The sequence below is a fragment of the Garra rufa genome, chromosome 4 (assembly GCF_049309525.1).
Source record: "Garra rufa chromosome 4, GarRuf1.0, whole genome shotgun sequence".
Classification (NCBI taxonomy): Eukaryota; Metazoa; Chordata; class Actinopteri; order Cypriniformes; family Cyprinidae; genus Garra; species Garra rufa.
In genome coordinates, this window is record NC_133364.1 from 17,836,242 (window position 1) to 17,897,189 (window position 60,948).

Sequence of the window (60,948 nt, forward strand, 5' to 3'; positions counted from 1 at the left end):
GGATTGGGCAATCTTTTTTTCTCCCAAAAATCGGGAAAGTCAAAGTCAAATAAATCTTTGTCAAACTCAAATAATAGCACAACTTGTAAATAACAACGATATGAATTGTATCATTTGTATATTTTAAAGAAAAAGTCCAACAAAACATCCTGGAAGTTTTTAGCAGTGCTGAAGATCTTAATCATCTATTTGAGGTGTTTTTAATCAGGGTTGGAGCTAAACTCGGAAGTGGCTCACCACTCTTTATTTAAAAGGTAAAAAATGCTGTTTTCAGGTATTAATGCAGATACACTTGTTGTCCACAAGAGGGAACACATTGACACGTTGATCTGGTTTAATGAATGTGCCTCTCAGTAAAAAGTTGACAATTAAAACGGAGAGCCGTTTCATTAGGTTATAGTTATGAGTAATTTTGATACAGACTTAATTAAAATGAATACAAATAACCAAATTATCAACAAACATAATTAAAAAAAGATTATGATTATAATTATAAGATTAAGATTATCTTATCATACTTGTCTGACCACATCAGATGAGAGATGATCTGGATATAACTGCACTTCAGTTTTTACCTTGAGCTACAAGTCATAGTTTATTGCCAACGGACTCAAAGTTCATACAGAGAGTCATTGTCCATATTAGAAACATCCTCATACTGAAGAAAAGTAAACGCCCCTTTATTATTTGGTTAAATGTAAGGCATGTGACAAACTGCTGATCATCAACCCCCTCTTGTGGTTAATAAGTGTAGCTGAGACATTTAAACTGAGAAAATTTCACAACAGGACCAGCAGAGCAATTTGGATCTAGTAGTTTCGTTAAATGATCAAGATAAGCCTTCAAAGTGAATCAAATATTACATTTTTAGAACTTTTGGTCAATTATGCCAAAGTAAAATGGGTTGGCGTGAGAGATTTTTCACTGATTATACATTTATATGCATTAGACCAGATCAATGGTAAAACGGAAGTGCAGTTTTCCATCCGCTCCAGCAGGCAGCGTAATCGGGCATCAGGTTTAATTTGACACCTTCAGATGTTTGACAACATGACGATTGTAACAAGTCGCTGCAACACGTACAGACTGATTTAAGTATTATTTCTGCAGATGACAGCTCAGTTACAGACATACTGTCACTTAACAGCACACATTTATAATTAAACAAAGAAAACGGACAAACGCTGTGATAAAGTGCAGGAATGGAAGATGTCATGCTGCTCACCTGTAAGTCTCCTTCTCTTCCAGTGTATTTCTCTTGTAAAATCACTAACACAGTCTAGCGGTGCTTAGTTAATGTATTTAAGTCATTTTTTAAGTGTTTGTTGATGTGTCATTCAGATACAGAGCTTCTCTGTCAGGTAATTTAGTGTTTGTTTACATTCTGCTCTCTTGCTGAACTCCCTGTCAGATTTTAAGCAGAAGAAATGAATCAGATGTATTACATGTATAATCTTTGAATCAAACATTATTTACTATTCATATTATAAAGCGGAATTATAAGTAATTTTAGTTTTGTCTCTGTTGTTGTAGTCTTACTGTAGGCAGTAATCCACTGGATTGATGTTTGTTAATAGAGTCAGTTGGTTTGTGAAGCGCTGATATTCCTGTTGCTTCATTGTTTAGTAGAATAGCAGTGCTTTGCTTCTAATCAAAACCATGGGCAGAAAAAAAGCCGTTTAGCAATGCTGTTATTTATTGTGAATTAAATTTCAGTTGAAGCAAAATTGTATTATTGATACATCATTACTTAAGTATAATGTAGTTTAGACTGACTATAATATGTCGAGTTTTAGATACACAGTATGGAGTGATGTCTGTTAATTTGTGTCTTTGCTCTACAGAATAATTGATGATTGGACGATTACACTCAGCCAACAGAAGCATATGGACAGACATTCACTGCACTGATGGACATCTGCTGATGCACAGGTAATGCTCAAAACATTTCAATGTGTTGTTTGCTTGTAAATGTATAGGTTACTATCATTTTTCTTTTCGAAGGAGCATGCCTTTGAAAAATAAATGATGGTAACCTAAGTAGGTGGGGAAGGGATGGGGTTTAAAAAAATGAATAGCAAATTCCATTTTTTTAGGCAAGAAGTATAACCCCTGCCGGACATCGTGCTGAAACTCAGGGGAGGACACCATGATCCCCCACACCTTTCTCACTCACACCACACCATTCATTCGTAACGCGGAGATCTGGCTGGAATCGAACCAGCAACCTCTGAAACCGTGAGGCAGCGCTCTAACCTCTGAGCCACAGATCTCGTGTCTGAAAGCATGCTGGAACTTATATTTAACTATTCACCCTGTCATTTTTACAATAAAGCAGTTAAATTTTAAACAAACTTTTGCTGAGGTTTGAACCAGCAACCTCTGAAATCATGAGGCACTGCTTTAACCTCTGAGCCACAGATCTCTTGTCTGAACACATGCTGGAACTTATATTTCACTATGTTGTTTTACAATAAAGCAGTAAATTTTTAATACTGAGTTGGGGTTTGATCTAGCAACCTCAGAAACCATGAGGCAGCGCTCTTACCTCTGAGCCACTGATCTTATGTCTGAACACACGCTGGAACTTATATTTCACTATTCACTGTCATTTTTTTTGCAATAAACTAGTTAAACTTTAAACACACTGAGTTGGGGTTTGAACCAACAACCTCTGAAACCATGAAGCAGTGCACTTACCTCCAAGCCACAGATTTGCTGCTTGAGCATGTGAAGGACCTTATATTTCACCATTTATCCTGTCATTGTTACAATAAAACAGGTAAATGTCAACACACTGAGCTGGGGTTTGAACCCATGACACCATCGCAACCATGATTGTGAGTAACGTGTGTTTAGCCACCATGGCTTTCACATTGTGGACTGGCATTTGAGCCACTTTGTTGGATATAATGCAATTTATAGACTTTAACGTAAGCAATAGTGGGATTTTAACTGCTTTGGACTTTAGTAAGAGCTTTCATTTATGTGATAAAAAAAGGGGTGAAGGTAAGGGGTGTTTTTTGTTTTGCTGGATATGAGGTAAATAGATGAATTGACATTTGTGCAAAACAAAAGTCCAACACACTAGCCTGAACATTTCTTTTAATCCTGAAGACTTTGATTAGCTGTTTTTAATCAGGCTTGGAGCTAAAATCAGGACAGTGGCTGGAGCAGGACTGACAATCTTTTTTCCTCCCTAAAATCGGGAAAGTGGCTCAACCGGAGCAGGATTGGAAAATGTTTTTTCCTCCCGAAAATCGGGAAAGTGGCTCAACTGGAGCAGGATTGGACAATCTTTTTCCTTCATAAAATCGGGAAAGTGGCTCAACCGGAGCAGTATTGGACAATCTTTTTTTCTCCCTAAAATCGGGAAAGTGGCTCAACCGGAGCAGGATTGGACAATGTTTTTTTCCTCCCGAAAATCGGGAAAGTGGCTCAACTGGAGCAGGATTGGAAAATGTTTTTTTCTTCCTAAAATCGGGAAAGTGGCTCAACTGGAGCAGGATTGGAAAATGTTTTTTCCTCCCGAAAATCGGGAAAGTGGCTCAACCGGAGCAGGATTGGAAAATGTTTTTTCCTCCCGAAAATCGGGAAAGTGGCTCAACCGGAGCAGGATTGGACAATCTTTTTTTCTCCCTAAAATCGGGAAAGTGGCTCAACCGGAGCAGGATTGGACAATCTTTTTTTCTCCCTAAAATCGGGAAAGTGGCTCAACCGGAGCAGGATTGGACAATGTTTTTTCCTGCCGAAAATCGGGAAAGTGACTCAACCGGAGTAGGATTGGGCAATCTTTTTTTCTCCCAAAAATCGGGAAAGTCAAAGTCAAATAAATCTTTGTCAAACTCAAATAATAGCACAACTTGTAAATAACAACGATATGAATTGTATCATTTGTATATTTTAAAGAAAAAGTCCAACAAAACATCCTGGAAGTTTTTAGCAGTGCTGAAGATCTTAATCATCTATTTGAGGTGTTTTTAATCAGGGTTGGAGCTAAACTCGGAAGTGGCTCACCACTCTTTATTTAAAAGGTAAAAAATGCTGTTTTCAGGTATTAATGCAGATACACTTGTTGTCCACAAGAGGGAACACATTGACACGTTGATCTGGTTTAATGAATGTGCCTCTCAGTAAAAAGTTGACAATTAAAACGGAGAGCCGTTTCATTAGGTTATAGTTATGAGTAATTTTGATACAGACTTAATTAAAATGAATACAAATAACCAAATTATCCACAAACATAATTAAAAAAAGATTATGATTACAATTATAAGATTAAGATTATCTTATCATACTTGTCTGACCACATCAGATGAGAGATGATCTGGATAACTGCACTTCAGTTTTTACCTTAAGCTACAAGTCATAGTTTATTGCCAACGGACTCAAAGTTCATACAGAGAGTCATTGTCCATATTAGAAACATCCTCATACTGGAGAAAAGTAAACGCCCCTTTATTATTTGGTTAAATGTAAGGCATGTGACAAACTGTTGATCATCAACCCCCTCTTGTGGTTAATAAGTGTAGCTGAGACATTTAAACTGAGAAAATTTCACAACAGGACCAGCAGAGCAAATTTGGATCTAGTAGTTTCGTTAAATGATCAAGATAAGCCTTCAAAGTGAATCAAATATTACATTTTTAGAACTTTTGGTCAATTATGCCAAAGTAAAATAGATTGGCGTGAGAGATTTTTCACTGATTATATATTTATATGCATTAGACCAGATCAATGGTAAAACGGAAGTGCAGTTTTCCATCCGCTCCACCAGGCGGCGTAATCGGGCATCAGGTTTAGTTTGACACCTTCAGATGTTTGACAACATGACGATTGTAACAGTCGCTACAACACGTACAGACTGATTTAAGTATTATTTCTGCAGATGACAGCTCAGTTACAGACATACTGTCACTTAACAGCACACATTTATAATTAAACAAAGAAAACGGACAAACGCTGTGATAAAGTGCAGGAATGGAAGATGTCATGCTGCTCACCTGTAAGTCTCCTTCTCTTCCAGTGTATTTCTCTTGTAAAATCACTAACACAGTCTAGCGGTGCTTAGTTAATGTATTTAAGTCATTTTTTAAGTGTTTGTTGATGTGTCATTCAGATACAGAGCTTCTCTGTCAGGTAATTTAGTGTTTGTTTACATTCTGCTCTCTTGCTGAACTCCCTGTCAGATTTTAAGCAGAAGAAATGAATCAGATGTATTACATGTATAATCTTTGAATCAAACATTATTTACTATTCATATTATAAAGCGGAATTATAAGTAATTTTAGTTTTGTCTCTGTTGTTGTAGTCTTACTGTAGGCAGTAATCCACTGGATTGATGTTTGTTAATAGAGTCAGTTGGTTTGTGAAGCGCTGATATTCCTGTTGCTTCATTGTTTAGTAGAATAGCAGTGCTTTGCTTCTAATCAAAACCATGGGCAGAAAAAAAGCCGTTTAGCAATGCTGTTATTTATTGTGAATTAAATTTCAGTTGAAGCAAAATTGTATTATTGATACATCATTACTTAAGTATAATGTAGTTTAGACTGACTATAATATGTCGAGTTTTAGATACACAGTATGGAGTGATGTCTGTTAATTTGTGTCTTTGCTCTACAGAATAATTGATGATTGGACGATTACACTCAGCCAACAGAAGCATATGGACAGACATTCACTGCACTGATGGACATCTGCTGATGCACAGGTAATGCTCAAAACATTTCAATGTGTTGTTTGCTTGTAAATGTATAGGTTACTATCATTTTTCTTTTCGAAGGAGCGTGCCTTTGAAAAATAAATGATGGTAACCTAAGTAGGTGGGGAAGGGATGGGGTTTAAAAAAATGAATAGCAAATTCCATTTTTTTAGGCAAGAAGTATAACCCCTGCCGGACATCGTGCTGAAACTCAGGGGAGGACACCATGATCCCCCACACCTTTCTCACTCACGCCACACCATTCATTCGTAACGCGGAGATCTGGCTGGAATCGAACCAGCAACCTCTGAAACCGTGAGGCAGCGCTCTAACCTCTGAGCCACAGATCTCGTGTCTGAAAGCATGCTGGAACTTATATTTAACTATTCACCCTGTCATTTTTACAATAAAGCAGTTAAATTTTAAACAAACTTTTGCTGAGGTTTGAACCAGCAACCTCTGAAATCATGAGGCACTGCTTTAACCTCTGAGCCACAGATCTCTTGTCTGAACACATGCTGGAACTTATATTTCACTATGTTGTTTTACAATAAAGCAGTAAATTTTTAATACTGAGTTGGGGTTCGATCTAGCAACCTCAGAAACCATGAGGCACTGCTTTAACCTCTGAGCCACAGATCTCGTGTCTGAACAGATACTGGAACTTTTATTTGACTGTTTACCCTGTCATTTTACAATAAAGCAGTTAAATTTTAAACAAACTTGCATTGGGGTTTGAACCAGCAACCTCTGAAACCATGAGGCAGTGCTTTAACCTTTGAGCCACAGGTCTCTTGTCTGAACACATGCTGGAACTTATATTTGACTATTCACCCTGTCATTTTTACAATAAAGAAGTTAAGTTCTAAACATGCTGAGTTGGGGTTTGAACAAGCAACCTCTAAATCCATGAAGCAGCGCTCTTACCTCTGAGCCACTGATCTTTGTCTAAACACACGCTGGAACTTTCACTATTCACTGTCATTTTTTTTGCAATAAACTAGTTAAACTTTAAACACACTGAGTTGGGGTTTGAACCAACAACCTCTGAAACCATGAAGCAGTGCATTTACCTTCAAGCCACAGATTTGCTGCTTGAGCATGTGAAGGAACTTATATTTCACCATTCACCCTGTCATTGTTACAATAAAACAGGTAAATGTCAACACACTGAGCTGGGGTTTGAACCCATGACACCACCACAACCATGATTGTGAGTAACGTGTGTTTAGCCACTAGTGCCACCATGGCTTTCACATTGCGGACTGGCATTTGAGCCACTTTGTTGGATATAATGCAATTTATAGACTTTAACGTAAGCAATAGTGGGATTTTAACTGCTTTGGACTTTAGTAAGAGCTTTCATTTATGTGATAAAAAAAGGGGTGAAGGTAAGGGGTGTTTTTTGTTTTGCTGGATATGAGGTAAATAGATGAATTGACATTTGTGCAAAACAAAAGTCCAACACACCAGCCTGAACATTTCTTTTAATCCTGAAGACTTTGATTAGCTGTTTTTAATCAGGCTTGGAGCTAAAATCAGGACAGTGGCTGGAGCAGGACTGACAATCTTTTTTCCTCCCTAAAATCGGGAAAGTGGCTCAACTGGAGCAGGATTGGACAATCTTTTTCCTTCTTAAAATCGGGAAAGTGGCTCAACTGGAGCAGGACTGGACAATCTTTTTCCTTCTTAAAATCGGGAAAGTGGCTTAACTGGAGCAGGATTGGACAATCTTTTTTCCTCCCGAAAATCGGGAAAGTGGCTCAACCGGAGCAGGATTGGAAAATGTTTTTTCCTCCCGAAAATCGGGAAAGTGGCTCAACCGGAGCAGGATTGGAAAATGTTTTTTCCTCCCGAAAATCGGGAAAGTGGCTCAACTGGAGCAGGATTGGACAATCTTTTTCCTTCTTAAAATCGGGAAAGTGGCTTAACTGGAGCAGGATTGGACAATCTTTTTCCTTCTTAAAATCGGGAAAGTGGCTTAACTGGAGCAGGATTGGAAAATGTTTTTTCCTCCCGAAAATCGGGAAAGTGGCTCAACCGGAGCAGGATTGGAAAATGTTTTTTCCTCCCGAAAATCTGGAAAGTGGCTCAACCGGAGCAGGATTGGACAATCTTTTTTTCTCCAAAAAATCGGGAAAGTCAAAGTCAAATAAATCTTTGTCAAACTCAAATAATAGCACAACTTGTAAATAACAACGATATGAATTGTATCATTTGTATATTTTAAAGAAAAAGTCCAACAAAACATCCTGGAAGTTTTTAGCAGTGCTGAAGATCTTAATCATCTATTTGAGGTGTTTTTAATCAGGGTTGGAGCTAAACTCGGAAGTGGCTCACCACTCTTTATTTAAAAGGTAAAAAATGCTGTTTTCAGGTATTAATGCAGATACACTTGTTGTCCACAAGAGGGAACACATTGACACGTTGATCTGGTTTAATGAATGTGCCTCTCAGTAAAAAGTTGACAATTAAAACGGAGAGCCGTTTCATTAGGTTATAGTTATGAGTAATTTTGATACAGACTTAATTAAAATGAATACAAATAACCAAATTATCAACAAACATAATTAAAAAAAGATTATGATTATAATTATAAGATTAAGATTATTTTATCATACTTGTCTGACCACAACAGATGAGAGATGATCTGGATATAACTGCACTTCAGTTTTTGCCTTGAGCTACAAGTCATAGTTTATTGCCAACGGACTCAAAGTTCATACAGAGAGTCATTGTCCATATTAGAAACATCCTCATACTGAAGAAAAGTAAACGCCCCTTTATTATTTGGTTAAATGTAAGGCATGTGACAAACTGCTGATCATCAACCCCCTCTTGTGGTTAATAAGTGTAGCTGAGACATTTAAACTGAGAAAATTTCACAACAGGACCAGCAGAGCAATTTGGATCTAGTAGTTTCGTTAAATGATCAAGATAAGCCTTCAAAGTGAATCAAATATTACATTTTTAGAACTTTTGGTCAATTAATGGCGTGAGAGATTTTTCACTGATTATACATTTATATGCATCAGACCAGATCAATGGTAAAACGGAAGTGCAGTTTTCCATCCGCTCCACCAGGCGGCGTAATCGGGCTTCAGGTTTAGTTTGACACCTTCAGATGTTTGACAACATGACGATTGTAACAGTCGCTACAACACGTGCAGACTGATTTAAGTATTATTTCTGCAGATGACAGCTCAGTTACAGACATACTGTCACTTAACAGCACACATTTATAATTAAACAAAGAAAACGGACAAACGCTGTGATAAAGTGCAGGAATGGAAGATGTCATGCTGCTCACCTGTAAGTCTCCTTCTCTTCCAGTGTATTTCTCTTGTAAAATCACTAACACAGTCTAGCGGTGCTTAGTTAATGTATTTAAGTCATTTTTTAAGTGTTTGTTGATGTGTCATTCAGATACAGAGCTTCTCTGTCAGGTAATTTAGTGTTTGTTTACATTCTGCTCTCTTGCTGAACTCCCTGTCAGATTTTAAGCAGAAGAAATGAATCAGATGTATTACATGTATAATCTTTGAATTAAACATTATTTACTATTCATATTATAAAGCGGAATTATAAGTAATTTTAGTTTTGTCTCTGTTGTTGTAGTCTTACTGTAGGCAGTAATCCACTGGATTGATGTTTGTTAATAGAGTCAGTTGGTTTGTGAAGCGCTGATATTCCTGTTGCTTCATTGTTTAGTAGAATAGCAGTGCTTTGCTTCTAATCAAAACCATGGGCAGAAAAAAAGCCGTTTAGCAATGCTGTTATTTATTGTGAATTAAATTTCAGTTGAAGCAAAATTGTATTATTGATACATCATTACTTAAGTATAATGTAGTTTAGACTGACTATAATATGTCGAGTTTTAGATACACAGTATGGAGTGATGTCTGTTAATTTGTGTCTTTGCTCTACAGAATAATTGATGATTGGACGATTACACTCAGCCAACAGAAGCATATGGACAGACATTCACTGCACTGATGGACATCTGCTGATGCACAGGTAATGCTCAAAACATTTCAATGTGTTGTTTGCTTGTAAATGTATAGGTTACTATCATTTTTCTTTTCGAAGGAGCATGCCTTTGAAAAATAAATGATGGTAACCTAAGTAGGTGGGGAAGGGATGGGGTTTAAAAAAATGAATAGCAAATTCCATTTTTTTAGGCAAGAAGTATAACCCCTGCCGGACATCGTGCTGAAACTCAGGGGAGGACACCATGATCCCCCACACCTTTCTCACTCACGCCACACCATTCATTCGTAACGCGGAGATCTGGCTGGAATCGAACCAGCAACCTCTGAAACCGTGAGGCAGCGCTCTAACCTCTGAGCCACAGATCTCGTGTCTGAAAGCATGCTCGAACTTATATTTGACTATTCACCCTGTCATTTTTACAATAAAGCAGTTAAATTTTAAACAAACTTTTGCTGAGGTTTGAACCAGCAACCTCTGAAATCATGAGGCACTGCTTTAACCTCTGAGCCACAGATCTGTTGTCTGAACACATGCTGGAACTTATATTTCACTATGTTGTTTTACAATAAAGCAGTAAATTATTAATACTGAGTTGGGGTTTGATCTAGCAACCTCAGAAACCGTGAGGCAGCACTCTTACCTCTGAGCCACAGATCTTGTGTCTGAACAGATACTGGAACTTTTATTTGACTGTTTACCCTGTCATTTTACAATAAAGCAGTTAAATTTTAAACAAACTTGCATTGGGGTTTGAACCAGCAACCTCTGAAACCATGAGGCAGTGCTTTAACCTTTGAGCCACAGGTCTCTTGTCTGAACACATGCTGGAACTTATATTTGACTATTCACCCTGTCATTTTTACAATAAAGAAGTTAAATTCTAAACATGCTGAGTTGGGGTTTGAACAAGCAACCTCTAAATCCATGAAGCAGCGCTCTTACCTCTGAGCCACTGATCTTTGTCTAAACACACGCTGGAACTTTCACTATTCACTGTCATTTTTTTTGCAATAAACTAGTTAAACTTTAAACACACTGAGTCGGGGTTTGAACCAACAACCTCTGAAACCATGAAGCAGTGCACTTACCTCCAAGCCACAGATTTGCTGCTTGAGCATGTGAAGGAACTTATATTTCACCATTTATCCTGTCATTGTTACAATAAAACAGTTAAATGTCAACACACTGAGCTGGGGTTTGAACCCATGACACCATCGCAACCATGATTGTGAGTAACGTGTGTTTAGCCACTAGTGCCACCATGGCTTTCACGTTGCAGACTGGCATTTGAGCAACTTTGTTGGATATAATGCAATTTATAGACTTTAACGTAAGCAATAGTGGGATTTTAACTGCTTTGGACTTTAGTAAGAGCTTTCATTTATGTGATAAAAAAGGGGTGAAGGTAAGGGGTGTTTTTTGTTTTGCTGGATATGAGGTAAATAGATGAATTGACATTTGTGCAAAACAAAAGTCCAACACACCAGCCTGAACATTTCTTTTAATCCTGAAGACTTTGATTAGCTGTTTTTAATCAGGCTTGGAGCTAAAATCAGGACAGTGGCTGGAGCAGGACTGACAATCTTTTTTTCCTCCCTAAAATCGGGAAAGTGGCTCAACTGGAGCAGGATTGGACAATCTTTTTCCTTCTTAAAATCGGGAAAGTGGCTCAACTGGAGCAGGACTGGACAATCTTTTTTCCTCCCCAAAATCGGGAAAGTGGCTCAACTGGAGCAGGATTGGACAATCTTTTTCCTTCTTAAAATCGGAAAAGTGGCTCAACTGGAGCAGGATTGGACAATCTTTTTTCCTCCCTAAAATCGGGAAAGTGGCTCAACTGGAGCAGGATTGGAAAATGTTTTTTCCTCCCGAAAATCGGGAAAGTGGCTCAACTGGAGCAGGACTGGACAATCTTTTTTCCTCCCGAAAATCGGGAAAGTGACTCAACCGGAGCAGGACTGGATAATCTTTTTTCCTCCCGAAAATCGGGAAAGTGGCTCAACTGGAGCAGGATTGGACAATCTTTTTCCTTCTTAAAATCGGGAAAGTGGCTCAACCGGAGCAGGATTGGACAATCTTTTTTTCTCCCAAAAATCGGGAAAGTGGCTCAACAGGAGCAGGATTGGACAATCTTTTTCCTCCCTAAAATCGGGAAAGTGGCTCAACTGGAGCAGGATTGGAAAATGTTTTTTCCTCCCGAAAATCGGGAAAGTGGCTCAACTGGAGCAGGATTGGAAAATGTTTTTTCCTCCCGAAAATTGGGAAAGTGGCTCAACTGGAGCAGGACTGGACAATCTTTTTTCCTCCCGAAAATCGGGAAAGTGACTCAACCGGAGCAGGACTGGATAATCTTTTTTCCTCCCGAAAATCGGGAAAGTGGCTCAACTGGAGCAGGATTGGACAATCTTTTTCCTTCTTAAAATCGGGAAAGTGGCTCAACCCGGAGCAGGATTGGACAATCTTTTTTTCTCCCAAAAATCGGGAAAGTGGCTCAACCGGAGCAGGATTGGACAATCTTTTTTTCTCCCGAAAATCTGGAAAGTGGCTCAACCGGAGCAGGACTGGACAATCTTTTTTCCTCCCGATAATCTGGAAAGTGGCTCAACCGAGCAGGATTGGACAATATTTTTTTCTCCCGAAAATCTGGAAAGTGGCTCAACCGGAGCAGGATTGGACAATCTTTTTTTCTCCCGAAAATCTGGAAAGTGGCTCAACCGGAGCAGGACTGGACAATCTTTTTTCCTCCCGATAATCTGGAAAGTGGCTCAACCGAGCAGGATTGGACAATATTTTTTCCTCCCTAAAATCGGGAAAGTGGCTCAACCGGAGCAGGATTGGACAATGTTTTTTCCTGCCGAAAATCGGGAAAGTGACTCAACCGGAGCAGGATTGGACAATCTTTTTTCCTCCCGAAAATCGGGAAAGTGGCTCAACCGGAGCAGGATTGGACAATCTTATTCCTCCTCCTGCTGCTCTTTTGTAAGTATTAATGCAGATAGACTTATTGTCCACAGGAGGGAGCACATTAATACATTGATCTGATCTAATGCATGTGCTGATTATCAATCCATTCAATCTCTAAACTGTTTTCCCTATGTAGGAGGGGAGATGCTGGAGACCGAAGCAGAAAAACACCCAGTCCATCACCAGTAAGCTGCCATTAGACAACATTTAAATGGTTAGATGTTTTATAATTCATGACTTTATAAATATACATGTACATATACATATACATTAGGGATCAATCTCTCACACCAAACCATTGGTACTTAGTTTAAAGGCTTATCTGGATCATTTAACAAAACTACTAGATCCAAGTTGCTCTGTTGGTCAAAAGCCTGATAAAATATACACTTGTTGTGAAATATTCTAAATGTAAATGCCAGTCCTCTTATCTACGATTTGCCATCTCAGGTTTGAAGCTTCAGTTAAACCACAAGACAGTGCTGAGGTTCAGCTGTTTGTCACCTGCCTGATACATATTTAACCAAATAAAAAGGGACGTTTACTTTTTCTTAAGCGTGAGAATGCTAAATCTCTGAAGCAACTTGTAAGGTAAAAACGGAAGTGCAGTTTTCCATCCGCTCCACCAGGCGGCATAACCGGACTTTAGGTTTAGTTTGACACCTTCAGATGTTTGACAACATGACGGTAACAGTCGCCACAACACATGTAGACTGATTTAAGTATAAATTTTGCAGATGACAGCTCAGTTACAGACTTACATTGTCATTAAGCACACATTTCAGCCCACAAACAAACAAAACAGACAAACGCTGTGATAAAGTGCAGGAATGGAGGATGTCATGTTGCTCACCTGTAAGTCCCCTTCTCTTGTAAAATTACTAGGATACGTCCAGAAGTACTTCATATATTTAAGTCATTATTTAAGTGTTAGTTTATGTGTATTTAACATACAGAGCTCCTCTGTCAGGTAATTTAGTCTTTGTTTACATTCTATCTCTGGCTAAACTCCTTGTCAGATCTTCAGAAGAACAAGTGAATCAGTTGTTACATTTAATCTTTGAGTTAATCATCATTTGATATTCATATTATGTAATGTATTTTATGTTTTTTTTTCTCTACAGAATAAGGAATGTTTGGACTGTTACATTCAGAAGCATGTGGACATTCACTGTAATGATGGACGTCCATACTTAACATTGTCATGTCAATCTCAGTAAAGCAAGCTTTCACATGTTCTGTGTCCAAATCCATTATTGCCTTGAGCTTATTTTATTTTTTAAATCACATAAACCAAAGCTGTCAATAAAACTTGTCCAAAACAACAAGAAACTCACCAGTTTCAGTGGCTCAGGATGCAGAGTGTTGCGTTGGCATCATGGAGTCCTGAGTTCAAGCCCTGTTATTGCTTACATTGAAGTCCATGTATTGCATTATATCCAACAACGCTCAATGGGAACGCAATTGTGGCTCTAGTGGTTAAACACACGTTACTCACAATCGTGGTTGCAGTGGTATCATGGGTTTAAACCCCAACTCAGTGTGTTGAAAATTTAACTAGTTTATTGTAACAATGAGAGGGTGAAAAGTGAAATATAAGTTCAAGCATGCTTTCAGACAAGAGATCTGTGGCTCAGAGGTAAGAGCGCTGCCTCACGGTTTCTGAGGTTGCTAGTTCAAACCCCAACTCGGTATTAAAAATTAACTGCTTTATTGTAAAACGACACATTGAATAGTGAAATATAAGTTCCAGCATGTGTTCAGACAAGAGATCTGTGGCTCAGAGGTTAAAGCACTGCCTCATGGTTTCAGAGGTTGCTGGTTCAAACCTCAGCAAAAGTTTGTTTAAAATTTAACTGCTTTATTGTAAAAATGACAGGGTAAACAGTCAAATAAAAGTTCCAGCATGCGTTCAGACACGAGATCTGTGGCTCAGAGGTTAGAGCGCTGCCTCACGGTTTCAGAGGTTGCTGGTTCGATTCCAGCCAGATCTCCGCGTTACGAATGAATGGTGTGGCGTGAGTGAGAAAGGTGTGGGGGATCATGGTGTCCTCCCCTGTGTTTCAGGACAATGTCAAGCAGGGGTTATACTTCTTGCCTGAAAAAATGAAATTTGCTATTAATTTTTTGGAACCCCGTCCCTTCCCCACCTACTTAGGTTACCATCATTGGTTTTTCAAAGGTGTGCTCCTTAGAAAACAAAATGATAGTAACCTATACATTTACAAGCAAACAACACATTGAAATGTTTTGAGCATTACCTGTGCATCAGCAGATGTCCATCAGTGCAGTCAATGTCTGTCTGCATGCTTCTGTTGGCTGAGTGTAATCGTCCAAACATCCCTCATTCTGCAGAAGAAAGACATGAATAAACACACATCACTCCATACTGTGTATCTAAAACTTAACATATTATAGTCGGTCTAAACTACATTATATTTAAGTCAGATATATCAATAATAAAATCTGGTTCAACTGAAATTAAAATTTCTGCACATGGACTGAATATATGATGGTTTTGATTCAAACCAAAGCACTGCTGCTTTACTAAAACATAAAGCAGCAGGAACAACAGCGCTTCACAAACCAGCTGACTCTATTACAAACATCAGTTCAATAGATTATTGTCTTCAGTAAGACTACAACAGAGACAAAACTACACATCATAAAATGAATATTAGATGATTAATTCAAAGATTACAAATGTAATGCAACACCTGCATCATTTGTTGTTCTCAAGGTCTGACAGGGAGTTCAGCAAGAGAGCAGAATGTAAAACACTAAATTACCAGACAGAGAAGCTCTGTATCTGAATGACACATCAACAAACACTTAAACAATGACTTAAATTCATCAACTAAGCATCGCAAGACTTGTGTTATTGATTTTACAAGAGAAATACACTGGAAGAGAAGGAGACTTACAGGTGAGTGGTGTGACATCCTCCATTCCTGCACGTTATCACAGCGTTTGTCTTATTTGTTTGTTTGATTATAAATTTGTGATGTTAAGTGACAATATAAGTCTATAAGTGAGCTGTCATCTGCAGATTTTATACATAAATCAATCTGCACGTGTTGTGGTTGTCAAACATCTGAAGGTGTCAAACTAAGCCTAAAGCCCGATTATGCCGCCTGGTGGAGCGGATGGAAAACAGCACTTCTGTTTTTACCTTACAAGTTTTTCCAACGGACTCGACAGAGGTGACAAACAGCTGAACATCGGCGCACTCTTGTGGTAGTAATGTAAGTGCAATAAGTGTATCTGCATTATTAACTGAAACTACAGTCGTGGCCAAAAGTTTTGAGAATGTCACAAATATTAGTTTTCACAAAGTTTGCTTTTAAACTGCTTTTAGATCTTTGTTTCAGTTGTTTCTGTGATGTACTGAAATATAATTACAAGCACTTCATACGTTTCAAAGGCTTTTATCGACAATTACATGACATTTATGCAAAGAGTCAGTATTTGCAGTGTTGGCCCTTCTTTTTCAGGACCTCTGCAATTCGACTGGGCATGCTCTCAATCAACTTCTGGGCCAAATCCTGACTGATAGCAACCCATTCTTTCATAATCACTTCTTGGAGTTTGTCAGAATTAGTGGGTTTTTGTTTGTCCACCACCTCTTGAGGATTGACCACAAGTTCTCAATGGGATTAAGATCTGGGGAGTTTCCAGGCCATGGACCCGAAACTTCAACGTTTTGGTCCCCGAGCCACTTAGTTATCACTTTTGCCTTATGGCACGGTGCTCCATCTTGCTGGAAAATGCATTGTTCTTCACCAAACTGTTGTTGGAAAAAGTTGCTGTTGAAGGGTGTTTTGGTACCATTCTTTATTCATGGCTGTGTTTTTGGGCAAAATTGTGAGTGAGCCCACTCCCTTGGATGAGAAGCAACCCCACACATGAATGGTCTCAGGATGCTTTACTGTTGGCATGACACAGGACTGATGGTAGCGCTCACCTTTTCTTCTCCAGACAAGCCTTTTTCCAGATGCCCCAAACAATCGGAAAGAGGCTTCATCAGAGAATATGACTTTGCCCCAGTCCTCAGCAGTCCATTCGCCATACTTTTTGCTGAAGATCAATCTGTCCCTGATGTTTTATTTGCAGATAAGTGGCTTCTTTGCTGCCCTTCTTGACACCAGGCCATCTTCCAAAAGTCTTGGCCTCACTGTGCGTGCAGATGCGCTCACACCTGCCTGCTGCCATTCCTGAGCAAGCTCTGCACTGGTGGCACTCCGATCCCGCAGCTGAATCCTCTTTAGGAGACGATCCTGGCGCTTGCTGGACTTTCTTGGACGCCCTGAAGCCTTCTTAACAAGAATTGAACCTCTTTCCTTGAAGTTCTTGATGATCCTATAAATTGTTGATTTAGGTGCAATCTTAGTAGCCACAATATTCTTGCCTGTGAAGCCATTTTTATGCAACGCAATGATGGCTGCACGCGTTTCTTTGCAGGTCACCATGGTTAACAATGGAAGAACAATGATTTCAAGCATCACCCTCCTTTTAACATGTCAAGTCTGCCATTCTAACCCAATCAGCCTGACATAATGATCTCCAGCCTCGTGCTTGTCAACATTCTGACCTGAGTTAACAAGACGATTACTGAAATGATCTCAGCAGGTCCTTTAGTGACAGCAATGAAATGCAGTGGAAAGTTTTTTTCGGGATTAAGTTAATTTTCATGGCAAAGAAGGACTATGCAATTCATCTGACCACTCTTCATAACATTCTGGAGTATATGCTAATTGCTATTATAAAAACTTAAGCAGCAACTTTTCCAATTTCCAATATTTATGTAATTCTCAAAACTTTTGGCCACGACTGTACAAACTAGACTATAAGGCTCTAGACTAGAAAGAGCAGAGCACCTTAATTGTAGTAGTTTTGTTAAATGATCCAGATAAGACTAACTCCTGAACAAAATCTTGAGACCAGGGGAAACATTACAAGTATTCACATTTTGCGCTAGTGGATCGTAACCAGATTGTAAGTACTGCTTCAAAATGTCAAAAGAAGAAACAGGAGCAAGAGCCAAAAAATAGAGCGAAGGCAATTTATAGAAAACCGAAGAAAACTAATCAAAAACAGGCTAATCAAAAGTTTAAGACCATATCCTTAAAAATTTCAAATCTGCGCAAAAATATGGCTTTCATGTCATTGTCCTTCAAGCAGTCACACTGTTATGACCTTCTGAAAGCAAAGAGGCTTTCTGTCTTTGAACGTGGCGGGATTGTTAAGATGCACACGCAATGCTTCTCACAACGCACCATCGCTGCAGAAGTTGGATGCAGTAACACAGCCATTTTACATTTCATCTCTTGATCCTAAGTGTTATGGGACAAAAAAGTCAAGTGGTAGACCCCAAAAAATTCACCGCAGCAGGAGGATTCGATGAGCTGTCCGTGAAGACACAGTCAATCCTCGGCCCTTACTGATGCTGAATGCAGCCTAATAACCATAAACGGCATCTGCGAGAGAAGGGCTTAAAGAACAAAAAACGTCTTTTACGGGCCACATCTCCTGTTTGGAATTTGCAAGGTAGCACAAACATGGGACATTGAAAGGTGGAAGAAAGTTTTTAACCTGGACGGTCCTGATGCTTCCAACATTATTGGCATGACATAGAGATCCCACTGGAGATGTTTTCTACACGGCACAGTGGAGGCAGCTCCATTATGACCTAGGGTTTTCCTTCGATGGAAAAATGGAGCTTCAGGTTGTGCAGGGGTGTCAAACGGCCGCTGGCTATGTGAATGTTGCAGCTGGCATCCCTCTTGACTGAGGGCTCTCGTCTGTGTGGTAATGACTGTGTCTTTCAACAGGACAACGCTGCAGTTTACAATGCGAAGGAGAATAACATTGCTCTTTTGGACCATCCTGCGTGTTCCCCTTGATCTACATCACATTGAGAACATTTAGGGATGGATGGCAAGGGAAGTTTACAAAAACTGACATCAGTTCCAGACTGTGTGAATGCCCTTTGTGAAGCCATCTTCACTTAAATCCTACGATTACGTAATTAGGATAAAACAAATTGTTGCAAACGTTGTGGCTAATACATTTTTTTTTTTTTTTTTTTGAGCACATGAACCAAATCTCTTATAAAATAAAACCCGTCCAAAAAAAAAACCTTAACTCACCAGTTTCAGTGGTTCAGGATGCAGATTGTTGCGTTGGGATCATGGAGTCGTGAATTCAAGCCCATGCATTGCATTATATACAATAAAGTAGCTCAAACACCAGCATTCGGTGTAAATGCCATGGTGGAGCTAGTAGTTAAACACGTTACTCACAATCATGGTGGCAATGGTGTCGTGTTCAAATCCCAACTTAGTATGCTGAAAATGTAACTAGTTTATTGTAAAAAATAACATGGTCAGTAGTGAAATATAAGTTCCTTCACATGTTCAGACTTTGTGGTTCAGAGATAAGAGTGCAGTCTTACTGTTGCAGAGGTTGTTGGTTCAAACCCCAGCTCAATATGGTCAACATTTACCTGGTTTATAGCAAAACCACAGGTTTAATAGTGAAATATAAGTTCTTTCACATGTTCAAAGAAAACATCTGTGGCTCAGAGGTTAGAGCGCTGCCTCATGGTTCAGAGGTTGTTGATTCAAACCCCCAACTCGGTGTGTTTAAAATTTAACTGCTTTATTGTAAGAAAGACGGGGAACAGTCAAATATAAGTTCCAGCACATGTTCAGACAAGTGACCTGTGGCTCAGTGGTAAGAGTGCTGCCTGATGGTTTCAGAGGTTGCTGGTTCAAATCTCCAATCAGTATGTTCAAAATTTATTTGGGTCTCTTTTAAGAATGACAGTGAATAGTCAAATATAAGTTCCAGCTTGTGTTCTAACAAGTGATCTGTGGCTCAGAGGTTAGAGCACTGCACCATGGTGCAAAGGTTGCTGGTTTGATCCCAGCCAGATCACTGCGATGTGAGTGTTGAGTGAATGAAGGGGCGGGGATGATTTGGGTTCTCCCTGAGTCCCCGCACGATGTCCAGCAGGGGTTATACTTCTTTATAGAAGAAAATATTGTAGTAAAAAAAAAAAAAAAAGGAAATAAAGAAAAAGAAAATAAAGAAAAACATACTTACCTGTCCACGCGCAAATGTCCGTCCACACGTCACAGAACTTCTGTTAAAACATAAAACACATCCATTATTCTGTAGGAGAAACACAGAAGCAAAGACATTACAGCACATAGTATATCTGAAACATCACAATTTAAAAGTTAGTCTAACAATTAATAAATCAACATATTTTGTATGTATGCAAATTGTATTATATTCAAGGAACACATTTCTAGTAATTGTGCAGTTAATTGTCATATTGTATTTTCAGAACATTTTGGAATATTTGTCCTCTCCCCAAATTTGTCACTACCGAAACACAGTAAAATATAGTTTAATAAGAAGGGGTTTATAGGCTTATTAAGATTTTGCTTACAGTTTGCAAATAAATAACAATTTTACAAGAAGTAACAATTGTAACAATATTTCAAGTGTGATTTATGAGATTTGTTGTATTTTGAATGTACTTTTTCTTTGTAAAAGGCAAAACGTTGACCATACTGATTTCAAAGTTAAAGATTCATTAGTTTGAAAAACAAAAACTATCAGAACATCTTAGTTGATAATTCAGTATACATTATTTTTGAAAAACATGCTATGTTTCAGTTATGACTGCACATTTTCAGTAGTGACAGTAATGTTTTGGTATTAACCACATCACATTAGAGAATTTTAACTTGCATGCTAAAATTACAAAAATTTCCATAACTGTACTAAAAAAATGTATTTCCCCTAAATGAAGGATTATGTGTTCTCGTTGTGACTGTTACAGTAGTGACAATTTTATGGGATAACATCCCAAAAATCAGCTCTGCTGTCCATTCCCTACCTATTTAGGTTACCATCATTTGCTTTCTAGAGGGGTTACCTCCTTGCAAGTCTTACCTGTCCACAAGCAGATATCCATCATTACAGTCAATGTCTGTCCACACGTCCCAGAACTCTGCTTCTGTCCAAACACATCCCTCCTGTAGAGAAAAGACAACCACTATAGAGACATCAGAGCCAGCTGCAAATTCCAGAAGATCTGTCCGAGGTTCATGAGCGCAGAAAGGCTGCTGACATATGTTTCTCACATCTCCAAAAACATTGAAGCAATTTTTCAAGAGGTGTTATCATTATTAACTGAATATTTTAAGTCTAAACACATACACTGGTGTCTTAAAACTCTTACAACTACATTCCTTGACACAAAAACAGCAATATTATAAAATTATATAGTGGATGTATGAGTCCACCATAACCCTCGCTGTATAAAAATAGTGAAACAGTTGGAGTTCCAATATCACTAGAATATCACCCTCCTTTCTTCGAGGACCCAAAAGAACTTTCTTATAACAACTGTTATAATACTGTGATGTAAATTCATATGTAGCATTTACAATGCACATAAAAAAAATATTTATTTTCTTTATTTAAACCAAGTTTGCAATAGTTTTGCAGAATTCCAATGCCAACATGAAAATAAATGATCATATAGACATTTTAATATTGGAATTTTTCAACTCACATTTTTCAGAATCACTCAATAAAAGAGAAACAGGTTCATTATTTTGTTTCTTGGTCTAGATGTTTGGTTGCACTTGTTTTGCAAATTTAAAGTGTGATATTTGAGGTATAGTGTAATAGTTAAGGTAATTTTCATTTATACAACTCCAGCTCAACATGATTTTCTTTATCGTTTTTGTCCATTTTGTCCAAAAGTTTTTACATTTGTAGATAACCCCAAGTGACATTTCAATTATATTTTGACTACCGAACTAGGAACTGTCCTTGGTTTTCAAATCTGGTCACCTTACCTTACAAGTCATAGTTTATTGCTAACTGACTTGAAGCTGCTGCAGAGATTGGATCATTGTCCTTATTACAAAACACACAGTTTAACATTTTCATATTGAAGAAAAGGCTAAAGTCCCATTTTATTTGATTAGATGTGTGGAAGGCAGGTGCTCCAACTTGTGGTAAATTAATTTATCTGCATTATTAACTGATATACAAACCTGAGATGGTAAATCAGACACTGTAAAGTTTTCACCAGTTTCAACTTGAAAACTTAAGTTTAGCAGCTGCCTTTTACAATTTTAAGTTAAATCAACTAAAGTCAGTTCAATTCACAAGTTAAATCAACTCATTTTTATTGTAATAAGTTAAAATGACTTGTTTTAAGCTGATTTAATTTAACATTTTAAGGCAGCTGCTGAACTTCAGCTTTTTTAAGTTGAATCTGGTGAGAACTTTTTACAGTGTAGGTAAGAGAACTGATTTAAATTTTGAATATTTAACAACAAATGTATATTTGGTCACATCTTGACCAGCAGAACAACATAAATCTGTTATTGAACTCATGGCTGACTCAACATAAATACATAAATAAGGGACAAAATAACTTTTATATTATCTATGGCTGATGTATATGTTTGATTTTATTTATTGCATGTTCACAATTAGACGAAGACTTTGTGTTGTTGTGTTTGCAGAATCAAGCAGCATTTATAATAAAGCTCGACTGGTTCTTCCTCTGTGTCACTGATGAGGAGGATGTGAGTCTCTGTTTGGAGATCTGGATGATTATGAGGTTATAGATGGAAGAGTGAGACTCTTGCTTCTACACACCTACAAAATCAAATAGCACATTTTTAGTACAAATAAACCAAATAGGTTGGTGGGAGAGATTGATCACTGATTATACATGCAAACTTAAGCTTGACTGATTATTTGGATATACAATGATCAAAGTTTGTATCAAAATAAAGGTTAATAATGCAATGAGCTATACAGAAACCAGCCATTTAAATGCTGTCCAATAGGAGCATTATATTGGTTGATATAACAGGCACATTGCCCTGATCAAATTGATCAACTCATTGTGAGCTACACCCTCACATCAGGACCACAGAGAGACACCCAGTGTATATGTTTGTGATGAGATTTCACAGGACAAGATGCTGAAATCACCCCATCATTCAGAAATGAAAAATGAGATAAGAAAATATTGGGATCCATTTAATAAGACTGACCACAGAGTATTCTAACAGAAACTAAACTTTAAACACTCTGACTCACTTAAACCAGTTGCTTTGCAAAACGGTTCACTGTTTCAAAGTGTTCAAAACGCTGGTGACATCTGCTGGTCAAGACGTCTGCAATTACAAGAACACAGCCAAAAAATGTATAATGTCACGTTTCATGAATCAGTTGCATGTTTTGATGAAAGTGTCATCTATTACAAAATGTTAAAAATAGAACAGTTTAAAACAGTTAACTAATGCGATATTAAGCTCGATATGGCGTAGCTTGTCAGAGATTTACGTCTCTGTGTATCAATTGCCGCTCCAGCGGAACCTGAGCGGAACGCACGTGATGGAGATTTACTACTAATCAAAGCACCGGCTTCATTGACTAAACGCGCCTCACAATATCGTTCGATATATTGCACAGCCCTAACTCCACCTTTTACAAACGCAACGCAAGGGAATTAACATGATACAACATGATAAAATTGACCAAATAATAAAATAAAATTAAATGATAATTTAAAAATCTTTGTCCAGTGACAGTCATGCATTTTCAGATTCATTCTTGCATTTAAATATGGCTGTCAAAAATTGTCCATTGTGTTCTGTTATGGAATGGGTAATACACAGAACACAAGCTAAGAGTACTGGTACTAGTACTACTAAAAACTGAATAAAGTCTGAATGTTACTTATAATACATAATAGAATCCATCAAAAAGCAAGTCTCTGCATGTAATCCTTTTATTTGGATACACAGCAGACGAATTTCAAGATTAACTTTTTTTTTTTTTTGCTCTCAGATGGATTCTATTGTAGACCTGAAATTTTAATTTATGAAATGGACCATTTTTTTATTTTTGATACTTATAATAAATACAAATTGATGTTTTTGAAGAACTTTTCATTAAAATGCAAAATAATCCATTTGGGGATGGAGTGAGGCTAAAATCCAAGTACAGGCCAATATATATATATATACTAAAAAAAACTGAATGTAATCTGGAAAAAAAATGTCCTACTCTGTTATCTTTTTTTCATTCCCACTTTTGGAAATTAACGAGATTAAAATTAAATACCTTTTCATACTGCGCACGAATCATGCTACTATCCTAAATTCTCCATCCCTCGGATTTAACGCTTTCTATCATTCCTTTTGTTTGCTTTTTCAATGGACTGATCAACAATACCTTATGTTCCTTCTTCTTGCCTGGAAATTTCACTTTTCAAAGTCAGTTTTAAAGACTTAAACCATACTTTTTCTCTTTTCTCATTATTTCCATTACCTTCACTATCCACGCCAAACAATTGATCCTCCATTTCCGGAATCTTCTCCGCTTGTTTCCGGAGAACGCAACAGTGACAGTCCTGCTGTAATACAGTTGTTGACCACAAGAGGAAGCCAGATATCACTCACTCGTCTTATGTTTAATGTAACAAATATGGATTTTTGTTTGGAGTATGAAACGTTACAGTAAGCTACCCGTCAGTAACCCAACTTGCTCCACTGAGCGGCGTAGAGAGGTTTCACGTTCAAAATGACACCTTTACATCAAAGTAAACAACGTGACAGCTGACAAAAGTCACCACAACACATTCGTGTCGTTTTACGGCCATAAAACTACAGTTTCTGCAGATGGCAGTCACTTAACAGCATAAACAACCGACGCACATTGTGATAAAGTGAAGGAATCGACTGACAAGCGACTCACCTGTAAGTTACGCATAAAGTGTTTTTTCTCTTGTAAAGTCGCTATCAAGCATTATTTTGCAGTCCTTGTTTATTTTTAAGTCATTAATTAAGTTTGTATGGATGTAATATTCTCCTGGTATGTCAAAGCGGGGCTTCTACGTGTTTGCTGGAGTATTTGGGTGATGCTGCTCTTTCTTTGGCTGACACTGCATTCTCTATTTAAAAGTTTCTAAAAACTAATAAACTCTAAACCTACAAGTATTATTTTATAACCAAACACGTACGACGGAAGTCGTATATTTTATGACGGTTTCACAGACTTTGTTTACATTCTGCGCTCCTGCTGAACTTCATTTTTAGACATTTACAAGAAGAAATAGCTGTTGCTTTACTTTTATAGTGTGAATTTGAGAAAGTGATAAAGCATGAAGTAGAATAATAAGAAATAGTGATTTCATCTGCTGATGCTGTAGTGTCATTGTAGTAATAGTCTATAGAATAATGTTTGTTGATAGTTGTGTGAAACTGATGTTCCTTCTGCTTTAAGGCACATTTAATGTTACCGTCAATATTATTTTTGTGGTTCTTATTTGCAGTTAAACACGTTTTACACCTACTTTCATACACTCTTGACACTAATTTGTACAGTTCATGTTTATTTTGTAGAATTTGATTGATGAAACCTGTCATTTTGTAGATCAAGACAGTTTTATTTGTGTAGAGCCTTTCACAATACACACTTTTTTCGCTGTGCAATAGGATAGTTAAGTATCAGCGTTTTAAATCTCTGTCTATATAATGTATTTTATTATACATAATTGTCAGTTTAATTTTTTTGCATCCGAATTACAGTTATTTGAATTCTGTTAACAAAAAAGTGTTTTTGTGCTTTAAATGTGTAAATGAATACTCTAAATTATGTTGTACAATTGAAAGTTTGTTTACAATATGGAGTCTTTATTTACATTTCTACAGAACATGTTTGGACCATTACACCACAATAGAAGCATGTGGACAGACTGTAATGATGGACATCTGCTCATGCACAGGTAATACTTATGCCTGTGTTTATATTCTAAGGGTAATACGGTCTAATCTGCATTTAAAAGAATGAGTTTGGGATCTCAATTATTGAAAATCACATTTGATCTGATGCAAAACTCACTTGACTAAATCAAATGAAAAAGTCTTGACTTTGTATTTGTATTGTTTTCTCAAGCAAAGCAAATTTTGTAAGTCCACTGAAAACTTTTTTTGTACATTTTTTTGCACATAGATAAATGTTGTGTTGGAGGTGTTATTTGGAAACATGCTTTAGCAAACTAATCAAAGTGAAAATTTAAAGGGTTACTCCACCCCAAAATGAAAATTTTGTCATTAATCACTTACCCCCATTTTGATGACGTCTCCCATTCTTTTCTGGGCCTTGACAGTGTTATTTACTTGTTTACAGCGCTTTTATGAGTTTGGAACAACATGGGGGTAAGTGATTTTTTTTCTCCATAATAATCACAAAATGGTCAATGGTTACCAACATTCTTCAGAATATCTTCTTTTGTGTTCCATGTCATACTTGTTTGTAAAAACACGAGAGTGAGTAAATAATGACAGAATTTAGTTTTTTGGGTGGAATATTTTGGTACCTGTCATAGGCATATCCATTTATTATTTTGCATCCAACACATATTCATCCTGGAAAGATTGTTTTGTCCCCAGAACCTAGTTGAGTCCAGTAGTGTAGAGCAAAATATTACTGAAGCATATACAGTGGTGGCCAAAATGATTAGAAAACTAGAATTTTCACCAGCTAAAAATGGTCAGTTATTTCTATCTTTTGCTGTTGTGTGTCATTAGGAAATATCAGTTTACATTTCAGTTCATATGATTTACATTTGTAATAATTAATGGCATAATAATAGTGAGATTTTTGTTTGCACAAGGAGTCTGACAACAGCCAGTGCTCAACACACAGATGTCGGGAATGACATGAAGAATCAGAACAAACTGAGAAAGACTAAATCCAGAAAAACTGGCAACGTCTCTTAATGCTTCAATAGACCTACCTGCAAAGCTACAGCTACATTTTTACTTGAGTAAAAGTAAGAAAGTAATAGATTTCTAATATAATTAAGTGTTAAATGTCATTTAATATGAAAGTAGTGCAGTAAAAAGAAAAATATTATGCTTTGGAATGTTGTGAAGTAAAGTTTTGTAAAGAAAAACACAGACACTTGAAAAGTCCTTTTACAGCAGAGTTTATCAGGTAGCTATGCAGGTAGGTCTCTTGAAGCATCTTAAGAGACGTTGCCACAGTTTTTCTGGATTTAATCTTTCTCAGTTTGTTCTGATTCTTCATGTCATTCCAGACAGACTGGATGATGATGAGATCAGATCTCTGTGTTGAGCACTGGCTGTTTGTCAGACTCCTTGTGCAAACAAAAATCTCACTGGACTATTACTATTAGTGGCTAAATGAACGTTTGGAAAGGTAAACTGATATTTCCTACTGACACACTACAGCAAAAGATAGAAATAACTAACCTGAAACCATTTTTAGCTATTGAAAATATTATTGTCCAAATTCTGGTCACGATCATGCACAGTTTAGTAACATGAGAAAATACGAATTCGTGCGGACAATTTATTTTTTCCCCTGCATGTGCGGGGCTCTGTATGCTTTAAGCAGGGTTTAAAACGAAAAAGGTTGTCTCTGAGCAGAATCGGTATTTTACATGTTCTGTTCTTGCGTTCTCTGTATTATTACCGTTCAGCGTTTTCTTTAGGCTACTCAAAAAGAAAAAAACGAAGAGAGTCTTGATCTGGTAACCTACCTTGCGCTTAGTCAAAGCCAATACAGCATCATCTTTTCTAGATTTTGGCCAAATGTTTTAAACTAAAGAAAAAACTTTAAACGCTTTAAAGACATTAAAAGTATTTTTTCAAGATATTCAAATGTTTGCTATATAGTTATTAACACACTACTTGTATAAAATTGTGTGGGGAAAAAAAACATACGTCGCATTTAATTATTTCATTCAGAAATAGCTAATGTAAGCTAAAATACCAGTTGCCTAAATCAAAGTGCTTACAAACATTATAAACACAACTAGGCTATTTTATTCCCTTCTCTCCACAACATTATCCTTCACAAAGACTATAACAGCACAGTGAGGCGCTGGTCACGCTAAACGGACTATTTAAATGAAGAATTGTAACCTTTATATTTTTCTTTAAATATTTTTATTTTGATAATGAACAAGCTGCAATGTGAAGGTAGCAAAAATGTGTGTGCGCCTGAGGCGCCAGCGCGATCACGTTAATTTAGTCATACCAATGCTGGTTGCTCATACAAGCCAAGATATCATTCATCACTGTAAAGCTTTGGCAAAAAAAAAAAAAAAGAAAGAAAGAAAGAAAAAGAAAGAAAGAAAGAAAACGGCTTTCCCCTTCATTTTGCTTTACATGAACTTTGGATCGTGTCACAATGAATCGAAACTCAGTCCATTTTTCTCATATCCTATTGTTATTCTGTTAATGATTTAAGTGAAATATATTTATATGTTTTTGTGCTCTGGTCCGCTGCTGTGCTTCTCTGACAATGACCTGGCAGCGGTTCACTGACGACTTGTCACTAGATTTTTCCATACAATTTATCGTCCGTTCTCGAAATTGAAAGTAATCAAGATATTTCTCCGGAGCACAATGTTACAAGAAAGACTGTCCAGTTTAGCTCTAAGTACTGAGAATGCCCGCGCTCGCAACATCGACATAAAATCTGCACTCAAAGTCTTTGCACACCAAAACGCTCGCAATATAAATATAGAATAAATATTTATTCCGGCAGGGATTTTAGTCTGATTGAAAAGCAGTGAAATACGCATATAAGATGGTATATATGCTATAGCCTATGCTATTATTAATAATAACGTCAAATACATCAATGCAATGATAATTCACCACATTCATTACTGATAAATCAGTTATGTAAATGGAAGAGATGGACTCAGGTGCACAATAAATTTTCATGCATGACATCACTGCTGGTGGGAGGGGCCCCATCTCCTGTTTTTTTGCGCGGGGGGGGGGGGGGGGTGCTGTGCTTCTAAGATGTGCGGTACACCACTGTGTAGCAGCAGCAGTTTTCATTCCCCATTTCAAGCACAGTTTTGGAAAAAGAATTACAGATCATTCATACTCAGCTCTGATGAGCTTAATCAGTGGAAAATCCGTATCTAGGCAAGATCTCATTTGCGAAATCTTACAACACCTCTACAGAATATGTAGAATAGGAGTGAGCATTTCCTTCTTATGGGTTCCAGCACATGTAGGGGTAGAAGGCAATGAGGAAGTAAACCATTTAGCCAAGAAGTTTCTAAAGCGTTCTGAGATGGACATCAGTATTCCTCTAATTAAAATGGAAATTAAGGGAATAATTAAATCAGCTTTAAACAGAATATGGAAAAAGAACTGGGATAACGAGACATTTATATAATATTCAAAACAAAGTGGGCTCTGAGAGAAATAACTATGGAAGTAGAAAGGGGGACTCTATTATTACTAGACTTTGAATAGGGCACATATCCCTTAATCACTCATTATACGTCATAGGCAAAAGAGAATCCGGTAACTGTGCACAGTGTGGAACACCAGAAACAGTTGAACATCATGTGCTGACTCAGTGTACAAAGTATAATAGGGAAAGAGAGGAGTTTTCAGAATCACTAAGCAATGTAGAAAGCAAGGACATGACTGTAACAAATATATTAAAAAAACGCACAGAAAGACATTAATATATTACAGAGCCTAGAGAAACCGGCTTGTTCCACAGAATATAGGCTTATATTGAAGTAATAATTTTATAATTTCTTTTTATTTTGTTATTATAAAATATTATTATTATGATCGTATTATTATTATCTTATTCACATATTATACAGAAAAGTGGGATAAAGGACGACATATGCACAACATACAAAATAAAGTAGGTTTAATTAGAACAAGCTTTGGCAATAGAAAGGAAGATACAATAATTTCTCGCCTGAGAATTGGACATACAACACTAAATATATCACTCCAGTTGATAGGGAAACACGACAATGGACAATGTAGCAAATGTGGTCAGCCAGAGACTATAGAACATGTCATAATTCATTGCGGAGCACACAAAAGAGAAAGACTACAATGTAAAAATGACTTGATGCAAATAGGAATCAACACAATAAATATGGAAAATGTTCTAAGTAATGCATATAAAGGATATGAAGTATTGATTCATTTTTTAAAATCAATAGATCCCTATAAGAGAATTTAGTTTTTTTCTCTCTCTCTCTTCTCGTCTCCCCCCATTCTGTCCTTTCCTAAACATCCAATCCCCACTTCCTGCGTTGCCTCATGAAAACAGAGCTCATACTCCAAACCCCCAGTAGATGGCGATATGCACCAAAGTTGGATGCCAACCGCCATAACTGAAGAAGAAGAAGAAGAAAAAGAAGAAGAAGAAGAAGAAGAAGAAGAAGAAGAAGAAGAAGAAGCAGTAATCCTACTGGTTGACAACGTGATTAACAACCCACACCTGTTGGAGATTAGTGTAACAAACAAGAAGCTGCACGAACACGGCCGCAAAGAGAAGTCTTCTTTGAATGTGGTAAGTCAACATTTTTCGACGATAAAACGTTTTAACTTTAAGTAACTTTTTAGCAGGTCTTTAATTTTGTGTCTCATTATTGTTAGTTTGCGCTGTTTGATGTCGAGAGCGGATATTTGTGTGTTGTGCTAATGATAAACACACTGGTTTGTTGTGCAAGTACAATTAGGAAAATTAGCCATGGTTTTACTATAAATAAAACCCCAAAACGATGGTGATTGTTATTGTAAACCATGGTATTAGTACAAATACAAAAGGTAATCAAGTCGACAAAAAAGCGTAATATTCTACGCTTTTATTAGAAATGTCATGTAACTTTAGCTAATAAATGAGGCATTGCACATTCACAGTAATTAACTTCGGCCTATTATGCCGGTGAATATCTGTGATTCTTTTTATGCAAGCACCCCTGTTACCTAAATTTGATTAGTTTTAGCATGTGTACATTTTTAATTGACTCTTTTTACATTAAGCTACAACAGTTTTACACTTTTTACTGCGTTTTGCAGTATTATTATTATTATTATTATTAATTGAGACTACCTTTTCACCATATATCAATCTGACTTGTGATTTCCTGCAGGAAGAACTTGTTAGTGAATTGTGAGCTGTTTTTAAGTTTCTGCTTTCTGTCTGTAGGGTATTTCTGGTTCAGAGTTACTGGAGATCATGAGGAGGTGGCAGGAGAAGCAGTGGAAGGAGAATCCTCATTGACCTTTGACTCTTTTCTGGACTTGAAGTGCACCGTTTGCTGCTGTAATGCATCTTTGAGCTGTTGGACCCGTCTGATTATACCAGCTCGGACCCATTCTCTGGGTAAATGCTTTGGGCAGTTTGTTTTAACAAATGCCTTGCATTAGAGAATGATCACTGTGATTTTTGTGTGTAAATTGTGTGCTCAATAAAAGGATAAATGTGATATTTGTGTGCCGTTCATGATTTTCAGAGATCCTCTGATCTCAGTTCTCCAAACATCAGCTGTTGAATCTTTTTAAGGTTGTGTGCATCTGGCAAATTTAGATGTGTCTTTGAATAAGCTGTAGTTGATTTGTAGTTTAAAGTTAAGTCCAGTTTATTTGTTCTTAACAGAGCTGCTTGTCTTCAAATAAATGACTGTTTATCAGCAAAGCGTGCATCTGAATGGCTGTAATGTGGTGTAGTAATATTGCAACAAATTCAGCCACGGGTCAAAGTCTCAAGCTGTTGTTCATCTCAGTGTGAGCAAATGTCTGAGTAATATACCTTCAAATGGGCCAAACACACCTTTCTCCTTGTGCAGGTGTCGTCTGTAGAGCGAGGGAGCCTGATGAGTCCTGGATCAGATCCTGGTGGAGCGTTTTGCAGGTAAAATAAGTTGCTGTGTGGGTGGAGCCTAAAGTGGGTGGGCTGTTGTTAATTAATAATTAAAAAAAAAAAAAAAAAAAAAAGTTTGTACTTTAGCCAGTGTCTGGAATTTTTACAAGTATAAACTTAAAATTTTGATTTCTGCTGGATAACCGCTGCTCGATATTGTCTGGGAAGCCCCAGGGGGAGCGTCTGGATCTGTACTCCCCCTTTGTCTGTAACCTTCTCTCTCGTCAGGTCGTGCTCTGATCCGCTTTGCAGCTTGTCACAGCGCACTACCGAACGACCGTCACGCAACCGTGCTTCGGTGACCAGTCTGGGGCTTGAACCCGGTACCTCCCGTCTAGGGAGTACATGCTCAGTCCGCTGAGCCACTGGCACTTCCACACTTACTCTACTGTTTTGTTTTATTTTGTTTTTAATTTGGACTTTTCTTTAAAGACTAGTGAAATTAAACATTTTTCCATCCCAATAGGGGATTTGAACCTGGGACTCCCAGGTTGTAGACTGACGCTCTGACCACTGGGCCACAAGCTCTTTCACTCTTACTCATGTTTTTTTTTTACTTTTGACTTTTTTTCTCACTAAAGACTAGTGAAATTAAACATTTTTCCATGCCAATAGGGGGTTCGAACCTGGGCCTCCCAGGTTGTAGACTGACGCTCTGACCACTGGGCCACAAGCTTTTTCACTCTTACTCTTCCTTTTTTTTTTACTTTTGACTTTTTTTTCTCTAAAGACTAGTGAAATTAAACATTTTTCCATCCCAATAGGGGATTCGAACTTGGGATTCCCAAGCTGTAGACCGACACTCTGACCACTGGGCCACAAGCTCTTTCACTCTTACTCACGTTTTTTTTTTACTTTTGACTTTTTTTGTCACTAAAGACTAGTGAAATTAAACATTTTTCCATCCCGATAGGGGGTTCGAACCTGGGACTCCCAGGTTGTAGACTGATGCTCTGACCACTGGGCCACAAGCTCTTTCACATTTACTCATCTTCTTTTGTTTTTATGTGACTTTAATAGCTTGTATTGCAATGTTCAAAGTTGATCTGTTTATCTGAATATGCCGTTTGTCACCATTGTTGAGATTCATGGGCTGGTTCTTGATGTCTATGTGTGCCTATACAAAACACTTTATTTCTTTTTAAACAGGTTGTAAAAAACCTTTCCAAAATGTATAGAAAATACAGAATCTTTTGCTGTGGATTCACAAAGCTATTATAACAAGTAAAAAAAAAAAAAAAACATAACACAGAGATTAGACACTAGGTGATTCAGGTCAAACAATGAATATGTTAAAACATAATCAACACCTGATGCCTTGAGCTTTTGGCTTGGCTGGCTGTTTTAACTCAAATACAACAGCCAAATAAAATCTAACAGTGATGATGTAAGGGTCAAGAGCCCAACTAATGCAAACACTGACCACTATAATGGTTGCTTAAAATTTTGGTTTTCTCCTTTGGTGATTCTGCTTATTAACATCAGGTGTCTTTAATAATGATCAGTCATCACTTTGTTAATCACCTAATTATCTGATTAACTTCATCACTGCTTCAGTGTTTATATGAGTCCACACTTAGAGTGTTAAATTAACACTGGGGATTTTTCTGTGCACTCTGATCACTGGGCCACAAGTTCTTTCACGATTACTCTTCTTTTTTGTGAACTTTTGACTTTTTTTCCTCTAAAGACTAGTGAAATTAAAAATGTTTCCATCCCGATAGGGGACTTGAACCTGGGACTCCCAGGTTGTAGACTGATGCTCTGACCACTGGGCCACAAGTTCTTTCACGCTTACTCTTCTTTTTTTAACTTTTGAGTTTTTATTTTTATTTAAAGACTAGTGAAACTAAACATTTTTCCATCCAAATAGGGGGTTTGAAACTATGGCACCCCGTAGACTAACTCTCTGATCGCTGGGCCACAGGATCTTCCACATCTAATCAATGAAATTACTGCACATTATCTGTGTTTATTTCTATGAATGATCTTCTTTATTATCTGTATACTAGAAAACTTAAAAAAAAAATTATTTTAAAAACAACTGTGCTTCTGCTAATGATTGAATCTGCATCAGTTTGCAAAAACAATGATTAAACCAGTGTGTGTTTATGATATTGAGCTCAAGTGTTGTATCAAATTGGTCATACTGTCACAGAAATGGTAATTAAGAACTTTAATAATTCTTTGTCAAACTCAAATAATAGCACAACTTGTAAATAACAACATGAATTGTATCATTTGTATATTTTAAAGAAAAAGTCCAACAAAACATCCTGGAAGTTTTTAGCAGTGCTGAAGATCTTAATCATCTATTTGAGGTGTTTTTAATCAGGGTTGGAGCTAAACTCTGAGAAGTGGCTCACCACTCTTTATTTAAAAGGAAAAAAATGCTGTTTTCAGGTATTAATGCAGATACACTTGTTGTCCACAAGAGGGAACACATTGACACGTTGATCTGGTTTAATGAATGTGCCTCTCAGTAAAAAGTTGACAATTAAAATGGAGAGCCGTTTCATTAGGTTATAGTTATGAGTAATTTTGATACAGACTTAATTAAAAATGAATACAAATAACCAAATTGTCAGCAAAAATAAACATCTTTTACCTAGAGACATGCTGAAAGAATCTCGTCTTATCATACTTGTCTGACCACATCAGATGAGAAATGATCTGGATAACTGCACTTCAGTTTTTACCTTGAGCTACAAGTCATAGTTTGTTGCCAACAGACTCAAAGTTTATTGTCCACATTAGAAACATTCTCATACTGACTGAAGAAAGGCAAATACCCCCTTTATTATTTGGTTAAATGTAAGGCATGTGACAAAACTGTGTCTGCATTGAGTAAAAACAGCAGGAGGTGGAAAAAGATTAAGCAATTCTGTTCCAGTTGAGCCACTGTTCTGATTTTAGCTGAATCAGCTGATCGAAGTGTTCATGATTAAAAGAAACTTTCAGGCTGGTGTGGTGGACTTGTTTTGCACAAGTGGCAATTCATATATTTGCCTCATATGCAGCAAACGACGAGGAAAAACACCCCTTAACACCACAATTTAAAATACTCTTAAAATGACTTCACATAAACAAAAGCTCTCAATCAAAACAGTCCAAAACAACCTTTAACTCACTTGTTTCAGTGATTCAGGATGCAAAGTGTTGTGTTGGGATCATGGAGTCCTGAGTTCAGGCTCTGCGATTGCTTACATGAAGTCTATGTATTGCATTGCATCCAACAAAGTGGCTAAAACCTCAGCCCTTATTGTGAAAGCTGTGGTGGCACTAGTGGCTAAACACACGTTACTCACAATCATGGTGTCATGGGTTCAAACCCTGACTCAATTTGTTCAAAATTTAACTGGCTTATTGTTAAAAGGACAGTGAAATATGAGGCCCTTCAAATGTTCAGCTGGGATCTGTGGTTCAGCGGTAAGAGCGCTGCTTCACTGTTTCAGAAGTTGCTAGTTCAAATGCCAGCTAAGTGTGTTTAAAATTTAACTGGCTTATTGTACAAATGACAGTGAATAGTGAAATATCAGTTTCTGCACATACCAACACATGGAATCTGTGGCTCAGTGGAAAGCACACTACTTTATGGTTTCAGAGGTTGCTGGTTCAAACCGCAATTCAGTAAGTTCAAGGTTTAACTGTAACAATGCTACAGTGGATATTCAAATATAAGTTCCCGCACAAATTCAGACAAGAGAACTATGGCTTAGAGGTTAGAGTACCGTCTCGTTGTTTCAGAGGTTGCAGGTTCAAACCCCAACCCAGTGTGTTCAAAATTTATCTTATCGTAAAATGATAGGGTGAATAGTCGAATATAAGTTCCAGCATGTGTTGAGAAAAATAATCTGTGGCTCACAGGTAAGAGTGCTGGCTCATGGTTCAGAGGTTGCTGGTTCAAACCCCAGCTCAGTGTGCTCAAAATGTATAGTTTATCGTAAAATGATAGGGTGAATAGTCAAATATAAGTTCCAGCCTGTGCTCAGACAAGTGATCTGTGGCTCAGAGGTTAGAGTGTTGCCCCATGGTGCAAAAGTTGCTGGTTCGATGCCAGCCAGATCACTGTGGTACAAGTGAGTGTTGAGTGAATGAAGGGGCGGGGATGATCAGGGTTCTCCCTGAGTCCCCGCACGATGTCCAGCAGGGGTTATACTTCTTTATAGAAGAAAAAAATTTGCATTAGTAAAAAAAAAAAAAGAAAGAAAGAAAAAAAGAAAAAAAAAGACATACTTACCTGTCCAAGCGCAGATGTTCGTCTACTCGTCACAGAACTTCTGTTAAAACATAAAACACATCCATTATTCTGTAGAAGAAACACAGAAGCAAAGACATTACAGCACATAGTATATCTAAAACATCACAATTTAAAAGTTAGTCTAACAGTTAATAAATATATGTATGCAAATTGTATTATATTCAAGGAACACATTTCTAGTTTTGCAGTTAATTGTCATATTGTATTTTCGGGACGTTTTGGAATATTTGTCCTCTCCCCAAATTTGTCACTACCGAAACACAGTAATATATAGTTTAAAAAGAAGGCCAAATAAGATTTTGCTTACAGTTACAGTTTGCTTAAAGATAAGCTTTACAACAAGTTACAATTTTAACAGTATTTCAAGTGTGATTTTGTTGTAATTTGAATGCACATCTTTGTAAGAGGCAAAAAGCTGATCATACTGATTTTAAAGTTAAGGATTAATTCGTTTGAAAATCAAAAACTATCATAACATCTTAGTTGATAATTCAGTATAAATTCTTTTTGAAAAACATCCTATATTTTGGTTGTGACTGCACATTTTCCATTGTGACAGTATTGCTTTGGTAGTAACCATATTACATTACAGAATTTTATCTTACATACTAAAATACTACAAATTTGCATAACTGTACTAAAATTGTTTATTTCCCCCAAATACCGAAACAATATCGACATGACGGTCATGACTGTTACAGTAATGATGATTTTATGGGATAACACCCCCCAAAAATTAGCTGTATAAAAAAAACACCTCTGCCATCCCTTTCCCACCATGTTTAGTACACAACAAAACACAAACATTAGTTCTAAGTCTTACCTGTCCATGAGCAGATGTCTATCATTACAGACAATGTCCACACGTCCCAGAACTCTGCTTCTGTCCAAACACATCCCTCCTGTAGAGAAAAGACAACCACTATAGAGACATCAGAGCAAGAAGATCTGTCCGAGGTAAAGCGCTGAAAGGCTAATACAACAGAACTGCTGTATTAATTAATGTAATGTAAATTCACATGTAGCATTTAAAATATACATCTTTTCTTTATTTAAACCAAATTTGCACTATTTTTGCAGAATTCCGATGCCAACATGAAAATAAATGATCATATTATATATCAAGTGTGATAGTTAAGATCACTTTCATTCATACAACTACAGTTCAACATGAATTTCTCTATTACTTTTAGCCTATTCATTTTGTTGATATGTGTGTAAACAAAGTGCTTGAATATTATATTTATCTGGAGTTTAGCTGATACATTTTATCTAAGATTTAATTTTTTTTTTAAATAATTTTAGCATTTAAAGCAGATGCATTTTTAAGGACAAATTTCCACCAATGAGATCAATCTGTGTGGTTCATTGTTTACCTCATTATGATCGCAGCATTCCTTTTTTTATTGGAGAAATACCTGCAATACACATGATTGTTAAAAATCAAAAGGTCCTCCATATTTTCTTTTTACATACAAGGTTAAACAAAATATTATCTACATCTGCAGATATTAAGTATACACAGGTATATATTAACATATGAATACAGTGTTCTTGGTCTTACTATACAAGCATATACGACTTGAATATACATACAAACGTGTATCTATTTTAACATACAGAGAGAAAAAAACCACACCTTTGCACGATTCAGAGGTTTTTGATTTGTAATCGATGCATCGAGAAAATGAATGAATCGTTACACCCCTAGTTGCCATGTTTTGGCAAATTGATGTCTTTTATTTTGTAAATGGAACCGTATACGTTCTAAGTGAAGTGTCTTTGTGAGTTCGTTGAGCCAAAGCTGGAGGCGATTTATTTTTCCAGAAAGTTAAAATAAGTTTTTGGGCCGTTAAAAGACCATAAGAAAGAAATTGTTGTTGAGACTTGGACAAACCGAGCTCATGTCTTGACACTCCAAACACAATTAAAAACTCATCAGAGATAACACTGAAAATCTTACACCAAAAGTCTTGAAGACTAGGACATAATGCATAACTATGAAGCAGGGTTGCATCGGCTGTCTTGCATTTATCACATTTTGGGGAGACACCCTGAAATACTCTGGATAATTTTGTTTTAGAGTAATGTAACCTATGCAAGATTTTGAATTGAATGAGACAATGTCTGGAGTTTATGGAACACCTGTTGATTTCTTCCAGACTATCTGCCCAAATCTCATTCGAGATCTCTGAACCTAATTCTTCCTCCCATAAACCTTTGATTGTGGATGTCACAGGTAGTTGAGAGGACTGAAGGGTATTGTATATGCAGGAAATCATTTTCTCCTTACCAAAATAGTCCTTAAGACAGATGTCAAGACAAGAAGGATTATTTATTGTGAACCTCTTTAAGTAGGATTGTGCATAGTTCCTGACTTGCAGGAACCTAAAAAAAATTATGAAGTTTATATTTTTTCCTGTATTTTTTCAAAAGAGGCAAAATTACCATCTTGATAAAGATCACCTATTGTATGAATTCCGACATCTCTCCATTTGTAAAAACCTAGTGTGGAGGGTATAAAAGAGGGATTGTCAGCTATGGGAATTGATAAAGGTAATAACTCCGCCCCAAAATGAGTTCTAATTTGTTTCCAAGTACGAATAGTTGCTTAAGTTGCTTAAAAAAAGACTTAGGAAGAAACAAGGGGATGTTCTGAAACAGATATAATAGTTACGGGAGAAAAACGATCTTAATAGCATTTATTCGGCCTATTAACGAAACGGTAAGAGTCCTCCAGAATTGAATATTTCTCTTCAATTTTTCTAAAAGGGGAGCGTAATTTGCTTCTCTTAAGGCACTAAACTTCTTAGTTACCACAATCCCTAAATAAGTAAATCTGTCTTTAGCTATTTTAAATCTGTGAGAGATCTTTAAGGCCAACTGGCATGAGTTCACTTTTGTTTCAATTAATTTTATAGCCTGAAAATGAGCCGAATTGTTCAATTACTTTTAATATTACAGGAATACTAGTTGAGGGCTTAGTCACATATAACAGGACATCATCAGCATATAAAGAAATCTTATTTACAGTGGTTTTAGTTCAAAGCCCATGAATTCTCTGATCAGAACGAATAGCTTCAGCTAAAGGCTCAATAGCCAAGGCAAAGAGAAGGGGAGAAAGCGGGAAACCTTGACGTGTACCTCTGAATAAAGCAAAGGAAGGTGACAAAATTCTATTTGTGAGTATTCGCGCCTTAGGGTTTTTGTATGGAGTTTTTAACCAAGAGATGAACCTCTTCCCTATGTGAAATTTCTGTAACATAGCAAAAAGGTAAGGCCACTTTACCTGGGCAAATGCCTTTTCGGCATCTAAAGACAAGATCATTAAGTCAGACCTATTCGTCTGGGAAGAGTATAAGATATTAAAGAGACGACGAAGATTATTAAAAGAATTACGACCCAAAACAAAGCCAGTCTGGTCAGGTTTCACTAGTTTTCCTAACAACGTATTCACTCTGATGGCTAATGTTTTAGCTAAATTTTTTGGTCTACGTTAATCAGAGATTGGCCTGTACCCCCCGACCTCCTCTGGATCCTTCCCTTTGTTTGGTATAACTGTGATTACTGCTTCATTAAATGACTGGGGCAATTGTCCCTCCTCCAAAGCCTGAGAGAACATATTAAGCATGTATGGCCCCAACAGATTGTTAAATGCTTTATATACCTCACAGGGAATTCCATCGGGGCCGGGGGATTTACCCACCTTAAGTGACTTTATGGTATTCTTTAGTTCATCTAATGTTAAGTCAGCTCCAAGAAATTCTCTGTCTTTTTGATCTAGCATTGTTACAGCTGTTTAAAAAAAATTCCATAGTAGACGGATCCTCAGTTGTGTTGCTAGCGTACAGTGATTCATAATACTGTTTAAAATTTAAAATTGTTAATTTCTTTGGGGTATAATAAATAACTCCCAGATTCTGATTTAATCCATTGAATTGTACGGTCGTTTTCAAGCTTTCGTAGCTGTCTAGATAACAGTTTGTGTGGCTTATCGCCAAACTCAAAATATTTTTGTTTCATGAACAATAAAGACCTTGAAAACTTTTCAGATGTTATCTTATTATAAGCATTCCCTTTTTAGAATGTTTGGTGAGTAGTCCATGAATATGAGTGCAGAGGAATCAGGAATTTTGTGGCGAGTGATTGTGACTATCCTCTTTACACTTTGGGCATCAGAATTTGTAACCACTTCTGATAAATTCTGAAACATTATACTGAAAAACTGAAAAAATAATACGCATCTGAGTCATGCACATTAGTTGGTTAATTAACAAAAACTCATGGACCACCACTGATCGCAGCTTGTAAAATAATGAATAAAATTAATTATTAATTATAATTAAAATAATCTTAAGAAAACCAACTTCCAGGCTCTTATGTGTTTACTCAACTGTTTCTCTATCTGTTTCTGTCAATGTTTTACAGATAAAAAGACAAAGTCAGTATTGTGTAGTGTTTACTTGTTTGGATCATCAAACATCAACATGAGTATGTCAACCATTCCCACCAGTTTTCTTGAGAGTACAGTGCAGTTCTCATCTTCTGAACTCTCAGATGAGCTCACCGCTGCCCTTGCCGCATGGCGGGGATGGACAATAATGGAGATTTCTTCTCCTATATCTGAAGAGCCTGAGTATAGGGACCTCACCTCAATGCAGTGGTGCCTCCCAGGTCCCAACAATCAGCACCGGTGCCTGCCTATACCAAGAAGAGGGACGACGCCTCATCCCTGCCTGGTCTTTATTGATGCATCTGAGAAGGTTGAGTCTCTGCACTCAGGCTTCTCAGATGCATCAATGAAGACAACAGAGCACCAGAGGAAGTGGAGGCAGACAAAGCCACAGGGAGCACCTACACCTGCTAGGTCTGAGAAGGCTGAGTGTGGGGACTCGGCCTGAGGAGCAACTAAGCAGGGGAGGCAACAAACTCACCTGAGCACCTAAACCTGCTGGGACTCCACAGGGAGCACCACTGAGCACTGGATCCCACCGAAGAGAAAAGCTCAGGATCCCTGAGTATCTGAGACAACATCTGCTAAAGACAGCTTCTGAACTGGGAGCACCTCTGCCTGCTAGGTCCCCACAGGTAGCACCAGTGCCCACAGTGTCTTCTCAAGACACACGAATGCTCACTAAATTTCTACCGAGGGAAGCTGTGCCAAAACCAAAGATCCCTGAGCGACTGAGGCAGGACCTGCTGCAGAAGAAGCCTCACACCTCTTCTGCTCAAGATACCTGAGCCGCTGCAGCTATAATCTATGTAAGCAATGTAATTATTTACGCATGAATGAATAAATGACTGCACTACTAACACTGAATTTTCTGCTGTTCTAGAGACTTGGTCAGATGGTAGAGATTAGTTTAGGGAGAAACTGGCAAAGACTCACCACAGACGGCCAATACGAGGTGCTACATCAACATCAAAAGTACTTTATAATTTATTTGTAGACTCAACTGTCTTATATCATTTGAATCCTTGACTCAAACTAAACAAAACTGATATCTCTGATTTTATTTCTGGTATGCACCTTTTATTCACCGTGTAGAATTTTGTCCAAAATCTATTTTTGTGTACTCCTCCTAACTTTCTTACCTGATAGAAACCAAACCAGTGCAGAAATATTCTCTGAAGAGTGAATATCAATAAATATCAATTAAGTTGAACTTTCACTGCCACAAAGGAATGCCAAAACATTAGCAAACATCATTATAACTATTATGATATTAACATATGGAAACCACAAAAACGTACATAAAAATACTGTCCCTGAATGCCAATTTCACGAGTGAGATTTTAGAGTTATTTTGACCACTGAACTAGGAAAACTCCCTGGTTTTAATTTCAGAAATCTGGTCACCTTACCTTACAAGTCATAGTTTATTGCCAACGGACTTAAAGTTGCTGCAAAGACTGGGTCATTGCCCATATTATAAAACACACAGTTTAACATTTTCGTACTCATTTTCAAACTAATTTGTCACATCTCACACCAGCAGAGCAACATAAATCTGTTGCTGGACTCATGGCAAACTCAATGTACAGACATAAAAATAAGGGACAAAACGAGTTTTATATTGTCTATGGCTGAAGTAGATTTTTTTTTTTTTTTATTGTTTGTTCACAATTAAATGATGACTTTGCGTTGTGTTTGCAGAATCAAACAGCATTTATGATAAAGCTTGACTGGATCTTTCTCTGTGTCACTGATGAGGAGGATGTGAGTCTCTATCTGGAGATCTGGATGACCATGAGCCTATAGATGGAGGAGTGAGACTCTTGCTTCTACACACCTACAAAATCAAATATCACATTTTTAGTACAAATTAAACCAAATGGGTTGGTGGGAGATAATAATGACTGATTACACATACAAAATAAAGCTTGACTGATTATTTGAATATATGAAGAACAAAGCTACTGTCAAGATGAGAGGTGACAACTATATTTATGTTTATATTTTTAAGTTATACAGCAACTAACCATTTAAATGTTAGTTTAAATAACAGGCACATTGCCCTGATAAGCTTGATCAACAAATTCTGAGCTACAGCCTCACATCAGGACCACAGAGAGACACCCAGTGCTATGTGTTTGTCATGAGATTTCACAGGACAAGACGCTGAAATCAGCTGAACATTCAAAAATGAGTAATGAGGGAGAACTTAGATGATGTGAGAAAATAATGTGATCTGTTTAAGAAGACTGACTATAGAGTATTCTAAAGAGAAGCTTTCAAAAGTAAGATTCACTTGAACCAATTACTTCGAAGTTCTCAAAACGCTGGTGACATCTGCTAAATACAAGAACACAGCCAAAAAAGAAAATAAAAAAGACCTTAAATGAGGTAATTGTTAATGCTAATAATTATAAGTACATAATATATTAAAAGAGTGTAGCCTTCAAATATTTTTCATTTAGGTAAACATTGCTTTAAAAAGGGGTCAAGTGAAAAGTTAGAAATAAAGAACAAAGAAACAAGTTGCAAGTCTGCATTTACACTCCAATATCTATTTTCTCATCAAAATAGTAAAAATAGTACTATTATGGAATGGATTATATACTGAATTAAAATAATTTGAATGTTACTTATAAGACTTACAAATTCGTTTTTGTTTTTTTTTTCAATTATAAAAAGTACTTTTCATTAAAATGCAAAATTGTCATTCAGGGATGGCATGAGACCAAAATCCAAGTACATGCCAATAGTGACACCTACACGTAAATACAAATATTTATAATTATGCTCATTTGAAAATATGGGATTATGTTTTATACGTTTTAACTTGATTTAAAAAAAAAAATAGTCTTGGAAAGTCCTATTTTATATTTTAGAAAACAGGTCTGGAAACACAAATTTTAATATACTTTTTCTTTTTTCCATTTCTGAAATCAAATTCCATACGTTTACATACTGCATCCCTGCTAGGACGATTTTGTTGACTACTATCCTAAAATCTCCATTCCTCGGTCTTAACACTTTCAATCATTCCTATCGTTTGCTTATTCAATGGACTGATCAACAATACCTTATGTTCCTTCTTCTTGCCAGAAAATGTCACTTTCCACGGTCAGTTTCAACGACTTAACTTTTTTCTTTTCTCATTATTTCCATTACCTTCGCTAACCACGCCAAACATTTGATGCTCCATTTCCGGAATCTATTCGGCGTGTTTCCGGAGAACAGAACAGTACAGTCCTGCTGTAATACAGTTGTTGACCACTAGAGGTAGCCGGGGATCACCTGTCATTCACCCGTCTTACATTTAAGAAATAGATATTTGTTTGGAGTATGAAACGTTTAAGTTTAAGAGTCAGTAACCCAACTTGAAGTCATTTGCAGTCTGTTGGTGGCACAATAACAACCGTCTGATAGAAAGTGTTGAGTGTGCCATCCGCTCCACTGAGCGGCGTAGAGAGGTTTCACGTTCAAAATGACACTTTTACATCAAAGTAAACAATGTGACAGCTGATGACAGTCACCACAACAAATTCGTATCGTTTTACGGTCATAAAACTACAGTTTCTGCAGATGGCAGTCACTTTGTGATAAAGTGAAGGAATCGACTGACACGCGACTCACCTGTAAGTAACGTTACGCATAAAGTGTTTTTCTCTTTGCAGTCACTCGTTTATTTTTAAGTCATTAATTACGTTTATGGTTGTAATATTCTGCTGATGTGTCAACGCGGGGCTTTTACATGTTTGCTGGAGTATTTGTGTGATGCTGCTCTTTCTTTGGCTGACACTTATTCTCTGTTCATAAGTTTTTTTTTTACAAAAAACTACAAAACTCAATTATTTTATAACCAAACATGTCCGAAGGAAGTCGTATATTTTATGACGGTTTGTCACAGACTTTCTACATTCTGCGCTCCTGCTTGACTTTATTGTTAGACATTTCAAGAACATATAGTTGTTGCTTTCCTTTTATAATGTGAATTTGAGAAAGTGATAACGCATATGAAGTAGAATAATAAGAAATAATGCTTTTATCTGCTGATGCTGTAGTGTCATTGTAGTAATAGTCTATAGAATAATGTTTGTTGATAGTTGTGTGAAACTGATGTTCCTTCACATTTATGGCACATTTAATGTTACCGTCAATACTATTTGTGTGGTTCTCATTTGAAGTTAAACACGTTTTCAACCTACTTTTATACACTCGTGACACTAATTCATACAGTTAATGTTTATTTTGTAGCTTGATGTCTTGTCATTTTGTAGATCAAGTCAGTTTTATTTGTGTAGGACTTTGTAATCTGTCTATATAATCTATTTTATTATACATAATTTAATCAATTTCATTTTTTGCATCTGAGTTCTACTTCAGTTATTTAAATTCTGCTTTAAATGTGTAAATGAATACTCTAAATTGTGTTGTACAATTGAAAGTTTGTTTACAATATGGAGTAATGTCTTTATTTACATTTCTACAGAATATGTTTGGACCATTACACCACAATAGAAGCATGTGTACAGACTGTAATTATGGACAATCTGCTCATGCACAGGTAATGGTGTCTGTGTTTGTATTCAAGGGTCATACAGTACAGTCTAATCTGCATTTAAAAGAATGAGTTCGGGGTCTGGCTAAATATTAAGATTTCATTTTTTAAAGTTTTATTTGAGGCAAAACATAAGGCTTATGTGTTGCTGTCAGATCTCGATTATTGAAAATCACATTTGATCTGATGCTAAACTCACTTGACTAAATCAAATGAAAAAGTCATGACTTTGTATGTGTATTGTTTTCTCAAGCAAAGCAAATTTTGTAGGTCCACTAAAATTTACACATAGATAAATGTTGTGTTGGAGGTGCATGTTATTTGGAAACATGCTTTAGCAATCAAATCGAAGTGACAGTTTCTTAAGTGAAAACTTAAAGGGTTACTCCACCCCAAAATGAAAATTTTGTCATTAATCACTTACCCTCCCCCATCTCGTCCCAAAGCCGTAAAAGCTTTGTTCGTCTTCGGAACATTATTTAAGATATTTTGGATTAAAAAAAAAGCTTTGTGGCTGTCCCATTGACTGCCAAGTAAATAACACTGTCAAGGCCCAGAAAAGTATGAAAGATGTCATCAAAAAATTCCATCCGCCATCAGTGGTTCAACCACAATTTTACAAAGCTATACGAGAATTATTTTGTACGCAAAGAAAACAAAATAACAATTTTATTCAACAATTTGTCTCCTCCGCGTCACAGTAGCACCATTTTGGAGAGTATTCACTGGATGCAAACAGTGTACGCTGTTCTCTGTCAGCTGCATCAATCGGATAAGCTGTTTTTGTTCGAATTAAAGCATAAGTAAACAGAGAAATCTTATCCGTGTGTTGCGGCTGACAGAGATAAGCATACTCTCCAAATGGTGCTACGGTGACCAAAGGAGGCAAATTGTTGAACAAAGTCATTATTTTTGTTTTCTTTGCATACAAAAAGTATTCTCGTAGCTTCATAAAATTAAGGTTGATGGTAGATGGACTGTTTTGATGATGTCTTTCATACTTTTCTGGGCCTTGACAGTGTTATTTACTTGACGGTCAATGTCAATTTTCATCTAAAATATCTTAAATTGTGTTCCGAAGATGAACAAAGCTTTTATGGGTTTGGAACGGCATGGGGGTGAGTAATTATAACAAAATATTCCTTTTGGGGTGGAGTAACCCTTTAAGAACCAGATGAATATGTGTTAGACGGTAGTGAATACCTAATGGACAGTTCAGCTCGTGCTCATGTTCTACCTAACCAGTATTGCGTATTTTTTCTCCATAATAATCACAAGATATCTTCAGAATGTCTTCTTTTGTGTTCCATGTCATACTTGTTTGTAACAACATGAGAGTGAGTAAATGACAGAATTTAGGTTTTTGGGTGGAATATCTCTTTTGGTCATTGACATATCCATTTTTTATTTTACACCCTACAACACATCCTGCAAAGATTGTTTTGTCCCCAGAACCTAGTTGAGTCCAGTAGTGTAGAGCAAAATATTACTGAAGCATACAGTGGTGGCCAAAATTAGTAGAAAACTAGTATTTTCACCAGCTAAAAATGCTTTTGCTGTAGTGTGTCAGTAGGAAATATCAGTTTTCATTTCCAAACATTAATTTTAAATATAGCAATAATAGTGAGATTTTTGTTTGCACAAGGAGTCTGACAACAGCCAGTGCTCAACACAGAGATCTGATCTCATCATCATCCAGTCTGTCTGGAACGACATGAAGAATCAGAACAAACTGAGACAGACTAATCCCAGAAAACTGTGGCAATGTCTCCAAGATGCTTCAAGAGACTTACCTGCAAAGCTACGGGACTGTTAAAAGTTTTGGGAACTTGTGTAACAGTGCTGTCAAATGAGGATGCTGTCAAAAATCATGTCATAAATAGATTTTCTTTATCAATAAAGTTCTATTAACTAAATTAAATCAGCGTTTGGTGTGACCATCCTTTGCATTTAAAGCAGCAGGTGCACTTGCTCACAGAGTTGGACAGTAGTTAAGTATTTCTACTTTACTCAAGAAAATTTAAAAAAAAGTATCTGTAGTTTATCAGAATGTTTTTCTTTGGAAAACTTTACTGAACTACATTCCAAAGCATAATATCAGGCTTTTCACTGCACTACATTGAATAAATGTTGTTTGTTTTACCTTTAGTAATTAAGAACATTAAAAATGTAGTACTTTATTGTACTCAAGTAAATCTTTGAATTATTTTTACTTGAGTAAAAGTAAAAAAAGTAATAGATTTCTAATATAATTAAGTATTAAATGTCATTTAATATTAAAGTAGTGCAGTAAAAATTCAAATATTATGCTTTGGAATGTTGTGAAGTAAAGTTTTGTAAAGAAAAACACAGACACTTGAAAAGTCCTTTTACAGCAGAGTTTATCAGGTAGCTATGCAGGTAGGTCTCTTGAAGCATCTTAAGAGACGTTGCCACAGTTTTTCTGGATTTAGTCTTTCTCAGTTAAAGAAGGATGTTTAACTGGGTTATGGATTTTTTTTAAAGGATCGGACTATTCAAGTTAGGGTGGGATCAACATATTCAAAGGTATATACAATTGATAATGGAACTCTGCAAGGCAGTGTTTGTAGCCCTATACTTTTTAATATTATGATTAATGATGTATTCTTTAATGTTCAAATTGGAATAGGTAAATCTCTCTACGCAGATGATGGGGCTTTATGGAAAAGAGGAAGAAATGTTAAGAAAGTTGAAGAAAAATGCAGAAGGCTATTAATGATGTTGAGAAATGGGCAAATTGTCAGGGATTTAGATTCTCTATAAGTAAGACTCATGTAATATGTGACCCTGGACCACAAAACCAGTCTTAAGTAGCATGGGTATATTTTTAGCAATAGCCAAAAAATACATTGTATGGGTCAAAATTATCGATTTTTCTTTTGTGCGAAAAATCATTAGCATATTAAGTAAAGATCATGTTCCATGAAGATATTTTGTAAATTTTCTACCATTAATATATAAAAACTTGATTTTTGATTAGTAATATGCATTGCTAAGAGCTTCATTTGGACATCTTTTACGGCAATTTTCTCAATATTTAGATTTTTTTTGCACCCTCAGATTCCAGGTTTTTAAATAGTTGTATCTCAGACAAACATTGTCATATTTTAACAAACAATATATCAATGGAAAGCTTATTTAGGCTACTCAGCCGTAAGAATCTCAATTTTGACAAATTTACACTTGTCTTGTGGTCCAGGGTCACATATGTTTCTCAAGAAAGAAAAAGAAACCAGAAGTAAAATTAAGATTGTATAAACTGGTGTTAGAACAAGTTACAGAAATTTAAGTTCTTAGGAATAATAATGGATTCTAAGATAACATTCGGATTACATATACTAAATATAGTAAATAAATGTAAGAAGGGAATCAACATACTTCGATGTTTGGCTGGGACAGATTGGGGAGCCAAACGGATTACGTTAAGAAGAATATATAGTGCTCTAATAAGATCTACAATTGATTATGGAAGCATTGTTTATTCTTCTGCGGCAGCATCGCAGATCAAAAAGATTGAAAGAATACAGTCACAGGCATTAAGAATCTGCTGTGGAGCTTTTAGATCTTCTCCAGTAGCGGCGTTACAGGTGGAGATGGGAGAGATGCCTTTGGTAATCAGGTGGCAACAACTTAAAATGGTTTACTGGGTATCAGGAAAAGGACAGAAGAGTAGTCACCCTGTAAAAGAAGTCCTTAAGAATTGTTGGGAGTATGAATATTCACATGTAGCCAGTTTTGGGTGGGAGGCTAATGATGAAGCAAAGAAGTGTGGAATCAATGATTATGAAATTAGTCCAACAGCTACATCTCCCTGGTTTTTCCAGATGCCTTCAGTTAATTTGCAATTACTGGAAGAAATTAATAATCATCAAAGAAGGATATCAAAAGATTTGTTGGTGAATCAGTATTTAGATCAAGAGTATCAGAACTGTACTCAAATATGTGACCCTGGACCACAAAACCAGTCATAAGGTTAAATTTGACAAAACTGAGATTTATACATCATATGAAAGCTCAATAAATAAGCTTTCTATTGATGTATGGTTTGTTAGGATAGGACAATATTTGGCTGAGATACATCTATTTGAAATCAGAAATCTGAGGATGCAAAAAAAAATCCAAAAGACTGAGAAAATCACCTTTAAAATTGTCCAAATTAGTTTCTTAACAATGCATATTACAAATCAAAAATTACATTTTGATGTTTACAGTAGGAATTTTACAAAAAATCTTCATGGAACATGAACTTTACTTAATTTCTTAATGATTTTTGGCATAAAAGAAAAATCAAAAATTTTGACCCATGCAATGTATTTTTTGCTATTGCTACAAATATACCCCAGCGACTTAAGACTGGTTTTGTGGTCCAGGGTCACATATATACTGATGGCTCAAAAGATCCGGAATCTGGGAATACAGCTGCAGCTGTAGTTATTCCAGAATTGGACATTAAAATAAGTAAAAGAACATCTAACTTTTTATCTGTCTATTCCTCTGAATTGATTGCAATTCATCTGGCTCTTCGGTGGGTAGAAGAGGTTCGTTTAAATCAAGTTGTTATCTGTTCTGATTCTTTATCGAGCCTTGTTAGTTTAAAAAATGGAAAATCTTATATTCTAATAGAAATATTCCAAACTCTGTACAGAATTCATCACTTGGGAGTTGAAGTATTCTTTTTATGGATCCTGCACATGTGGGGGTTGTGGGAAATGAAATAGCAGGCGAGTTGGCAAAGAAAGCTCTTAAGTGTTCTACAATAAATGTTAATGTCCCATTGGGGAAATCTGAAATGAAGGGGTTAATTAAAAAGAAAAGAAAAGATGGCAAATGAAATGGACTCAGGAAGAAAAGGGAAGACATTTGTCTGAAATAAATAACAAAGTAGGAAGTATGAGAAAGGTTTGTGGCAAAAGAAGGGATGACACAATAATCTCACGCCTCTGTATTGGGCACACTGCATTGAATCAATCACTTTTTAAAACTGGCAAACACGATACAGGTTTGTGCAGTATATGTAGAAAATCCAGAAACAGTCGAGCATGTTCTTCTCAACTGTTATGGTTATAATGAAGAAAGATCTCAGCTTATGGAGGAAATGAAGAAAGCAGGAATTAAAAAGATTAAAAAAACATTAAAGAGCTTGCTAGATGGTAATTTAACAATAACTAAAGGGTTATTAGAGTATCTAAAAAAGACCAATTTAATTAGACGACTTTAATTGATGTAGTTATTTTAATAGATGTAGGAAATAATCTTATTAAGAAAAGGTGGTGTTTGGTATTTGTTGTTTGTTTTTGTTTTTTGTTTTTTCTCTGTGCTTGGTTTATTTATTCCCTTCTATGTCACTGCCTCACACTCCACCCCAGTAGGTGGCGGAAATGCACCAAGCTGGTTTGCCAATCGCCATTAAGTCCAAAGAAGAAGAAGAAGAAATCCTACTGGTTGACAACGTGATTAACAACCCACAGCTGTTAGAGATTAGCGTAACAAACAAGAAGTTGCACGAACGCGGCCGCAAAGAGAAGTCTTCTTTGAATGTGGTAAGTGAACAGTTTTCGACGATAAAACGTTTTATATTATAGTAACTTTTTAGCATGTCCTTAATTTTGTGTCTCATTATTGTTAGTTTGCGCTGTTTGATGTCGAGAGCGGATATTTGTGTGTTGTGCTAATGATAAACACACTGGTTTGTTGTGCAAGTACAATTAGGAAAATTAGCCATGGTTTTACTATAAATAAAACCCCAAAACGATGGTGATTGTTATTGTAAACCATGGTGTTTGTAGTACAAATACAAAAGGTAATCAAGTTGACAAAAAAGCGTAATATTCTACACTTTTATTAGAAATGTCATGTAACGTTAGCTAATAAATGAGGCATTGCTCATCCACAGTAAATGACTTCGGCCTATTATGCTAGTAAAATAATAATCTATAATTGTTTTTATGCAAGCACCCCTGTCACCTAAATTTGATTAGTTTTAGCATGTGTACATTTTAATTGACTCTTTTTACATTAAGCTACAATAGTTTACAAATTTTTACTGCGTTTTGTATTATTATTATTATTATTATTATTATTATTAATTGAGACTACCATTTCACCATATATCAATCTGACTTGTGATTTCCTGCAGGAAGAACTTGTTAGTGAATTGTGAGCTGTTTTTAAGTTTCTGCTTTCTGTCTGTAGGATATTTCTGGTTCAGAGTTACTGGAGATCATGAGGAGGTGGCAGGAGAAGCAGTGGAAGGAGAATCCTTGTTGACCTTTGACTCTTTTCTGGACTTGAAGTGCACCGTTTGCTGCTGTAATGCATCTTTGAGCTGTTGGACCCGTCTGATTATACCAGCTCGGACCCATTCTCTGGGTAAATGCTTTGGGCCATTTGTTTTAACAAATGCCTTGCATTAGAGAATGATCACTGTGATTTTGTGTGTAAAGTGTGTGCTGAATAAAAGGATAAATGTGATATTTGTGTGCCGTTCATGATTTTCAGAGATCCTCTGATCTCAGTTCACAAACACATGCTGCTACTTCTAATCAGCTGTTGAATCTTTTTAAGGCTTGTGTGCATCTGGCAAATTTAGATTTGTCTTTGAAGAAGCTGTAGTTGATTTGAAGTTTAAAGTTAAGTCCAGTTTATTTGTTCTTAACAGAGCTGCTTGTCTTCAAATAAATGACTGTTTATCAGCAAAGTGTGTATCTGAATGGCTGTAATGTGGTGCAGTAATATTGCAACAAATTCAGCCACGGGTCAAAGTCTCAAGCTGTTGTTCATCTCAGTGTGAGCAGATGTCTGAGTAATATACCTTCAAATGGGCCAAACACACCTTTCTCCTTGTCCAGGTGTCGTCTGTAGAGCGAGGGAGCCTGATGAGTCCTGGATCAGATCCTGGTGGAGCGTTTTGCAGGTAAAATAAGCTGCTGTGTGGGTGGAGCCTAAAGTGGGTGGCTGTTATTAATTAATAATTAATAAAAAAAAAAAAAAAGTTTGTACTTAGCCTGTGTCTGGAATTTTTACAAGTATAAACTTAAAATTTTGAATTCTGCTGGATAACCGCTGCTCGATATTGTCTGGGAAGCCCCAGGGGGAGCGTCTGGATCTGTACTCCCCCTTTGTCTGTAACCTTCTCTCTCGTCAGGTCGTGCTCTGATCCGCTTTGCAGCTTGTCACAGCGCACTACCGAACGACCGTCACGCAACCGTGCTTCGGTGACCAGTCTGGGGCTTGAACCCGGTACCTCCCGTCCAGGGAGTACATGCTCAGTCCACTGAGCCACTGGCACTTCCACACTTACTCTGCTGTTTTGTTTTATTTTGTTTTTAATTTTGACTTTTTATTCTCTAAAGACTAGTGAAATTAAACATTTTTCCATCCCAATAGGGGATTTGAACCTGGGACTCCCAGGTCATGGACAAACGCTCTGATCACTGGGCCACAGGATCTTCTGTATCTATTCTTCTTTTTTTTTTTACTTTTGACTTTTTATTCTCTAAAGACTAGTGAAATTAAACATTTTTCCATCCCAATAGGGGATTCGAACCTGGGACTCCCAGGTTGTAAACTGACGCTCTGACCACTGGGCCACAAGCTCTTTCACAGTTACTCTTCTTTTTTTGGAACTTTTGACTTTTTTTCCCTTTTAAGACTAGCAAAATTAAACATTTTTCTATCCCGATAAGGGATTCGAACCAGGGACTCCCAGATTGTAGACTGACGCTCTGACCACTGGGCCACAAGCTCTTTCACAGTTACTCTTCTTTTTTTTTTAACTTTTGACTTTTTTTTTTCCTCTAAAGACTAGTGAAATTAAACATTTTTCCATCCCGATAGGGGATTTGAACCTGGGACTCCCAGGTCATGGACAAATGCTCTGATCACTGGGCCACAGGATCTTCTGTATCTATTCCTCTTTTTTTTTACTTTTGACTTTTTTTCTCTAAAGACTAGTGAAATTAAACTTTTTTCTATCCCTATAGGGGATTCGAAACTGGGACTCCCAGATTGTAGACTGACGCTCTGACCACTGGGCCACAAGCTCTTTCACAGTCACTCTTCTTTTTTTTGAACTTTTGACTTTTTTTTTTCCTCTAAAGACTAGTGAAATTAAACATTTTTCCATCCCGATAGGGGATTTGAACCTGGGACTCCCAGGTCATGGACAAACGCTCTGATCACTGGGCCACAGGATCTTCTGTATCTCTTCCTCTTTTTTTTTACTTTTGACTTTTTTTTCTCTAAAGACTAGTGAAATTAAACTTTTTTCTATCCCTATAGGGGATTCGAAACTGGGACTCCCAGGTTGTAGACTGACGCTCTGATCTCTGGGCCACAAGCTCTTTCACAGTTACTCCTCTTTTTTTTGAACTTGTGACTTTTATTTTTTCCTCTAAAGACTAGTGAAATTAAACATTTTTCCATCCCAAAAGATCAATCAGCTTCAGCATAATGACAGATGACGAAAAAAAGGTTTATTTTAATTAAGACACACAGACATGAAGAATCAGCATGAGAATCACAACAACGGTGACCATCAAGAAGCTTGTTGTAGCCAATCAGAACTCATCCATTGCTCCCATCATGCATTGTGGCACGAATAAATTATGAGCTGAATTGTCTTTGTAATTTCTTTTATTATTACTGTTTTCTTTTGTTTTTATGTGACTTTTTAATAGCTTGTTTTGCAATGTTCAAAGTTGATCTGTTTATCTGAATATGCCGTTTGTCACCATTGTTGAGATTCATGGGTTGGTTCTTGATATCTATGTGTGCCTAAGCCAATATTTTTTTTTTAAACAGGTTGTAAAAAAAACTTTCCAAAATGTATAGAAAACAGAGGATCTTCTGCTGTGGATTCACAAAGCTATTATGATAAGTTAAAAAATAACACAGATACGAGGTGATTCAGGTTGAACAATGAATATGTTAAAACATAATCAACACCTGATGACTTGAGCTTTTGGCTTGGCTGGCTGTTTTAACTCAAATACAGCAGTCAAACAAAATCTAACAGTGATGATGTAAGGGTCAAGAGCCCAACTAATGCAAACACTGACCACTATAATGGTTGCTTAATATTTTGGTTTTCTCCTTTGGTGATTCTGCTTATTAACATGGGCCACAAGGTCTTTCATGTTCGCTCATCTTTTTTTTTTTGAACTTTTGACTTTTTTTTCTCTAAAGACTAGTGAAATTAAACAGTTTTCCGTCCCAACAGCAGATTCGAATCCGGGACTCCCAGATTGTAGACTGACGCTCTGATCACTGATCCACAAGCTCTTTCGTGTTTGCTTTGTTTTTTGTTTTTTGTTTTTTTTTTACTTTTGACTTTTTTTCTCTAAAGACTAGTGCAATTAAACATTTTTTCTTCCCAATAGGGGATTTGAACCTGGGACTCCCACATTGTAGACCGACGCTCTGATCACTGGGCCACAAGGTCTTTCATGTTTGCTCCTCTTTTTTTTAAACTTTTGACTTTTTTTCTCTAAAGACTAGTGAAATTAAACTTTTTTCCTTCTCAATAGGGAATTTGAACCTGGGACTCCCAGGTTGTAGACCGACGCTCTGATCACTGGGCCACAAGGTCTTTCACATTAATGCTTTTTTTTTTTTACTTTTTAATTTTTTTTTCTCTAAAGACTAGTGAAATTAAACATTTTTCCTTCCCAAAAGGGCATTTGAACCTGGGACCTCCAGGTTGTAAACTGACACTCTGATCACTGGGCCACAAGGGCTTTTATGTTTGCTCCTCTTTTTTTTTAACTTTTGACTTTTTTTCTCTAAAGACTAGTGCAATTAAACATTTTTTCTTCCCAATAGGGGATTTGAACCTGGGACTCCCACATTGTAGACCGACGCTCTGATCACTGGGCCACAAGGGCTTTCAAGTTTGCTCCTCTTTTTTTTTAACTTTTGACTTTTTTTCTCTAAAGACTAGTGAAATTAAACATTTTTTCTTCCCAATAGGGGATTTGAACCTGGGACTCCCACGTTGTAGACCGACGCTCTGATCACTGGGCCACAAGGTCTTTCATGTTTGCTGTTTTTTGTTTTTTTTTCTTACTTTTGACTTTTTTTTTCTCTAAAAACTAGTGAAATTAAATATTTTTCCTTCTCAATAGGGAATTTGAACCTGGGACTCCCAGGTTGTAGACCGACGCTCTGATCACTGGGCCACAAGGGCTTTCATGTTTGCTCCTCTTTTTTTTAAACTTTTGACTTTTTTTCTCTAAAGACTAGTGAAATTAAACATTTTTTCTTCCCAATAGGGGATTTCAACCTGGGACTCCCACGTTGTAGACCGACGCTCTGATCACTGGGCCACAAGGTCTTTCATGTTTGCTGTTTTTTTTTCTTTTTTTTCTTACTTTTGACTTTTTTTTCTCTAAAGACTAGTGAAATTAAATATTTTTCCTTCTCAATAGGGAATTTGAACCTGGGACTCCCACATTGTAGACCGACGCTCTGATCACTGGGCCACAAGGGCTTTCATGTTTGCTCCTCTTTTTTTTAAACTTTTGACTTTTTTTCTCTAAAGACTAGTGAAATTAAACATTTTTTCTTCCCAATAGGGGATTTGAACCTGGGACTCCCAGGTTGTAGACCGACGCTCTGATCACTGGGCCACAAGGTCTTTCATGTTTGCTGTTTTTTTTTCTTTTTTTTCTTACTTTTGACTTTTTTTTCTCTAAAGACTAGTGAAATTAAACATTTTTCTTTCTCAATAGGGGACTTGAACCTGGGACTCCCAGGTTGTAAACTGACGCTATGATCACTGGGCCACAAGGTCTTTCATGTTTTCTGTTTTTTTTTTCTTTTTTTTCTTACTTTTGACTTTTTTTTCTCTAAAGACTAGTGAAATTAAATATTTTTCCTTCTCAATAGGGAATTTGAACCTGGGACTCCTAGGTTGTAAACTGACGCTATGATCACTGGGCCACAAGGTCTTTCACATTCATGCTTTTTTTTTTTTACTTTTTAATTTTTTTTTCTCTAAAGACTAGTGAAATTAAACATTTTTCCTTCCCAATAGGGGACTTGAACCTGGGACTCCCAGGTTGTAAACTGACGCTATGATCACTGGGCCACAAGGTCTTTCATGCTTGCTCCTCTTTTTTTTTAACTTTTGACTTTTTTTCTCTAAAGACTAGTGCAATTAAACATTTTTTCTTCCCAATAGGGGATTTGAACCTGGGACTCCCACATTGTAGACCGACGCTCTGATCACTAGGCCACAAGGTCTTTCATGTTTGCTTCTCTTTTTTTTAAACTTTTGACTTTTTTTCTCTAAAGACTAGTGAAATTAAACTTTTTTCCTTCTCAATAGGGAATTTGAACCTGGGACTCCCAGGTTGTAGACCGACACTCTGATCACTGGGCCACAAGGTCTTTCACATTAATGCTTTTTTTTTTTTACTTTTTAATTTTTTTTTCTCTAAAGACTAGTGAAATTAAACATTTTTCCTTCCCAAAAGGGCATTTGAACCTGGGACCTCCAGGTTGTAAACTGACACTCTGATCACTGGGCCACAAGGGCTTTTATGTTTGCTCCTCTTTTTTTTTAACTTTTGACTTTTTTTCTCTAAAGACTAGTGCAATTAAACATTTTTCCTTCTCAATAGCGAATTTGAACCTGGGACTCCCAGGTTGTAAACTGACGCTATGATCACTGGGCCACAAGGTCTTTCACATTCATGCTTTTTTTTTTTTACTTTTTAATTTTTTTTTCTCTAAAGACTAGTGAAATTAAACATTTTTCCTTCCCAATAGGGGACTTGAACCCGCGACTCCCAGGTTGTAAACTGACACTATGATCACTGGACCACAAGGTCTTTCATGCTTGCTCCTCTTTTTTTTTTAACTTTTGACTTTTTTTCTCTAAAGACTAGTGAAATTAAACATTTTTTCTTCCCAATAGGGGATTTGAACCTGGGACTCCCACATTGTAGACCGACGCTCTGATCACTGGGCCACAAGGTCTTTCATGTTTGCTGCTTTTTTTCTTTTTTTTTCTTACTTTTGACTTTTTTTTCTCTAAAGACTAGTGAAATTAAACATTTTTCCTTCCCAATAGGGGACTTGAACCTGGGACTCCCAGGTTGTAGACCGACGCTCTGATCACTGGGCCACAAGGGCTTTCATGTTTGCTCCTCTTTTTTTTAAACTTTTGACTTTTTTTCTCTAAAGACTAGTGAAATTAAACATTTTTTCTTCCCAATAGGGGATTTGAACCTGGGACTCCCAGGTTGTAGACCGACGCTCTGATCACTGGGCCACAAGGTCTTTCATGTTTGCTGTTTTTTTTCTTTTTTTTCTTACTTTTGACTTTTTTTTCTCTAAAGACTAGTGAAATTAAACATTTTTCCTTCTCAATAGGGAATTTGAACCTGGGACTCCTAGGTTGTAAACTGACGCTATGATCACTGGGCCACAAGGTCTTTCACATTCATGCTTTTTTTTTTTTACTTTTTAATTTTTTTTTCTCTAAAGACTAGTGAAATTAAACATTTTTCCTTCCCAATAGGGGACTTGAACCTGGGACTCCCAGGTTGTAAACTGACGCTATGATCACTGGGCCACAAGGTCTTTCATGCTTGCTCCTCTTTTTTTTTAACTTTTGACTTTTTTTCTCTAAAGACTAGTGCAATTAAACATTTTTTCTTCCCAATAGGGGATTTGAACCTGGGACTCCCACATTGTAGACCGACGCTCTGATCACTAGGCCACAAGGTCTTTCATGTTTGCTTCTCTTTTTTTTAAACTTTTGACTTTTTTTCTCTAAAGACTAGTGAAATTAAACTTTTTTCCTTCTCAATAGGGAATTTGAACCTGGGACTCCCAGGTTGTAGACCGACACTCTGATCACTGGGCCACAAGGTCTTTCACATTAATGCTTTTTTTTTTTTACTTTTTAATTTTTTTTTCTCTAAAGACTAGTGAAATTAAACATTTTTCCTTCTCAATAGGGAATTTGAACCTGGGACTCCCAGGTTGTAGACCGACGCTCTGATCACTGGGCCACAAGGTCTTTCATGTTTGCTGTTTTTTTTCTTTTTTTTCTTACTTTTGACTTTTTTTTCTCTAAAGACTAGTGAAATTAAACATTTTTCCTTCTCAATAGGGGATTTGAACCTGGGACTCCCAGGTTGTAGACCGACGCTCTGATCACTGGGCCACAAGGTCTTTCATGTTTGCTGTTTTTTTTCTTTTTTTTTCTTACTTTTGACTTTTTTTTCTCTAAAGACTAGTGAAATTAAACATTTTTCCTTCTCAATAGGGAATTTGAACCTGGGACTCCTAGGTTGTAAACTGACGCTATGATCACTGGGCCACAAGGTCTTTCACATTCATGCTTTTTTTTTTTTACTTTTTAATTTTTTTTTCTCTAAAGACTAGTGAAATTAAACATTTTTTCTTCCCAATAGGGGATTTGAACCTGGGACTCCCACATTGTAGACCGACGCTCTGATCACTGGGCCACAAGGTCTTTCATGTTTGCTGCTTTTTTTCTTTTTTTTTCTTACTTTTGACTTTTTTTTCTCTAAAGACTAGTGAAATTAAACATTTTTCCTTCCCAATAGGGGACTTGAACCTGGGACTCCCAGGTTGTAAACTGACGCTATGATCACTGGGCCACAAGGTCTTTCATGGTTGCTCCTCTTTTTTTTTAACTTTTGACTTTTTTTCTCTAAAGACTAGTGAAATTAAATATTTTTTCTTCCCAATAGGGGATTTGAACCTGAGACTCCCAGGTTGTAGACCGACGCTCTGATCACTGGGCCACAAGGTCTTTCACACTCATGCTTTTTTTTTTTTACTTTTTAATTTTTTTTTCTCTAAAGACTAGTGAAATTAAACATTTTTCCTTCCCAATAGGGGACTTGAACCCGCGACTCCCAGGTTGTAAACTGACACTATGATCACTGGACCACAAGGTCTTTCATGCTTGCTCCTCTTTTTTTTTTAACTTTTGACTTTTTTTCTCTAAAGACTAGTGAAATTAAACATTTTTTCTTCCCAATAGGGGATTTGAACCTGGGACTCCCACATTGTAGACCGACGCTCTGATCACTGGGCCACAAGGTCTTTCATGTTTGCTGCTTTTTTTCTTTTTTTTTCTTACTTTTGACTTTTTTTTCTCTAAAGACTAGTGAAATTAAACATTTTTCCTTCCCAATAGGGGATTTGAACCTGAGACTCCCAGGTTGCAGACCGACGCTCTGATCACTGGGCCACAAGGTCTTTCATGCTTGCTCCTCTTTTTTTTTAACTTTTGACTTTTTTTCTCTAAAGACTAGTGAAATTAAATATTTTTTCTTCCCAATAGGGGATTTGAACCTGAGACTCCCAGGTTGTAGACCGACGCTCTGATCACTGGGCCACAAGGTCTTTCACACTCATGCTATTTTTTTTTTTTACTTTTTACTTTTTTTTTTTTAAAGACTAGTGAAGTTAAACATTTTTACTTCCCAAAAGGGCATTTGAACCTGGGACCTCCAGGTTGTAGACTGACACTCTGATCACTGGGCCACAAGGGCTTTCATGTTTGCTTCACTTTTTTTTGAACTTTTGAGTTTTTTTTCTCTAAAGATGAGTTAAATTAAACATTTTTTGATCCCAATAGGATATTCGAACCTGGGACTCCAAGGTTGTAGACTGACGCTCTGACCACTGGGCCACAAGGTCTTTCATGTTTGCTGTTTTTTTTTTCTTTTTTTTCTTACTTTTGACTTTTTTTTTCTCTAAAAACTAGTGAAATTAAACATTTTTTCTTCCCAATAGGATATTCGAACCTGGGACTCCAAGGTTGTAGACCGACGCTCTGATCACTGGGCCACAAGGTCTTTCATGTTTGCTGTTTTTTTTCTTTTTTTTCTTACTTTTGACTTTTTTTTCTCTAAAGACTAGTGAAATTAAACATTTTTCCTTCTCAATAGGGAATTTGAACCTGGGACTCCCAGGTTGTAAACTGACGCTATGATCACTGGGCCACAAGGTCTTTCACATTCATGCTTTTTTTTTTTTACTTTTTAATTTTTTTTTCTCTAAAGACTAGTGAAATTAAACATTTTTCCTTCCCAATAGGGGACTTGAACCTGGGACTCCCAGGTTGTAAACTGACACTCTGATCACTGGGCCACAAGGGCTTTCATGTTTGCTCCTCTTTTTTTTAAACTTTTGACTTTTTTTCTCTAAAGACTAGTGCAATTAAACATTTTTTCTTCCCAATAGGGGATTTGAACCTGGGACCTCCCACATTGTAGACCGACGCTCTGATCACTGGGCCACAAGGTCTTTCATGTTTGCTCCTCTTTTTTTTTAACTTTTGACTTTTTTTCTCTAAAGACTAGTGCAATTAAACATTTTTTCTTCCCAATAGGGGATTTGAACCTGGGACTCCCAGGTTGTAAACTGACGCTATGATCACTGGGCCACAAGGTCTTTCATGCTTGCTCCTCTTTTTTTTTTAACTTTTGACTTTTTTTCTCTAAAGACTAGTGCAATTAAACATTTTTCCTTCCCAATAGGGGACTTGAACCTGGGACTCCCAGGTTGTAAACTGACGCTATGATCACTGGGCCACAAGGTCTTTCATGCTTGCTCCTCTTTTTTTTTAACTTTTGACTTTTTTTCTCTAAAGACTAGTGCAATTAAACATTTTTTCCTTCTCAATAGGGAATTTGAACCTGGGACTCCCAGGTTGTAGACCGACGCTCTGATCACTGGGCCACAAGGTCTTTCATGTTTGCTCCTCTTTTTTTTAAACTTTTGACTTTTTTTCTCTAAAGACTAGTGAAATTAAACTTTTTTCCTTCTCAATAGGGAATTTGAACCTGGGACTCCCAGGTTGTAGACCGACACTCTGATCACTGGGCCACAAGGTCTTTCACATTAATGCTTTTTTTTTTTTACTTTTTAATTTTTTTTTCTCTAAAGACTAGTGAAATTAAACATTTTTCCTTCCCAAAAGGGCATTTGAACCTGGGACCTCCAGGTTGTAAACTGACACTCTGATCACTGGGCCACAAGGGCTTTCATGTTTGCTGTTTTTTTTTTTTTTTCTTACTTTTGACTTTTTTTTTCTCTAAAAACTAGTGAAATTAAATATTTTTCCTTCTCAATAGGGAATTTGAACCTGGGACTCCCACATTGTAGACCGACGCTCTGATCACTGGGCCACAAGGTCTTTCATGTTTGCGGGGTTTTTTTTT

General features: G+C 36.8%; 4 long non-coding RNA genes across 4 annotated transcripts in view; 2 read left to right on the forward strand and 2 right to left on the reverse strand.

Annotated features, from left to right (window-relative positions):
* Positions 1–1,931, forward strand: part of LOC141334140 (uncharacterized) — a 5,565-nt gene extending 3,634 nt beyond the window's left edge. Inside the window, exon 3 of the long non-coding RNA XR_012355489.1 lies at positions 1,845–1,931. This is a non-coding gene — a long non-coding RNA (uncharacterized lncRNA). The remainder of the gene's footprint in view (positions 1–1,844) is intronic.
* Positions 1,932–22,164: 20,233 nt separating this feature from the next.
* Positions 22,165–24,072, reverse strand: LOC141333089 (uncharacterized). Its single transcript, XR_012355381.1, has 3 exons — positions 23,945–24,072; positions 22,805–22,881; positions 22,165–22,354 (listed from the first exon to the last, which is right to left on the reverse strand). It is a non-coding gene; the product is annotated as an uncharacterized lncRNA (long non-coding RNA).
* Positions 24,073–33,689: 9,617 nt separating this feature from the next.
* On the reverse strand, positions 33,690–38,339 carry LOC141333707 (uncharacterized). The gene is made up of 3 exons (XR_012355419.1): positions 36,529–38,339; positions 35,685–35,724; positions 33,690–35,605 (listed from the first exon to the last, which is right to left on the reverse strand). It is a non-coding gene; the product is annotated as an uncharacterized lncRNA (long non-coding RNA).
* Positions 38,340–50,155: 11,816 nt separating this feature from the next.
* LOC141333063 (uncharacterized) lies at positions 50,156–51,205 on the forward strand. Its single transcript, XR_012355367.1, has 2 exons — positions 50,156–50,274; positions 50,927–51,205. It is a non-coding gene; the product is annotated as an uncharacterized lncRNA (long non-coding RNA).
* The last annotated feature ends 9,743 nt before the right edge of the window (positions 51,206–60,948 follow it).